Source organism: Hakea prostrata, chromosome 8 (assembly GCF_041222555.1).
Source record: "Hakea prostrata isolate BN-2017 chromosome 8, UWA_Hpros_2, whole genome shotgun sequence".
Lineage (NCBI taxonomy): Eukaryota > Viridiplantae > Streptophyta > Magnoliopsida > Proteales > Proteaceae > Hakea > Hakea prostrata.
In genome coordinates this window covers 34,966,503-35,035,465 of record NC_142607.1, presented here as the reverse complement: position 1 = coordinate 35,035,465, position 68,963 = coordinate 34,966,503, and the positions used below count along the sequence as shown (strand labels likewise).

At 38.8% G+C, this 68,963-nt stretch overlaps 3 protein-coding genes across 8 annotated transcripts; 1 reads left to right on the top strand and 2 right to left on the bottom strand.

Moving 5' to 3' along the window:
* The first annotated feature begins 16,028 nt into the window (after positions 1-16,028).
* HY2 (phytochromobilin:ferredoxin oxidoreductase, chloroplast / phytochromobilin synthase (HY2)) lies at positions 16,029-42,420 on the top strand. Of its 2 annotated transcripts, XM_089164791.1 has the most exons (8): positions 16,029-16,454; positions 18,792-18,911; positions 35,662-35,756; positions 40,297-40,390; positions 40,503-40,634; positions 40,856-40,960; positions 41,320-41,370; positions 41,469-42,275. In XM_089164791.1, the coding sequence occupies exons 1-8, from the start codon at positions 16,254-16,256 to the stop codon at positions 41,652-41,654; spliced, it is 984 nt and encodes a 327-aa protein (XP_089020917.1). In that variant the 5' UTR covers positions 16,029-16,253; the 3' UTR covers positions 41,655-42,275. The 2 variants fall into 2 exon arrangements, with proteins under 2 accessions (XP_089020917.1, XP_089020918.1); XM_089164792.1 differs by lacking the exons at positions 16,029-16,454; positions 18,792-18,911 and adding an exon at positions 18,924-24,376 and having other exon boundaries at positions 41,469-42,420.
* A 1,797-nt stretch (positions 42,421-44,217) lies between these two features.
* On the bottom strand, positions 44,218-49,710 carry LOC149007656 (triacylglycerol lipase SDP1-like). Of its 5 annotated transcripts, none has more exons than XR_016175180.1 (5): positions 49,451-49,710; positions 47,502-49,148; positions 47,272-47,415; positions 45,540-47,153; positions 44,218-45,421 (listed from the first exon to the last, which is right to left on the bottom strand). XR_016175180.1 is itself a non-coding variant. In XM_089166483.1 (4 exons), exons 2-4 carry the CDS (start codon positions 48,918-48,920, stop codon positions 46,131-46,133), a joined length of 2,586 nt encoding a protein of 861 aa, XP_089022609.1. In that variant the 5' UTR covers positions 48,921-49,148; positions 49,451-49,710; the 3' UTR covers positions 44,218-46,130. The 5 variants fall into 5 exon arrangements, 1 of the variants encoding a protein (XP_089022609.1); XR_016175181.1 differs by having other exon boundaries at positions 44,218-45,412; XR_016175179.1 differs by having other exon boundaries at positions 44,218-45,620; positions 45,760-47,153.
* Positions 49,711-63,886: 14,176 nt separating this feature from the next.
* On the bottom strand, positions 63,887-65,152 carry LOC149007655 (uncharacterized). Its single transcript, XM_089167125.1, has one exon. The coding sequence runs from the start codon at positions 65,150-65,152 to the stop codon at positions 63,887-63,889; it is 1,266 nt and encodes a 421-aa protein (XP_089023251.1).
* Positions 65,153-68,963: the final 3,811 nt, after the last annotated feature.

Sequence of the window (68,963 nt, the reverse complement as noted above, 5' to 3'; positions counted from 1 at the left end):
AATATGACTTGTCTTATGTCACATGAAGAAACTCTTATTTGGCATAGAAAACTAGGTCACATTAATATGAAGTTATTGAGACCATTGCATCAAAAAACCTAGTTAGGAATCTTCCAAAAATAAAGTTTAATAAAAATTATTTTTGTGATGCATGCCAAAAAGGGAAACAAACCAAGGTGTCTCATAAGTCAAAGAACATAGTATCAACTGGTAGACCACTAAAGCTTCTTCACATAGACTTATTTCGACCTATTCCCATAGCTAGCCTTGGTGGTAAACATTATACATTTATCATTGTAAATAACTACTCAAGATATACATGGACTTTATTTCTAAAACATAAGGATGATGCTTTTGAGGAATTCAAAATTCAAAACAAGAAAGGATACTTCATAACCACCATTCAAAGTGGCCATAGGAGGAAATTTGATAATAACAACTATTTTGGGGAGTTTTTGATAAACAAAGTATAACCCATAACTTCTCCGCCCCTAGAACCCCCTAATCAAATGAAGTGGTAGAAAGAAAGAATAAATCACTCCAAGAAATGGGTAGAAATATGCTTAATGAATTCTCATTGTCAAAGTATCTTTGGACGGAAGCCACAAGCACCGCTTGTTATGTCTTGAATCATGTACTAATTAGAAAACTTTTAGACAAGACACCATATGAACTTTATCACAATAAAGTACCTAGGGTTGATCACTTTGAAATATTTGGATGTAACACAATATTAAACACTAAGGACCCTAAGGAAAAATTTGATGAAAAAGTTAATGAGGAAGTTTTCTTGGGATACTCCCAAAATAGTAAGGCATATAGAGTGTTAAATAAGAGAACCTTAGTTGTGGAAGAATCAATGAATGTCAAATGTGATGTATCTCTACCTAAGGATAAATATAAATCTCTAGTTGATGAAGATGATGATGTGAGGGGGGTTGAACATATAATTAGAGAAAAAGTGGATAACTTATCTCTAGAAGAACCTAAAAATGATCCCAAAGTTAGTGGGATCTCCTCTCAAGAATAACCTTAGGAGGTAGTCCCATGGAAAGACCATCCCCTTGAACAAGTCATAGGAGACTTAGGTTAAGGAATTCAAACAAGATCAAGAACTCAAAATTTTTATAATTTTGTTGTATTCTTGTCAACTATAGAATCCAAAAATACAAAAGAGGCCCTAATCGATGGTTATTGGATCATCGCCATGCAAGAAGAGTTAAATCAATTTGAAATAAATGATGTTTGGGAACTCAATCAAAGACCCCGAGACCATACCATCATAGGCACCAAATAGATATTTAAAAATAAGTTTGATGAAAATGGTCAAGTTGTTAGAAATAAGGCAAAGTTGGTTGCCCAAGGGTATAATCAACAAGAGGGGAATTGACTTTGATGAGACCTATGTACCCGTAGCACGGTTGGAATCCATAAGAATGTTATTAACTTCAAGTTATATCAAATGGATATAAAAAGTGCATTCTTAAATGGATTCATTATGGAGGAAGTGTATGTTACACGACCTCTAGGATTTGAAGATCCTAACCACCCCAACCATGTCTTCAAACTTAAGAAGGCTCTATATAGACTAAAACAAGCTTTTACGAGCTTGGTATGAAAGATTAAGCAAATTTCTAGTCCAGAAGGTAGACACCACTTTATTTGTAAAGTATAAAAATAAATGACATTATTATTGTGAAAATATATGTGGATGATATCATTTTTTGTGTTACAAATGAATCTCTATGTCATGATTTTGGAACTCGTATGAGAAATAAATTCAAAATGACCATGATGGGTGAATTAAATTTCTTTCTTGATTTACAAATTAAACAAAATGAAAATGGCATTTTCTTTAGTCAAACCAAATATATCAAAGAACTTGTAGAGAAATTCAATGTAATGTCTCAAAAGGCTAGTGGAACACCCATGAGCACATCTTTGAAACTATCAAAAGATGAGGATGGGAAGCCTTTTGATGCCCCTAAGTATAGAGGTATGATTGCAAGCTTTCTATCCTTAATGGCTAGTAGACTAGACATAATGTTTAGTGTTTGTGCTTGTGCAAGATACCAAGCCAATCCCAAACAATCTCATGCTTGTTCCATAAAAAGAATATTCAAATACTTGAAAGGCACATCAAACTTAGGTTTATGGTACCCTAAGGGTCAAGAATTTGACCTACCAAGTTTTTCAGATGTTGACTTTGCCGGTTGTCATATTGACCGAAAGAGCACAACTGGCACATGACACTTGCTTGGACCATGCCTAGTGTCATGGTTCAGCAAGAAACACAACTGTGTTGCTCTTTCAACAACCGAGGTAGAATACATAATGGCCGGGAAGTGTTGTGCTCAGTGGTATGGGTGAAACAAACCTTACTAGACTATAAGGTTCATCTTGAGAAATGCCCTATCAAGTGTGACAACACTAGTACCATCAACCTCAATAAAAACCCTATGCTTCACTCAAGAGCCAAGCACATTGATATAAGGCACCACTTTCTTAGGGATTGTATTCAAAAGGGGGAAATTGTCTTGGAATTCATTGATAAAACACACCAATTAGCGGACATATTCACAAAACCTCTAACTGAGGATCGTTTTGTTGAACTAAGAAGGGAATTGGGGCTCATTGATCTATTAGAATGAGAAGAATTCCAAAATTCCCCACTCTAGACTAAACTGTCAGTATATAGTCTATTATGTCTGGTCACAATGAACCAAATGGAAAATCCATCTGCAGACAGGACGATTGTCTGGTTATTTTAAAAACATGCATGGTTTTTTTAAAACCAAACTCTCCCACTTCATTTCTTCCACTTCCAATCAGTTACAAAACTCCTCCTTCAAATCCCCAATTTTGCTCCACCTCTCCCACTTCTCTCCATCTCTTTCTTTCTAAGTCTCTCTCTCTCTCCCTTGCGTGCCTGAGATAACTAGTGTGGGTAAAAGCCTCCATCTCCCTAAGCTCCATCTTGGTGCGATCATTTCTTGGAAAGGAAGCCTCAATCGCCTGTGTTGGTAAGTCCTTATTCAAAACCATGCTTCTATTTGAATGAATTAGTATTTGATTACATTCTTTGTAACATCTCACCATCTAAAACCTATTTTCAAAATCTAACCCAAACGATTTTGGGCAAAATCCCTTTTTTTTTTTTTTTTTTAACCCTGGATTTTGAAAACCATCCCTACTTGATTTTTCTTGTGGTTTAACAAAAATCACCTCTTTCAAAAATTGGATTCATGGGTGAATTTGGACTGGTTATCATTCTTAGAATCTATTGCTGGTTTCCTTGTTCTTGGTTCCCATATCTAATTCTGGATTTCTTTTCGTGGGTGAAATTGTGTTTAAATCAATTTTCTTCTAAAACTAGATTCGTGGGTGAAATTGGACTCTCCTACATTGAACCTCTGTTGATTGGGAATCAACAAATGTTTTTCATTGATGGGAAACACCCTGAAAAGATCTCAGTATTTCACTCCAGTTAAGATTTTTGCCTTCTAGTTGCTTTCTAAAATCTTCAAGATTTCTCTCAACGTTAACCTCAAATCTAGGTATAATGAGATTACTTATACTCTGTGGTATGTGGTCTTTGTGGTTGACAGATTACCATGGCTTCTCGCTGAAAGAATACGTCTGTTCAAGGTGGTTCCTCCAGAGCTTGCTCCTCCTCCATCCCCCCGTGCCGAATCACCTGAGGGTTCCCCTACGTTGGACAAATGGTTTCGGGACACTAGGGCCCAAGAACTCTATCCTTGCACTGTCAAGCTTCACATTGAGCAAGGCAAGTCCATCAACCATGTCTCCCTAGCTCAAGTCTCAATCTTACCCCTATTCCAGGACATGGGTTGGGGTTTCATTTTCCAAGCCGACGAGCTCACCTACCCCCGACTTGTCACTCATTTCTATGCAAATCTCCGACATGAAGGGGAGGGAGAAAATTTGAAAATCACCTCTTATGTCAAAGGGGTAAACATTGCCCTCACCATCCCTATCCTTCACGCCCTGCTTGGCATCTCCACCAAAGGAGCCCTTAGATTTTGGACCTACAAAGATACCCCACCTGAGGATGCCAACATAGAAGAAGTCTACCAATGCCTATTGAAACCCAAAAATTGGCCAAACTACTATTGGGATATTTAGAAACAATGTTCACTGATCAGGCCAAAGCCATTAGTCACGTCACTCAGTTGAACATCCTCCCTAGGAAGGGACACCGGACTGATATCACTTCTATTCAAACCTATATCACTTCTTGCATCATGTTTCATCAACCCTTGTGTCTCTTTACATCATTCTCTCCTACATGATACAAACTACCTCCACACAAAATATGAGTCTACCCTATGGTAGCCTTCTCACTACCATCTTTCGGCAGTTTGAAGTCAACCTGAAAAGTGAAGTCTTTCTTTCGTCACCTCCACCTCTTGACAAATTAGGGCTCATCCATCCCGCAAGAGAAAAGCAGCAGCAGCTCACTGAAGGAGCCCCAACACCCCAGGATATGGACATTGAAGGTGCACTGGCTGGACCCCAACAGCCTGCTCCTTCTTCCACATCCACTAGTTTGCGATTTCAAGGGGTGGATTGACGCTTTACTACCATGCAACAACATTTCGATCATCGTTTTGATTCTCTAGCTACTCACATGGGTTCCATTGAAGACCTCTTGCACCACATGATGTCTCACCTCAACATCCCTTTGATGCAACCATAAGGAAATGAAGGTGATGATGATGATGGAGTTGAGGATGAGGAAGGGGATATGGAAGAAGGAGATGATGAAGAGGATGATGAAGCTGAAGAATAGTCTCTTTTTGTCATTTTCTATTTTATGTTTCATGTTATCTTTTGATTCATGTTACTTTTTGCTTCATGTTATCTTTTGTTTATGACAAGACTTGTCTTTGCACATGATCATCATTTATTTAATGACAATATTATGCAATGCAAGTTATCTTTATCATCTTGGCTTCGTTGAGGGGGAGGATTATATTTAGGGGGAACACTCCATGCTTGTCTTTTTTTTTTTTTTTTTTTTTCCTTTTTTTTTTTATGACAAAGGGGGAGAAACTTTGGAACATAAACATGTGAAATTTAATGAGATGTATATGATGTTTAATGTTATGTTCCATACTTTGGGGGTATTTAGAGTACTCCATGTATAAGTGATAATTTAAATGTCTGTAATGATCATTTATGTCTTATCATTTGTGTGTTTGTCATCATCAAAAAGGGGGAGATTGTTAGGAAATGCCATGTCAACATTGTGACACCCACAAATCTGCTCCCATCTTTTTGAGTCAGTAGGTTTGTTTAATGTTGACTTTGAAGTTTGACCGTGATTTCGGTTTTACTATCTTTGAAAATCTTAGGAAGATGTCTTTGTGGGCCATCTCAGTAGAAGATATGGTGTTTGACCCAAAACCCATGGATATTGATGATGGTGTTTCCTTATGGAAACCTTACTTGATTTGGTGTTGAACTATTTATTTGTGAAGAAGAACTTGATTGTGGACCTAAAGCTTAGTTGGACCTGTTTTGAAGACATCCCTCCATACTAGGTAAGTAGTACGATGTATTGAAAGAAGCCCATCCAAAAATATTGAAGTTTAGCCCATTAAATCCCTATTTTTGAATAAGTTGTCGCGTGCATTTTGGTAATATCTATTTTGGGTTTTAAGCTTTATTTCTTTTAATTTCGTGGTAAACTATTCCCACATGTTTCTAAACCTCTAGATAGTGTGGATCACCTTTGAACTTCCTCTTTGGCAACCAATCAACCACCGGGTCGTTTGTCTTTGAAACCCTAGTAACTCTTGAACTCTTTGTGCTATTTAGGGGGAACTCCATGTGTTTCACTCTCAATCTGTTTCTAAGTCTTTGGAGCGTGGGAGATCCCTAGATCCTCTCCTTCGCCAGGAAGATCCTCAGTTCTGTTTGTTTCTTCGGGGGTTTGTCTTCTAAGGTTGGTATTCAATTTGCTTCTTCTTTAATTCATTCTTTCTTCTCTACTTCTGATTTTCTGATCATGAGAGGGTATTACACTGCTGTAATAACCTCTTCTTTAATCCTTTTAGCCCTAGAGTGATCCCCAATTCACTCTATGTCTTGAGCCATTGGCGATGATCCTTGATTTGATTCCACCAAAGCTCTTAATGATACTTTCCCTAATTTCCTACCTATCTTTATTTTGTGGGGAAGGTCTCATATTATTACCATGACCTTCCCTTGTGTCCTCATGATTGAGGAGTTGATCCTTGTTTTTCTTTGGAACAATTGGCAACCCTTTTATTTTCTATTAATTCATTGGACCCTCCCCAAAACCTTTCTTGATTGTAAATTCCTTGCCCTAGGGTGAATCTTTATTCTCCCTAGTCTTTTCGTGGGATACACGGTTCTTGTTAGTAATCCCTAATTGTATGATTTGATTTGTTTCTCTTCACTTTAATTGAGAACCTTATTTTCTCTCATTAGTAGACCCTTTCTAATTCCATTCTTTATTTTGAAATACTAATGAGATTTTCCTTTATCTATCTTGGGTTGTTTTTATGAGAATTAATTATGGGTAACTCTCATGGGAGGTAACCAACTCTCATGAGGGTAACCATATATGAACCCTATTGTTCTTTTATTTGTTGGAAACTTCCCAACACTTTTTCGATTGTGCATTCTTTGTTTCTCTTTCCCTTGGGTGATATTTTTGTTAACCTAAACTTGATCACTATATTTTCTTCATGATCCATGTTTAACCTAATTAGGATTTCTAATTATTCTTTCTTCATTCTTGTTCTTGTTTGAGATCGGAAGATGATGCATCCTTGCAACCATCTATTCCATGTCTCATTCTATTCTTTGAGATCTATGATCATCATCATGATCTTAACCCTAGCTAATAGATTCTTGAAACCTTAACCCTAATCCTTGAATGATCTTTCGAAACCTCTTGTAACCTTCCATGTGGGGAAACCTCATGAGTAATGTTTCTTTAACATAAACTAGATTTCCTATGATTTCTTGCTATTTTCTTGATAACAATCATTCCCTCTCTTTCCGTGATCATAACCTTTTGATGGCCATATGTTATGTGAAACCCTAACCTCTTTGTTACAAACCTATTATGATTGATTTTTCGGACTATGATCTCCCCATGTCTTCATTTGGGTTTGGTTGTACTTGGTCTTCAACCCCATGAGCAAATCACCCTTGTATAGATATCTTGGGGGCGGTTACTAGTGGCGGTTGATTAAACCCGACCGCCTTGCGCCGCGTTCCTTTGAATGCCCTCTTTTGCCCCCTTTCGTTTTGCATCCCTCGCACTATTACGATTATTATGTTCGGGTTGCTATTTTGGGCGATTGGCCGTGGAATCTCGGATTCAACTCGAGTCTTGTTATGATATACATTTTCTCTTCTATTCTTGGTGATTCTTATTAAGGTAATGAATCTCCATCTTCTATTCTCTTCTTTTTAACCTCGATTGATATGAACCCATCCCCATTTTGTTAGTGGTTACCCAATTGATTTGTTGTATCTCCCTTTTCAATGTTCTTGATGAGATCCTGTCCAACGAATCCTGATTTGTTAATGGATAGATCCTAAGGGAGAGTTTCTGGTAATCCATTTATGATAATTGTTAGGTTTCTTTTCACCTAGTGTCTCTTGGAGTGTTAGATTCGAGACTTTGGCATGATCACTTGAAATCCGGTTGAAACGGATGATCGCCGGTTTCGGATTTGAACTCTCTTTTTTGGGCGTCACTAGTGGCTGTCACCTGCGCCGCTCGCGCCCGTTTCTCTGTAGTTTGATTTTGGATTTGTTTTGACTCTTGACTCTTATACATTCTTGTAACCCTATGCCTGGTGTTCTCTGTTTCAGTAAAAGTCTTATAATAGTTTTTGGATTGCAGTTAGAGGACTTCTACTAAATTCGGTGGACATGTATTCTTATTTATATGCAATTACATATACATGATGATTCTGTTGTTCTATTTACTATTCTTTGATCATGTAACTTGCTGTAATTGTATAAAGTATGTGAATCTTATTGTACACTTGCTGTTTGTGGTATTCCTTGATGTACTTCATCTTTCATGATATTGCACAACCTGTTCATGGTATGTTAAAGAGTGTTGTAGTGTGATTGTGATGGAAGGGGTATTCCATTGGGATATCTTGGCTTGGGATATCGAAGGTCTGTGGAATGGGACACATGCCTGCTGATGTCTCCAGCACTATCATGATTACTTGATGACATACTTAGGGAGTCTAGAATTGCATGGCTAGGTACCCCACGTGCTATTACCCTTTCGGCGGGGGAATTGAAGCCGGGTGACCCGTGACAATGGTGACGTGACTATGTTTCATCCAACAGCGGTAACCAGTCCGTGCGGAGACTCAGTGGTCCACTGTTGGTCATGTAATGGTAGGGTTGCATATGTTAGGGTTGGGCTCATGGACGTCCAAGGAGCGGACCGGGTGTCGCGTGGAGTCATGAGAGCATCCGCCCCAATAATATGTGGATGACCATAGGGTTAAGGAGTGGAGTCCAACAGAGGTAGCCAGTCCGTGAGGATTCTCACTCCTAGGTTGCGAAGGATCCTGAACCGAGTTGGTTGGTGCCATAGGGGAAGTATCTGGACTTCATATAGTATGTTACCATTATGACCTTGCATTGGATTAGAAACCCCGACATGCGCCGTACTCATTGCCAATGGTCGTGGTGAGAGAGTGTTGACTTAACCCCCAGCCACGGTTTTGAGAGCCGGTGTGGACTTACCCCTTTGCCCGGATCCCTACGAGGGGTAACCGGTCCTTGCCGGATCGAGTGATGAGACTTACCCAAAGGAGGGCTGGTGTATATCTTAAAGCATGTCAGCTTATAGAGACTTGCATAGTTAGATCTTAGTAGCATTCATATTTCTGCATATCATCCATATCATTTCATATGTGCAGTCGTGGATTGTGTTGACATATATATGAGAATTGCTTGTTCCTTACTGAGTTCGTTGGAACTCATTCCTTTCATTGTATGTATTATATAAACTGTACAGATGGTTGCACAATGTCGGAAGTTGGAGATGATTCATATGAAAGAGCCTTCTCATGAAGCTGATGTGGCACAGACAGTTATACATGAACTTGCAGAGCATGAAGCCTCCTGAAGATGAAGACTATTTAGTTACTTATTTTGCTTCCGCTGAACTCGATATTACTTTTGATTCTTGATCTTCCTTCTTTGATTATTTCTTGGATATTTATCGGAGTATTTGGACTCCTGTAACCTGTTTATTAACTATTGCACTATTCTTGCTCTTGATTATCTGTATTTGTATTTATTATTATTGATAGACTAAAACCATGGATCTTGTGACGGTTCACATCCGCGGGTTGTCGGGCGGTTAACCGGGCCTGGCGGGCGGGGTGTGACAAACATTGCCACATTAGCGTCCATTAGTTTTGATGATAACAAACACAAATCATTAATGTCTACATTAAGTTGTGATTGTCTAGCTCAGTACTAAAACAAGTGGACCAAACTCATCGGATGCTCAAGCCCAAGTCAAGATCAAGTAATCTTGGATAAGGAACCAATATCAAGATGAGCGTCAAGATCCAAACACAAGAAGATGCCAAAATCAAGTCAAGTTCAAGACTTAGATGATTTCGGGACTTTGAATACATACACATGCACTCATAGTAATCGCATTAAATCATATGCATATCATGTCACTAGACTGACCTAGGACATATCAGGAGAGTGTATAAGGCTTAGAGTTGGCTAGAAATACCAAAAAACCCAAACAAGTCCCTATCCAAACTCTTGTCCATTATTTGCTACAAACGGACGTTTGACTAGTCATAGAGTGCCAAATGGAATTTTTCGTCTGGCCAAACGGAAATTTGTCTGGCTATAGTAAGCCAGACGGACGTCCATCTAGTCCTAACTTAGCCTAACAACTATATTTGTAACGGCTAAATTTGAGACAATCTTTGCTTGTAAGCCAGGAAAACGACCACAATCTACTCAGTAGTTTTAGTTTCCAAACCATGTCCCAGAAGGCTACTATGTACAAATTAGGAGCCGACATTATTAGTTCATTTGAAATAGCTTCATAAGCTATGCGACTAGTGAATCGCCCATCTGGAGAATGCTTCCATATGAACCTTTCATTACCATTATCTTCTTTAGGGGGGCATATGCTTTAATCTGTTGATATGTATTATCAGGCAAAAAAATAATAAATTTGTCATTCCACAATCTCTCACTGGTTTGCACATAGGACTGTGTATTCTCTTCTAACCAATCAACCGGAATAGGTTTCATAGCCATATCTACAAGAGCAGGATTAGTTCCTATCCCATTGTCCCTCCAGAAAAGAATAGACTTACCATTCCTAACTACCGCTTCGTAATGTTTCTTGACGGTTACAACTTCTTTTGTTATTGCTCTACAGAGTGGAGAGTCGGACACCGAATTGTTTAATGGGCTCCTCCTCCTTGTAGAGCCATACTTTTCCCTTAAAATTGTTGCCCACATAGTATCTTGGTGGAGAACTCCCCCATGCTAGCTTCACGATGAAAGCCTTGTTCATAATAGCTAAAATTTTTATGCCTAAACCTCCATTTCTCTTGGCACCACACGAACTTCCCCCATTAACTAGATGAGTTATTTTTCAGTGTTTAGTATCTCCCTAGACAAATGCTCTAGTGGGCTTTTCCACCTCCTACGAAATTCCTTTCAGGATGAGATTTGATTGCATTGTGTAGTACGGGATTGTTAGGATAATTGATTTAGCTAGTACAACTCAACCCCCAAGAGATAAATAATTTGCTTTCCATAAAGACAGCCTCTCCTTCACTTTGTTGTAGTTGTAGTTGGCTTTCTTGGTTCTTCCATTCCAAATAGGGACTCCCAAATAGTGACCTATATCGTCAGTTGTAGAAAATCTATTGATATACGTTATTCCTAGCTTTTTGTCTATCCACATTTTTGAAGAAGTATATTTGTGTTTTTGCTACACTAACCTTGCTTCATGAAGCATTGCAGAATCTATTCAAACATTGTGGGACTGTTGAAACTTGATCTTTACAAGCTTTGGAAAACAAGATGATGTCGTCCACGAACATTAGATAGGAGATCCCAGTTCCTTCCTTTATAATCTTAACTGGCTTCCACCTTCCTTCTACAACAACATCTTCAATAATATGTGTCAATCTTTCTATGCATAGCATAAACAGGTAGGGAGAGAGGGGTTCCCCTTGTCGAATTCCTGTAGAAGGCTGGAAAGACTCTGTCAATTCACCATTCCAAAGAATATTGAGCTTAGAAGTTGTGACACAGTCATTTAATGACATTAATCAAACTTTTAGGAATTCTTGCTAGAAAAGTCAATCAACAATAAAACTCCAATAGATTCTGTCATAGGTTTTTTCTAGATCAATATTTATAGCCATGTACTGGATTCTTCTACCCTTCTTTTTAATATCATTGAAGATCTCCTGTGCTACAATAGTGTTATCCTAGATGTGACGTCCAGGACAAAGTTGGCTTGATTAGGGGCAATAAGACTAGGCATAAAATCCTTAAGTCTTGTTAGTGATCATTTTAGTAATAATTTTAAAACTTACATTGCAAAGAGATATGAGCTGAAATTGGGTGATTCTTTTAGCATTGTTAACTTTGGATATCAAAGCCAACAGAGTTTCATTTACCTTATCATCGATATTATCTGGAAATGCTTTCCGTACAATCTAATGTCAGATTCTCTAATGGTTGTCAATGTTGTTTGGTAAAATTTTGCTTGAAAACCATCTGGTCCAGGAGCTTTCCACGGTTCCATTTGTTTCACAGCTTTGAAGGTTTCTTCTTTTGACACATCAAAGCTTAAAATTGATAGCCAATCCTAGTCTAGAGCGGAAATCCATGATTCGAATTAAGGGGACTCGGCTTATGATGTTCTCCATTAAATAAATTCTCATAATAGTTTATTACATGCACCTTGAGAATGGCCTCTTCTTGGATCCACTCACCTCTTTCATCAATTAAAGCATCCACTCTATTCCTTCTTCTCCTTGTTATGGTAGAGATATGAAAATATATTGTATTTCTATCTCTTTGCGAAATCCAATTTTTTCGAGAATTTTGGGCCTAAAGAATCTCCTTTCTACTTAGAAAATTTTCCAAGTCCAACCTCAAATTTTTTCAAGATCAACTAGAAAGGGATTCAAAGGGCCGTCAGCCAGTTTTTTTCTGAATCCCTCCGAGTCTAGCCTTTAGCTTCTTTTTCTCCTTCTCTAATCTTCCAAAAGTATTTCTATTACAGTCTTGTAATTTTTCTTGCATGTGGGATAGAGCCACAGGTAAGACTAATAGTTCTATATATATAACGCTCTAGGGACTCTATCATAAGCTTTTTCTAGGTCAATAAATACCATATGAAGATCTTTCCTACATTCTTTATACTTTTCCAAAAGTCTTCATTAACAACATTGTCAAATTGCTCATGAGTAAGCCACATGGCCTCCATGCAAAAAAGTCTTTTGCGGGGGTTCCTCTTGGAAGGATAGAAGTCGACCAAAAGAGGATGGTGATTAGCCTTTATTCTAGGGAGAACTTTGACCATAGCATGTCAGGAACCTCCAGGAGTTCATACATAAACCTTGATCTAATCTTTTGTAAGTGAGTCTCAAGCCCCTTCAGGTAAATTTAGGTCCAGACGATCCCAAATCTATCAAGTTGCAGCGATTCAAAATTTCCCTAAATTTTGTACATTGTCTTTCCAATACTGATGCTCCCCCTTTTACTTTGGATGAGTTTAGAACATCATTTAAGTCTTAGTTTGAGATGCTTAGAATTGTATGGAGATCATCCTAACTTTTCTGCCTCAATGTATTCAATGGATTTGCATACATTGCTTCCATATTCCATCTAAAGGTAATTATTATTCTTTAAGAATATGTAGAGTGGGTTTATATAATTATTAAAATAAAAGATTTAAGAATTAAAAAAAAAAAAGTAAAAATTTGTACAAAGACTAAGGAAAGTGAAGAGACATTGGTTCCTCTTTCAAGGCTTTGGAAAATGAATCTATTATTTAGTTATTAAAATTTATTACTTATTTATGGATTGAAATTATTAATTATGATATTCAAAAAAGATGTGATTAATATTAATATTAATTCATATTTATTAAATGTAAAATGTAAAAATTATATTTTTGGACATCATTTAATCATGTCTATTTAGTGAATTTTTTGGTAGAAATGTCTATTAAATGAATGAGTAAGGGGTGTTTTTTTAAGATAAGAAAATGCAGCTATCTCTCTTTAGTTCATGTTTTTATAATACTAGCACGATATATATATATATATATATATATATATATATATATATATATATATATATATATATATATATATATATATATATATTTTTTTTAATTTAGAATATATTATTCATAGATAAACAAATATCTCACCTGAATGGCTGAATCTAGTTAAAAGTAGATATCTTTTCAACAGGTTGCCAGCTTATCATGAACCATCTCCAAATCCAAATCAACTGAATACTCATTTGGTTGACCAATATCAATTTGAGATCTACTGCAATGTGCAATGTGTACACGGATGCTGCTTGGGATAGCCTTTTTTTTTTTGGTAGAGCTTGGGATAGCCAAACTAAGAAAGTTGGAAGGAGTTGCATCATTTGGGTTTATAGCAGCAAAGACATCTTGTTAGGATTAGTTCTCTCTAGCTGCGGTCTATGGGCAAGTCTAATCAGTCTTATTGGGGGGCTTTTTAAACTTTGTTTATCTGTTTTAATTTCTAAGCATGTTAGTAGATCATTAAACCGATCATCTAGTGAAGGGTCTAAAAAGTTCTCTTTGTCGAAGGCTGTGGTGGTTATATCCACAATCCATCCCCTTTCTTTGTGTACTAAGATTTTAGCTCTTCTAGTGTGGGCTTTCTTCTTCTTTCATTAACTTATATGAAATAGTTCCTCTAGTATTAATCAAAAGAATCTAATATAAGTGACGTTTTGAAGGAAAAAAAATCTAATTATAATTTTTTTTCATGACGTCCACTTAAGTTGGGTTTTTTTTTTTTTTTGGTTTGCCAACCCCGGTTTTATATATAAACCGGTGTTCGACCCGGGTCGCACACCTGGCTGTGGTGGGTGAGTCTCCCAGCGAGAATTTTTTGCGTCCACAAAGATTCGATACCGGAATCTTACTTAAGCGAACCAAACTGCTTACCACTTGGACCAACCTCTGTTGGTAAGTTGGGTCTTTAATTATTGACTAACTTAGGTAGAAAATATTTCAAACCATCCACAATTGATTTTTTTCCAAAATAAATTTGTTAACTTTGAAATTAAAATTACCATTTACCCGTGTGAGAACAGAAATATAAGTTTGTATTTTTACCAAACTTCACTTAATTTTTTCAAATTTATTAGAAAATTCTCTGGTTCACTCGATTCACCATGGTTTGACTTTTCATGTTGATTTCTCCCCTTCCTTGCTTGGATTTGTAGACACCTAGGGTTTGCAGCAATGGTGGTGGGTGGTAAACCTACATCCAAATGCTTTCACCTTTCACGATTTAGGAAAACATTATGCTTGTAGGTCAACCTCGAATACTCTTGTTCTAGGCGACACCCTTTTTTTTTGTTAACAGTAAACATATTTCATTAAGTAAAGCAGTTTAATGCGATATCCTTCAAATCTAGGTATCTATCGTCTCTCCCAAGCACTTTTGTCTATGTTTTTGTGTTTGAAAGGATTCATATGGAACTGCAATTCTTCAAAGGTGGGGTTTTCCTTTTTGTTTTTTGTTAGTTGTGTTGCAGGGTGTACAACCTCTTGTCGTTTTTCAATCTTACACTCAAGTCAATTCATGCCCTCAATCATAACTGTGGTCTGGGTTGGATCGTTTTTTCCCTGCATTTCCTTGTTTGGGATCAGTTGGTTTGGTTCTAAATCTGGTTCTTTTTACTCTTCACTTTCTCAAATCCACTTGATCGGGTTGTATTTAGTTAAAGTGAAATCTGATTTTTCTTTTTGGTTTATTTTTCATTAGTCAAATCATTTATAGGTAAGAATGAATTTTGGAACAAAAACCAAACCAAGTTAAATCTAATGAATTAAGGAATTTTCTTATAAATTTAAAAATAATAAGTAAAGTTGAATAAAAACACAAACTTATATTTCCTTTCATCCCATAGATAAAATGATCATTTTAATTTTTTTTAGTACAAAGGGGCTTTATTAAGCTGGGGGATGGGATATTAATATGTCTCAGCAGAGTTAACCCACAACCTCTTCACTAAGAAGTGTTGGTTTCAACCACTAGAACAGCTCTATGTAAGGACTGTTTGGGTTGGTCTGCTACAACAATGGAACTTCTTGCCATTCGAGATGGTTTATTTTTAGGAAGGTCTTTGGGGGTGGAGCTAATCCAAGTCAACTCTGACTATATGCCAGCGATTCTCTCCTTGCAGGGCCTTCCTTCTTCTTTGGACTGGATAAGCCTTAGTTTAGTTTTAGATATTTTTAGAATTTCTTCTACTTTTAGTTGAGTGTTTTTTAATTATATTTCTAGATCTTTTTAATGTTTTTGTGGATTTTCTTGCTAAGGAAGCTTGTCGTCTCTCTTTATCTAGGTCTTGGTGGACTATTCCACCAGTGTTTATGATTGATCCATCTGTATTATCTAGGTCTTATGGCTTTAACTTTTTTTTATAATTAAGTTTTCAATTTGTTGACAAAAAAAAGAAGAGCTCTATGTTGGCATGATCATTTTAATTTAAAAATTAACAAATAAAATAACAGTAAATAACTTCATATTTTGGAAAATGTCAATTGCACAGCCTGAAATATTTTCTACTTCTGTGTAGTAGGAATTTTAGCCCGTGATGCCAAAGGAAGAAAAAAAAAGAAAAAAAAAAAATCTGAAAACGGAAAAAGAAAATCAACCCCTAGAACAAAATTGTTATTCCGAGCTTCTTTTACTAAAGTCTTCTGTCAACTCATCTTAAATCCAAATTTGTTCCCGATTGCGGACGCAGCGGTGCAATCTTAAAGTGGCCAACCTGCGGCTTACCATCCACCATTAATACTGGGTGGATGCTTGAAGGGGAGCAGTTCAGCTTCAGCCATTGGATGCCTTTGGCTTTTAGTCTGCCATAGTGCCATAATCTGGAAGGACCAACCAAACTCTGAAGCTCGATTTTGCTTCCAAACTTCTATGGCGTTCAGTTTCGCTGAAAGCCCAGCAATGGAATCATTGTTGCAGAAGTTTGTAAGCTTTGAGTTTAGAATAAGAGCTCCATTGATGAGGAAACGAAGACATTCAGTGGAAGTAGCCGCAGTTTCTTACCAGAAATTCGTTAACTTCGCTTTAGAAGAAACAAAAAGTCGAACCCATTTGATTTCGTCTCCTCTGCAGGTGAATTTTGGGTCTTCGGCTCTTCCCTTTATGTGCTTCCGTGTAGGTTTTTGCTCAAAATATTTAATTTTTCGTATGACTTCTACACCCAAACAGAGCAATCAACTTAGCTTCAAATATCACTTACTTGCTTTCTCTGTTGCTACTTCCAATGTTTTCTCATTCGGTTAATTTACGTAGTAACCGCTACGTCGTTTCCTTTTTGCTGGGTTTCTTTGCCGGAGTAGTACTACTTCAGAGTTCAGTTAGTTCAGTTGGCTATGTCAGCTTTGATTGAGAATTGGATAACTCAGTTTTCAGTGTTGAAGGAAAATAGGTTCATGGTTAGATTAGCACATATTTCACTATTAGATTGGAAAGCCAAAAGGCTCAGGATCCTATAATATCCATTCTGTTATTGATGTCTAGTTCCATGTTAAGTGGCATGGAGGTGTTACTGACTGACGTCTGACCATTTTGAGGAGGTTGTGATTGAAAGTTGCAAGTTTATTCTGCATTTCAGTTTATCGTCTGATATCTTCTGTTTTCATTCACTTCATCCTTGCTTTATACTTCTGGCGAAAAAGCTGTCCAGATCCCCCCCTTATCTAGTTTTTCTTATGTCCCAAAAAAATTTGGTTTCCATTTGACTGCATGCATCCTTGGCGTTTGGTCATTGACCTAGCTATGGTGGTTTAACTAAAAGTTCCTTTTTCCTTCTCATTTTTCTTCTTCTTCTTCTTCTTTTGGTATATGCACGAGTTTTAATGAATGTCTTAATAATTGGTGATTCATTTGATGAACTTTCTTATTGAGATGGCTCAAAGAAAGATACCAATCTGTGGTCTTCATTATCAAAACCTGCATGGGAATAGCCTGATTTATCTATTTTGGAAATCTTCTTGGCATACTGCAGATTTATGTTGTTTCTTTATTTCCCAAGATTTTCAGGGTAAAAAGAACTATGTCCAGGAGTCTGCCCTTTGCCTGCACTCCCATGAATCTCTATTGTTGTAACATGAAAAGACACCAATGCCCCTTTATCTCAAGGAGGAGAAAGATAAATTGAATTGCTGGCATAAGCCATACTCCCAGATAGAAAACTTCTTGGCATAAGCCATACTCCCAGATAGAAAACTTCTTTCAAAATTTTAATTAATAAAATAGTTGAAATTTAGTCTGGGTTTTCATTTTGTAAAATTTCTTCCCTTGAAAGTAATTAGGGAAACTTGAAAGTATTGGCGAATGACTATCCAAGTTCTGGAATATGAAGATAAATTTATTTTTGTGATGATGGAAAGGTGGAATTGGGTAATGACGTGTAGTGCGGAATGTTGGGCAGTAGACACCATAATGAGGAAGAATAATAATGCGAGTAATCAGTCTGGAACTGATTTGAGTGTAGCACTATTAATGGAAGCTTCGAGAGATCCATTTGAGGCAGCATTTTCTTGTCCAACAAGTGATGGTTTGGTTCTCAGATTGAAGGATCTAACACCTATTTCAAGAAGCCTTGAGATGCTCCTGTACAGGGGAGTATTTTGTTTTCTGATTGAAGGATCTAATTGAGACAGGAGGAGGCCTATATTGCCCCTTCGAAAGGTAGTGGGATATGAGTCATATGACATTCATATCTTGGGCCTGACCCCATATATGGCTCCATATGGAGCTGTTGGAGGATACTGTTTGACTGGTTTAGTTTTCCTCTGTTCAACTTTCTTTGGGAGGCTCCTGCCATAAATGGACTGGGAATTTGATTTTTATTAACAGAAAGTATAAATATTCTTCAATGTCAACTTGGAACAATTTAATCACAAGGGTACAAATTATTGGTTCTATGTACATGTTTATTATTGTTTCCCTGGGAATAAATATGTACAATAGTAGTATCCTGGTGCTAGATGATGGAATGGAAGTCTGGCGAGGAGAATTTTCACTAAATGAAATTTGAGCACTGCATATGATTTTCTATCATTTTTTGGCCAATAGAATGTTTTTGATTCCTTGTAGCAGTATATTTTCCACTATATTGGATAATCTTGTATCCTTTGAATTCTTCTCAGCTGGAATTCTGTCACCTGAATACCTTCAAAGGATGTTATAATGGTGGTCTTTCTGAGTAACTCTCTGGGTGCATGTGTTGCATTGCCACTGGTTAATGGACTTCACCTATCATTCGAATCTTTACTTGGTAGCCTACAAATTAATATCAGATCACAAATTAAAGTGGAATTTTATTCCGTTTGATGTTTGCATTAGGTCATTTGGTCTTATGATCTTCCTTGTTGTACCTTTTCTTTTTCCCAGATGAATTTAACCATTGGGCTACAATGTAAATTATACCTTTTGCTTCATCAGGAGAAATACAATTCCTTGAAGGCCTTGGATGGAAAAACAGAGCTTCGGATGCTATCATTTCAAGCTCCCAAGATTAGGTTTGTCCGTGGTTTGAACATTGAAGGGAGTGAAGGAATGCAGGTAATAGTTTCAGTGTGGTCTTTGATTCTTTTTTCAAACTCATTTCAGTGAGATTTGACATTTAATAGGGATAAAGATTTTGTGGAGTATGTTCTTCTCTGCAGAAAAGTTTCTTCAACTTGGTAAGGTTTTTGCTCCATAAAGAATCAGGCATGGTTAGAACTTCTATGAAAGTATGAAATAAAAACTAGATCAGTTAATCTTGTAATTCTGTGGCTGCTCACCTTTGAATTCCTAATGAATTTCAACATGGACTAATATTTGAAATTCAAATTTTGTGATAGGGACAACCGATCATCAACCAGACTTCCCCAAGTAACTTAATCAGATCCTGAAAGTACCAAATACTCTTTAACTATATAGAACTCTCTAATAGGTCCTTTATAGAGAAGAGGCTTATTTATTACTTATTATTTTATAGAGGGAGGAAGCATTGCCAGAAGGCCAGGCTATTGCAAGGTTACTACCAGAATCTGCAGGGTCTTATCATAGGATAGGCAACAAGGAAATAGGAAAAGGGTGTGCTTTGCTTGCAGGGGAGTGGTAGGAGTGCATAGAAGAGTGTATTCAGTTTGGGGGAAGCTATATAATACAGTTTTGCTTTAGTTACTTATAGTTTCTGAATTAAATGAAATAGCTTGTCACTGTTTCCAACAATTCCTGTTCATGCTATTCCATTACCATGGATTTGTGTGTTGTTGTGAATGAAGAGCTAGGAAAGGAATCATGCACAACACTGGTTTCTGCCTTTTTCGAGGCTGTCAATTTACCCTCAATCGATCTTTTGAATTGTCTTGGGTTCAGTTGAAAAACATTTTGAGAAAAGTTACCTCTCTCTCTCTCTCTCTCTCTCTCTCTCTCTCTCTCTCTCTCTCTCTCTCTCTCTCTATCTGAGAACAAGCTGTTCTGAGATTTTGAGGGACTACATAATATGGTAATTAGTCGCTAGTCGGAATTAAAGTAAGAGGGGATTTTAACTAACATTACGAAAGAAAGGCCTACTGACTGCTGCTAATTTCAAGGTGGGTTTTCTAAGGATGTAGAGCATAGTTGTAAAGTACTAGGTGTTCCAAGGCATTCTAGGGCCAGCTAAGCACATAGGTAAATATGCACCCTTGCCTACACTCCCTAGGTGCTTTGGCATTTTTCTTTTAATGTATTTGTTGAAGGGCTTCTGAGCAAGAAATTAGCCCATCCGAGATAGATCAAGTGCCTAAGTTTGAGTTGTTTTAGGATGTCTAAAGTCCTGTTTTGAATTTATTTTTGTTTCCTATTCAGTTTAGTACTTGTAGTGATAAACCTATAAATAAATCCAGTACCATTGGAGTCTTCACATGTTCAAGTGAAGCTCCACAGCGGGAGTGTGGATTCTCTGTTTCTCTCCTCTATTCCTAGTGTTCTATTTAAAGTATTCTTGTAAGACTAGTCATAATTTCAATCTTAAGACGCCCAGAAAGACATTGGAAGCCTTTTGCATCATATTTTTTAACTCCTATTCCTTTTGATTATCATAAAATAGGATACTAAAATGTTAAAACAAGATAGACATTCTTTAAAGAGAATGGAGATTGAGGATTCTTGATTGATTCTGCCTCAAAAGATTAATCAGAGCAGAGGAAAATTAAAGGCACTCTTAATAGATTAGAGAAATGAGGACTGGAGGACCAGGGGTAATAATGGAGCAATACCACTCGTCTCCAGGAAACATGCTCCATGAACATTGAAGGAATTGCTACTTTGTGGCTGCCTGTTCCACGAAGCTGTGATAACATTGAAGGGAGTATCAGCAGCACTGGAGCTCTAGTAGTTAAGTTCCCTCCTTTTTCTCCCCCTCCCCCTCTGTGGCGGTGATGATGGTGTTGCTGTGGCCACTGCAACTTCTCTTTGTAGGTGGCAATTGTTGTGGCTGCCGCTGCTCTTGCATCTTCTGTATTCTTTTTCTTCCTTCTGTCCTCTTCCCGTCTTTGTATTCTTCTACTTACCATGGTGCTGCTATTGCTGCTATGGCATTGCAGTTTCAATGGCAGTGTTTCTGTTGTTCCTCCTTATCATGGCGGGGGAGTCAAGTTCTAGGGGAGATCATGTGCTGTTGACACTAAAGCACCTTCGGCAATGAGGTGACAACATGCCTTGGTGATTCTTTGACAACTAAGACATTGAGTTGTCACTTGCCATCTCGATTAGGTACTTTTAAGGACAAATTGGTCTGAATGACAGAAAGAATCCTGTAAAGTTATGGTTCCAGGGGAGGCACCCAATTCAGCCTGGTGAGATCTGGTCTTTCATGTGGTTGACTTCTATTAAATAATAAGCATTTCCCAGAGTTGGTCATATGGAATTTAAGTTAATGTGCCATACCTGCATCCACATTGTGTTTGCAAGAAAGAAATACAAGCAAAAGTAAATTAGCACAAATTGCCCATTGAGATGGGCAAAATGGGAATAGATTTGAAGGGGATGTAGCATCGATTCTGCTATCTTGGTAGTGTGTAATCAAGGTTTAATCAAGAATAAGTTTCCTCCTTTTTTTCCCCTTTATAATTATAATTATAATTTTTACAGATTTGACTTAGTCTTCTTTCATTCCTTTCCATTCCATTCCAATAATTCATTCATTTATTTGGAGGAATACATTTCAGGGACATCGAACGTTTAAACAAAATCTGGCATTGATTATGATGCTCTACTGCCTCTCCTGCCTCATAACTTATTCTACGCACGCCCAGAAATAAGAGAGAAAACAAGAGAGAAAACAGACTATCTGTTCAACAAGCAATGTCTTCGTGCCAGTTGCGCTCATCCATTGAACATTAGGCTTCAACTTTGAGGGTTGTTACACAAGTTTTTTGTAAAAATGCCATTATGTATGAAGTGACCTAATGAAAATGAATAGACTACATGAAAAAAATTGCCTAATTGCATGTGCAACATAAAAATGCATGAAAAATATAAAACACATGGAATTTTCTTTTTGGATGAATAAATAAATTTGTTAACCAAAGGAGAGAAAGGGAGAGGGGAAAGAATACAAAAGTAAGCCAATGGATGGAAAATAGGGCTCAACAAGTGACAAAGACTTACAACAAAGCTTAAAAATGTGGAAACTAGAATAGAAATTAGAATAGCCCCTGAAAATGCAGACAGCGAGAGAAAAGAGAGATAAAATTGTTAAAATGCATTTTGAGCTTATATTCATGAGAAAAACCTAATACTAAATAAAAATACGTTAACTACATGATTCTATCCCTAAAATGATGAAAACAAAATAAAAACAAGTGTCTGAAAATTTTGGATGTTGATGAGTGAATTGACCCCAAAAAAAGAAAAAAGAAAAAAAAGTATTCATATTATAATCACAAATATCATTAAATAATTAACCAAAAAAAAATATGAATGTAATTATGTAAACATAGAATAAACTACCTAGAAAGGGAAAAATAGGATCAAGACACAAATATTTGTTGGAAAATTATGGATAAATATCAATCTTGAAATCTGGGTGGGCGAAGGTCAACAATCCTTTTGGCAATCCCATCGCAATGAGATTCTGCTTTCCTTAGTTATATGCAAACTGCATTAGCACTCATGGGCAGAGCTATATTGGGGCCAAGGGGGCAATGCCCCCCCCCCCCAAAAAAAAAAAAAAAAAAAAAAAAGAAATTTCTTTTTTCCTCTTCTGAATTTTAAAAAATCTCTCCTGTAGTCCGCTTTTGATGTGTGAAATATCAGCACTTGCCCCCCTCTTTTTGAAATTTCCCCATTCTCTTCTCAAAATTTTAAAATTTCCCATCTGACCCTCTTTCTATGTGTGAAATATCGATACTTAGGCTCCCAATTGGAGAAATTTTTTAAAGATAAAAATAATTGGTAGCAAATTTATTGTGTTTTGTGTGAAATATTGGTACTTGGCCCCTCGTGATTCTAAATCTTGGCTCTGCTCTTGTTAGCACTATAGAAATGAAGTTAGCTTACTGAAGATGAATAGTGTTGTGCTGAAGACTAATTTTCGTCACATAAGAAAATTGGTCTGTGATAAGAATAATCCAAATGAATTCAAATTTGAAATTCATATATTCAAATTTGAATTGTTCGTTAAAAGATGAAAGGTGTTGAGCTGTCTTAACAAATTAAAGAAAATAGGATTTTGCTAAGATAGAAGTTTGGAAAGTCTAATCTTGTCAAGGTTGATTACACATGTGATGGACTGAACTTGGATTTGTTTTAAGGGCCTGAACACAATAGGCAAGATTGTGCTAACTTTGGATTCCATGTATAGATGGTGCACAAAAGGAGGTACTTGTAATGCTTTTTGGAAATTTTGGATATTCCTATATTATTTTTGGGCATTCCTTTTGGGTACAAGGGTAAATCTGTCATTGTCCATCTTTATTGTAATTATTTATAGTCACTAACAAGGGTTAAGAGGTGTTGAGAGTGGGTAGAGAAAAATTGGCTAGGCTGTAATTAACTTCTTCTTCCTTATAGTAAAACACCATATTTGTTTGGTTGTGGATGTAGCCTTTGGGTGGACCACATAAATTCTTTGTCTTGTGTATTTTGCTCTATTTTTTTTTTTTAACAACTGGTATTAGAGCATTGATTTTGAAAGCAAATCTACAAGGAGATTTTAGATTGAGTGGGAGCAATGGCGGAAGACAGAAACGCAAAGATCGAGAAGTTCAATGGGCAGAACTTTTCAGTGGTGGAAATTGTAGATGAAAGATCTTTTGTACTAAAAGGATTTCTATCTCCCTTTATTTGGAAAGAAACTAGATAGTAAGAAGGAAGATAAATGGAAGATTCTTGATAAAGGCATTGGCTATAGTGTGGTTGTAGCTCATATCGTAGGTCGCCTTTAACATCATGAAAGAGACCACAACAGTAGGAGGGATGGAAGAACTCTTAGTTATACAAAAAACCCTTTGCCCTCTTTAAAGTTTTTCTAATGAAAAAACTGTTTAGTATGACCATGTCTGATTTTGGATCTATTGAGGATCATTTGAATGAGTTTAATATGGTTTCTAGTCAATTGCAATCTGTGGATGTGACTTTTGATGACAAACTTAGAGTCCTGTTGTTTTTGTGTTCTTTGCCTGGAAGTTGGAATAGCTTAGTTATAGCTATTAGTAATAGTAATACAATCATAGGAAAGTTAGTCTTTAATGATATTGTCAATTGTATACTCAGTGATGAGATGCAAAGAAAAAGTTCTAATGTCTCATTTGGATTTGTATTATCTGCTGAAACAAGGGGAAGACAACTGGAAAAAGGTAAAAAGTTTTGGGTGGAAGGAAGTCACAATCAAGAGGCAGATCGCAGTCTAAAGAAAATGGAAATCTGAAGGGAATATCACCTGAAAATGTTGGATCTATGGGTAGATGGACTATTGGAGTGAGAAAAAGAAGGAAGGAGAAGGGAAGCAAGTAGATGCGGAAGATGAAAACATAGTAACTACAGATGACGAGGTATACAATGATTTATGTTTATTTGCATCTGTAGATGTTAAATCTGATGTTTGGTTTATTGATTCTACTACTTTGTTTCACTACACTTCACGTAAAAATTACTTTCATGATTATGTACACGGTAATTTCGGACATGCTACTGTTGGAAATAGAGTAGAATGTAACATTGCAGGAGAAGGGAACAATTTTATTAAAATTGTCTGATGGTGGATTTCTAAAATTAAAGGATACACGCATGTCCTTGATTTGAAAAAGAATTTAATTTCCACAAATAAAGTAGATAAAGAAGGTTGCTTTGTAAATTTTGGAAATGCCCAATGGAAAATTACAAAGGGTCTCTAGTTGTGTGGCCAAGGGAAATTTGGTTGGTCCTTTGTATATGTTTACTAGTACTAATGATGTTGTTTCAGTAATGTCCACAGAAGGGAATTCCACCTTGTGGCACATAGACTTGGACATTTGAGTGAAACAAGAATGTAGAAACTGCATTGATGCAAGACAACCAACATGGAACTAGGATCAAGTGAACTTGCAATGGACCAGGCCAACTCAAGCTAGCCCATTCAGTACATATGGCCCTTTTAGAAGGCCAAAAAGAGGCCAAATCATTGTTCACATGCACAGTGTCACAACCCATTTTTGGGAATGATCTATAAAGATTTGTGGGGCCAAGATTATATCACATGAGGATTTAATTCTTGGGATAAGATCTACATCTTTAGCATTTCGATGTTAAGACAACCATGGGGGGGGGGGGGGGGGGGGGGGGGGGGGGGGGAGAAAAAAGGAAAAAGGGGGGAGGGGGGGGGAAAGGGGGGGGGAAGGGGGGGGGGGGGGGGGGGGGGGTTTAAAAAAAAATTAAAAAAATAAATTTTGGTTGGGGTTTTTTTCCCTCGGGGGTGCCTTTTTTTTCCAAATTTATTTCCTCCATGCCCATGATTTGGATGAAGAAATCTGCATTTTCCATGCATCAACCACCAATTCACCGAAACGTCCGAGACAACATTCCTCCATGATGATTTGGATGAAGAAATCTACATGCATCAACTTGAAGGTTTTGAAGTGAAGGGCAAAGAAAAATTTGTGTGCAAACTAAAAAAAAAGCTTATATGGTTTTTAAACAAACTCTAAGGCAATGGTACTTGAAATTTGATAAATTCATGCAAGAAACAAAATTTGTTAGATGTCAATTTGAGCACTGTGTTTATTTTCAAAAATTTGATAATAGAGATTTCTTATTGCTTGCATTGTACGTAGATGATATGCTTATTGTAGGATCAAACATAGAAACAATTAATGTTATCATGAAGAGTCTGTCCAAAGCCTTGATATGAAGGACTTGGGAGAAGCAAAGTAGATTCTTGGCATGCAAATAAGAAGGGATAGAAAGGATAAAAAGGTGTGGCTTCCTTAAGAAATTATGTGGAGAAGTTTTAAGATAATGAATTTGCATGGTTCACTCGAAGGCTATGTCCACGGCTGAGTAAATATAAGGGAGAAGAAGAGGATAATTACAGCCTGGCCAGTTTTTCTCTACCCACTCTCTAGACATCTCAACCAAGTTACTAGACTATAAATAGTTAAGAAAAATGGACAATGACAGATTTACCTCTTTACTTAAACGGAATGCCTAAAAATTAATATAGGAATTTTCAAAATTTTTAAGACCTAATGCAACAACTTCCTTGCGTGCATCATCTAAACATGGAATCTCTAGCAACACAACCTTTCCTATTGTGTTCAGGCTCTTAAATGAGTCTATGTTCATTTCATCACATGCCTATTTAACCTTGGCAAGAGTAGACTTTCTAAACTTCTATCTTGCCAAAATTATACTTTCTTTAATTTTTCGAGACACATCAAAACCTTCCATCTTTTAATGTATAATTCAAATTTGAATTCATTTGGATAATTCTTATCATAGACTAATTTTCATTACATATGAAAATTAGTCTTCACCACAACAATCTCCCACTTAAAGACAATTTTCAACTCTTCACACCTCAAAGATCAACATCGCTCAGTCAACCAAATTGACCATCAATAAAGATTGATCCATGTTGAGCAAAAGCTCAAGTTCTTCCTGTTAACCACCTTTGTTAACATGTCTGTTGGGTTCTTGTCACCCTCAAAATTTTCTAGTTTCAGAAAACCATCCTTCAGAATTGACTGTATAAAATGATATCTCAGCTGTATATGTTTTGTCCATGAATAAAATTTTGGATTCTTTGCAAGATGAACTTCACTCTGTCTATCACTCAATAATTTGCTCTTCTCTTGCCTCTTCTCAGCTCTTCCAGAAAACTTTGAAGTCAAATCATCTCTTTACTTGCCTCAATAACTGCTACATATTCTTTCTGTGGTTGAAAGTGCTGCCACCTTTTGTAGGTTTGAAACCCAACTTATTGCAGTTCCACCTGCAATAAAAACATAGCCAATGGTGCTTCTTCCACTGTCTCTATCCCTTTGAATGATCTGAATCAACATAACAAGATCACCACTATTACTACTATTAGTGCTTTTAGACTCATTATCACAATTTTCATTTTCTCTAAATTCTCCATTTGAGCTATCATGTTAATTTTCTGGATTTCCTGCACTAGGTGTAATCCCACCTACAGCTTCTTTGAGTTCAAAAAACTCAGTTTCACCCTCTTTTTGTTATTGCCTATCCTTATACATGCAATTCTCATTAAAAACAACATCCTTGCTTCTAATGATTTAATTTTTCTTATAATCCTATAGGAGATAACCAAATTGATCCTCACCATATCCAATGAATGCACACTTGACAGATTTTGGATAGAATTTCTTCCTATTTTCTTTGTTAACATGAACATAGGCAATAAAATCAAAAGTTCTCAGAGAATAATAACTTACCTCCTTCTCGGTCTAGGCCTCTTTTGGAATCCTTCCATCCAATGCACTTGATGGACTTTGATTTATCAAGAAAACTGTAAACTGCTGCTGCCCAAAACTAAAGTGGCAATCAGCGTGAATCCTCATGCTCCTTGCATGCTCTAGGAATTGTTTATGTTCATCCTTTTTGCTTCCTCCATTTTCTTGATGTGTCTGTGGTGGTGTTTTTATTCTTCTGATTCTATTCAAGGCACAATATTCCTTGAAGCTTCCATTTCTGTATTCTCCATCATTATCTGTTTTGAGACATTTCACCTTGTTTCCTGTCTCAGATTCTGTAAGAGTTTTCAACTTATTAAAAAAATATCAAAAACTTCAGATTTTGCTCTGATTGCAAACCCTCCATGTTTTTTCTAGTAGCATCATCAATAAATGAAACAAAATAAGAATTTCCACCAAAGGATTTTACCTAAGCTACTCCCCAAACGTCTGAAAGAACAAGCTCTAATTTTTCTGATTTTCTTGCTCTTCCTCCTTTGTAAAAGCTCACCCTTTTCTGTTTCCATGCATACAATCTTCACAAAACTCAAAATCAGCTTCCTTAAGATTAGGTAGCAAGTTCCTTGAGTGCAGTTGCTTCATTCTTGTTTCACTAAATGTCCAAGTCTATGATGCCAGAGGGTGATATTCCCTTATACAGATTCTACTGAAACAACATCATTAGTAGTAGTAAACATATACAAAGTACCAACCAAATTACCTCTGCGACAATTAGAGACCCTTTTGTAATTTTTCATTGGCTATTTCCAAAATTTGCAAAGTAACCTTTTTTATCCAGTTTACTTGTGAAATTTGAATTTTTTTTCTTTTTCAAATCAAGAACGTGGTGTGTATCCTTTAATTTTAAAAAAAATCCACCATCAAACAATTTTAATAAAATTGTTTCCTTCCTTGCAATCTTGCATTCTTGTCTATTTCCAATAGTAGCATGTCTAAAACACTATGTACATAATCATGTAATTTTTATATAAAGTGCAGTTACACAAAGCAGCAGAATGATAAACCAAACATCAAATTTAACATCTATAGATGTAGATTAACATAAATCACCATATAACTCGTCATCTGTAGTTAGCATCTTTGCATCTTCTGTATCTATTTGCTTCCCGTTTTCTTCATTCTTTTTCCCACTCCAGTAGTCCTTCATATGCCTTGCCTTCCCTCAAGTCCAACACTTTCCGGTGATTTTCTTTTCATATTTTCCATTTCCTCTAGACTACAATCTACTTCTTGATTGTGACTTCCTTTCACCCAAACTTCTACCCTTCTCTTGTTGTCTTTCTCTTGTTTTAACCAATAATACAATTCTAGATGAGACCTCATAACTCTTACTTTGCATCTTATCACTTAGTATACGACTAACAACATCATTGAAGACTAACTTTCCTATGATTGTATTACTAACGGCCATAACCAAGTTATTCCAACTTTTAGCTAAAGAACACGAAAATAGTAGGGCTCTAATGTATCATCAAAAGTCACATCCACAGATTGCAATTGACTAGATACCATATTAAACTCATTCAAATGATTAGCAATAGATTCAAAATCTGACATGGTCATATTAATGAGTTTTTTCATTAGAAAAACTTTATTAGAGGCAGAGGGTTTTTCATATAACTTAGATAGTTCTTCTATTGCTTCTGCCGTTGTGGTCTCTTTCCTGATGTAGAAGGCAACTTGCGACGTGAGCGACAACTGCACTGTAGCCAATGCCTTCCAATCAAGAATCTTACATCCGTCTTCCTTCATACTATCTAGTTTCTTTCCAAATAACAGGAAATAGAGATCTTTCTGGTACAAAAAATTTTCTATCTGTAATTTCCACCACTGAAAGTTCTGCCTATTGAACTTCTTAATCTTTGTTTTTCGTCTTCCACCGTAGCTCTTACTCGATCTAAAATTCCTTTCAGATATTGTTTCGAAACCAAAGTTCTGCTGCTCTAGTTAAGAAAAATAGAGCAATATACACAAGCACAAAAGACAGAATTTACATGGTTCACCCGAAGGTTATGTCCACGGCCGAGCAGATATGGTGTTTCACTATGAGGAAGAAGAAGAATATTACAACTTAGCCAATTTTTCTCTACACATCTCAACCCCAATTAAGAGACTATAAATAAATGGATGATGATAGATTTACCCCTGTACCCAGAAGGAATGCCCAAAAATTAATACATGAATTTCCAAGATTTCTAAGACCCATTGCAGCAACTTCCTTGTGTGCATTGTCTAAACATGGAATTTGTAGTCAAAACAACCTTGACTATTGTGTTTAGGCCCTTAAATGAGTCCAGGTTCATTTTATTGCATGCCTATTCAACCTTGACAAAGAGTAGAGATCCAAAATTCTATCTTGCCTGAATGATTTTTTTTTTTTAATTTGTTGGGACACCTCAACAACTTCCATTTTTTAACGAAGATTCAAATTTAAATATTTGAATAATTGTTATTACAAACCAATTTTCAAATGTGACGAAAATTAGTCTTCACCACAACAAGGTCTTAAAAAGGTTCAAAATGGACATAGCAAAACCAGTCTCTACCCCATTGGCAAGTCACTTCCAGCTTTCAAAGGATTAATCTCCTTCTATAGAGGAGGAAAAGGAATTTATGGCAAAGGTGCCATATTGTTCAGTAGTTGGGAGTTTGATGTATGCGATGGTCAAGACAAGATCAGACAAAACATATACAGTGGGAGTTGTTAGCAAACTTATGCACAATCCAAGAAAAGAATATTGGAGAGCTGTCCAATGGACCTTGAGATTCTTTAGAGGTACTTCCCATTATTGTTTACATTTTGGAGGTTTTAACATTGATGTGCAAGGTTTCTTTTAATTCAAATCATTCAAGAGATAGAGATAGTGGAAGAAGCACCACTGGGTATGTTGTTGCTGTAGGTGGAATTGTAATCAGTTGGGTTTCAAACCTATAGAAATTGGTTGCCCTTTCAACCACAGAGGCAGAATATGTTGCAATTACTGAGGCAAGTAAAGAAATGATTTGGCTTTAGAGGTTTATGGAAGAGCTTGGAAGAGGGCAAGAGAGGGCCAAATTATGGAGTGACAGCTAGAGTGCAATTCATGTTGCAAAGAATCAACATTCATTCAAGGACAATATATATTTAGCTGAGATATCATTTCATTTGGTTAGTTATAGACGATGGTCTGTTGAAACTTGATAAAATTGAAGGTAGCATACTCTACAGACATGTTACAAGGATGGTTAACAAGGAGCAGTTGATCTTTTGGTTAACATTGATCAATCTTCGTTGATGGTTAGTTTGGTTGCTTGAGTGGTGTTGATCTTTGAGGTGTGAAGAGTTCAAAATTGTCTTCAAGTGGGAGATTGTTGTGGTGAAGACTAATTTTCTTCACATGTGAAAATTTGGTTTGTGATAAGAATAATCCAATTGAATTCAAATTTGAAATTCAAATTCAAATTTGAATTGTACGTTAAAAGATGGAAGGTGTCGAGGTGTTTCGACAAATTAAAGAAAGCATGATTTTGGCAAGATAGAATTTTGGAAAGTCTACTCTTGTCAATGTTGATTACACATTTGTGGAATGAATTTAGGCTCGTTTTGGGGGCCTGAACACAATAGGCAAGATTTTGTTGACTTTGGATTCCATGCATAGATAGTGCACACAAGGAAGTTGTTCCAATGTGTCTTGAAAAGTTTGGTAATTCATGTATCATTTTTGGGCTTGGGTAAATCTGTCATCATCCATTTTTCTTGTAACTATTTATAGTCTCTTAATAGGGGTTGAGAGGTGTAGAGAGTGGGCAGAGAAAAATGGGCTGGGCTGTAATTATCTTCTTCTTCATAGTGAAACACCATATCTACTTGGCTGTGCGCGTAGCCTTTGGGTGAACCGCGTAAATTTTTTATTGTGTGCTTGTGTATTTTGCTTTGTTTTCTAACAAAGAGGTGGGTTGGGTGCTCGTGGACACCATCTATATGAAGTACTTGTTGGGCTTTAGCTGCCATTTCCTAAGAGGGGGCCTGGTTGTGTGATGGTTCTAATTGATAGCATTTCCAATGAGTATATATACTATCAAAATTGGGTCAAAACTACAAGTAACATTTTGAGTGTTCTTTACTTAAAACCAACGGATAGCTTGGGTTCAAATTTCAAAATGTCAAAATTAGGTAGCACAGTACAGAAAAAATCAGGGCCTCAAAATTTTTTTTGACAAATAAAATTCTGGGGCCTTGATACTAAGGTTTTGAATTGGCATGAAAAGGGTACCAGGCTGGCAACACCTGTCTTGAGATGAGGTTTAGAACTATAGTACCCCAATGTCATTTTTATTTTAGCAGAATATTCTGACCTCCCGTGACCTATCTGACAAATATGTAAACCTTCCTGAGTTTTCTAAAAGTTACACAAATCCCCTTAAGCTAATTGCATTAATAAAATTCCTACTGTGACCAAAATGTGTACTTATAATGGCCAAGCGAATGCACCTTTTCCCTTTCTTCATCTTTTTAATTTCCTGCAAATCCACCTGCCCTCTCCTTTCTCTGTTTTCTTGCAACCTCATTGGCCCACACCCCTGCAATCTGAAGCCTAACCAATAAAATCCCTGTTTTCCAGCTACCAAAACATGATATCATACTGATTTCCTCTCTCTTAGGTGCAAGAATCTGTTTTCTGAGGGCTCAGCATAATTTCCAGTGATGACCATCTTCATCTGCTCTGAAAGTCAACACAAGTTCATTTTTTTTCTTCAAGAAAATCAGGGGTGATTGAACATTTGAATTCTGCAATTCAAAGATTCAAGCCCTTTAATCTCTCCAACGCCAAGTATGATTCAGGAATTGAAGTCATCGTTAATATATAAGTTAATCCTGTGAGATTGTGTCTCTCCAACATCGTACCGATTGACATCCTCATGCAATTTTCTCTGCTGTTTCGAGACATTGATCATTCCATATGCCCATATGGGTTAATCCAGAGGCTTTTACTTATTATGGTGGTTACTTACCACTTTTGAGTTTTACGAGAAAGACATGATTTAGGATAGAAAGAATGGAATTATTAAAATAAACTGATGCTTGTTGAAAGTGAAGTTTCGAAATAGAACAATTCCTTCTGCTTATAATGCTTGAATTGAAGAGTGTTTCGTTTGATTTCCTTTTTCACTGCAAACTCAAATATATCTGCAGTGCCTCTGAAAATGAGTTTTCCTACTGGTTGAAGTATCACACCAACTTTCATGGAGAAAATTTTCCCCCTCTGCATGAAAGTATCTATATGATGACTCGTAGCCAATGCCAAAGGGTGTGCATGTTAACATTTCTATCTCTAGGCCATATTTCTATTCCAGACGTAACTTTTTCTGTTACTGAGTCAAATTTCTTGACGAAGAAACATGTACAATAATGTACAATTGCATGGTAAATTCTGTTTCTGGGCCAGAAAATGAACAGAAACATGTTTGTTATGCATTGGAATATATTACTTTCTTTTTTATCGATAAATTTTCAAAAGCACCATTTCATACTAAAAATTTAATGGAGGATGATGGTAGTTGTGGTGATGGGAGCAGCAGTGTCGGTGGTGGCAATGGAGGTCAAGTTGGTCTTGATGACAGTGTAGGTGGAAACATGGTGGGAGATCTCGCCACTCCAAAATAGAGAGATCTCGACCGAGATGGCGAGATCTCGGTCGAGATCTACCAAAAAATTGGCGTAATCTCGGTAACCCATCTCGGTGGGTTTTAGGGCCCCGGTTGGGCTGAAATTTGGTATTTTGTCTATTTAAGGCCTTTTGAACACATTGGTGGCCTTATAATTGTGAGAAAATAACCCTAACTATGTCTTCTAAGTCAACCCTATGTATAAAACCGAAATGTAGAGATATCAAGTAATTCATGTTATCAACTATAAAATACTAAATACATTACACATCAAACTATCAAAGAACTTAAATGGCTTCAAAATTTTACAACCATAAGAAGTTTTAGACTTTTAGTAAGTCATAAATCATAATCCATAAGTTCACAATCACAATCACAAGAGTATGTGAGTAATAAGATTACAAGACTATAAGACGGAAGAGTATCACTCAGCATTCTGCATCAACCGATTCGAAGTGGCCACATATGACTCCCAAGTCAACTCATCACTATAGTATGTCACATATAGGTTTAAATGTCACATTAAATTGGTTTCCATGAAAGTTAGATCAAAGCTTGTGGATCAACATATATTTACACTAAACTCACACACCCATTGTAGAATATTCTATTTGAAAAAATTCAAATTTGGGGGAAAATCTTACCTTTGTTGTAGATCTAGTTTAAATAGGCTTGAATGATGATAATTTGATGTTTTAAAGATGTTTAGAAGTTGAATCCCCAACAAATTCCAACAAAAAAATCAAGTTTCTGGCAATTTTGTATGGTTGCAGCGAGATATAGGCGAGATCTTGGCGAGATATGGCGAGATCTCGGCGAGATGTGGCGAGATCTCGGCGAGATGTGGCGAGATCTCGGTGAGATGTGGCGAGATCTCCCATCTCGCAGATCTCGCCTCTCATCTCGTCTCGCTATGTCAAAATAGGTTGTGGGACGAGATCTCCCACCATGGGTGGAAATAGGTTGTGGGAGCGCTAGTGGTGATGGAGGAGTTGGGGGTGGTGGAGGAATGGTGATGGTGGTGTCTTGCGAAGATGAAGTCATAGGGACAGGTGATGAACTATAACTTGTGTCCAAGCTATGGTCTTTTTACTACTTTTGTCAAGTTGCTTATAAATTTCATCAGATTTCGGATTTTAAGGCAATCGCCTTAGGAGATCTGAGGCAATATTTCTTTGTCTCATTCCCTATAATGCAATTAACCAGAATGGCTGTGCTCCAGTTGTTCTTCTGCAGAGACGGGAGAATTTTGTTGACTTAATTTTATTGGACTGAAGTTCATTTATGATTTGATGCTTGAGGCGATCTTGGAGAAACAAGAATGGATACACAATGGAGGAGGACTAAATTTTAAATTCTTGGCTTTCATTAACGTTCAGTTTTTTGAATAGAAATAATTTAGGCAATTGGCTCTAATAAACAAAAGAAGATTGTGAAGGAATGAAAAAAGAGACTTTTCTATTAAAATGTGACACCCCAAATGTAGAAAACAATTTCAATCTAATTACCTGTTTGTTGTTTCAGAAATGAATCTGTATCTTGATAAACAACACAATTGCTACCTGTGGAGCATGGTATGGTTGGATTCTTTTCATCAACCATGTTCATTAATAGAAAATGCTGAAGGAATACAAAGAATATTTTTCATATGAATTGGTTTTCCAGGAAATGTGTTATAGTTGACAAAGTAGACCCTAAGTCCCGTAGTAATATAAACTGTCCTAAACATGGTTGTTAAATCCAATTAAAAACTTTCATAATCACTAAAATCTCTTTCTATTTATTCTCTCTTTCCATTCCTATTTATTTTCTCATCTCTCTTCTTTCTTCACATGTGGCAAGAGAAAAATAAAACTTGAAAAAGCTAAATGTAAGGAGTTTATTCTTAGATCTTCTCTACAATCACGTATTCTCTCACTCTTTCTTTTTATTTTTTATTTTTTTTTTATTTTCCTTTTTATTTGAATTTTTATGGTCTCTCTTTCTCAATTATATTTTGTCATTCTTTTTATTTGATTTTTATATTGTGAATTGAATATTTAGAATTTGTAAAGTAACCAACTACCATGATTCATTTGGTTTGCATCTAGCTTTCTATTGTTGAAATCATTTTTTTTTTCCTTTAATGTTGATTTTTTAATTTTTTTATGAAAAAAAATTAATTAAAAAAAAAGTATTTTAAAGATATTTATTTTTTAGCTATTCTTATGCTTTAATTTACCTTTATTTTTGTAAGGGTAAAAATGTCATTATTAATGATTACCTATATGTTTAATAAATGTCTAAACATGATAATATAATTCAGAGGTGGGATCCTTAGTAAATCCCACATGGGCCTATACAATGTGTAGTGAAAAAACATCAGTGCTCCTCCGATGGGGAGGTGATCTAGACTCTCATTATCCCCCCCCCCCCCCCCATTGTTGAATCCTGGCTCCGCCCTTGTGCATTCCTAGTTGACCTTGGGTTGTTCTTTCTGTAGCTTTTGGTTCACTCTTATGAGTCTTATCAGCAAATTTTCAGAGGTCTAATGGATGAACATATACATGTTAGTCAAGGCCTTTTCCTGTTTCTTTTCTTCAGATCGTCTGTTTTTCCCTATTTTTATTTTTATTTTATTTTTTTTTTTAAATAAAATGAGTATGTCATGAGTTGCTCAGAGTCTTAGTCCTGCTCCCCCTTGATCCTGAGTTATATTTATCATTAGTTTATTTCTACAGGTTATGGATTTTGCTGTGCTACCACAACCAGCATTTGATCTGCCTATATTCTGTGCCAACTTTTTCACCACTGCCAGCATGAACATTATAGTCTTGTGAGTTACTCTTTACTAGTTTGCTTTTTGATGCCCATATTGAAGCTGATTGTCAGATTTTACCAGGATGATATTTTGATGAGGATATGTCTTCTTAATTGAAATGATTGCATGGAAGTTTTTGTGCTTAACATTTCAAGCTCTTGATTAACCAACTTTAGCTATTATTCACCCAAAAACAAAATAAAACTTTACCTATCCTGGTCACTCAATCTTGAGCACCTCTAATTGAACCAAAAGTGTTTATGCACGAGGCCAATCCTTACTTTATCCATAAATCAATTTTTTTGGGCATACCAGCTGGTGTTATTTTCATTGTTCTCAATCACCCAGTCACCAGTGTCAGTGAGATGGCTAGTGGAGCATGCAGTGTAGTGGGCAGCAGTGGATAATTCCAGAGAAGTTGCAATAGACTGTCAGTGACATGGCTTAAGGATTGGTCAGCCGGGCTGGAAGACTGCAGAAGCCATGGAGATGTTGCAGCCATTATGGATGACAGAGCAGATGTATGAGCGAGTTCACAAATTGGTCCCAAAAGGTTGCAAACCCACTCTGGATGATAGGGATTACCCTTCCACAGATAACATCAAGCACTGACACATGATATACGTGGTTCATCTCACAGAGTGTGAAGGTTACCTCATGGAGCAATACCCCTCAGGCTTTTGTATATGCTCAATACCCTTCTCAATACGATATGCCACCCCAGTGAGGCTAGGACTTCAATCTCCAAGTACAATAGGCCTTGGCCTTCACAATTATTAAAATAAATTGAATATAAACCCAGCCCAATCCACTCTTGGCTATTTCAAATGAATACAGCCTAGAACACCACAAGGATTTGTAAACATGATTACCTCCTCGAAGATAATTCCTTGAGTCCAATGGAGTACAATCCATCACCATCAATGTGCTGCTGCTATGGTATATAGTGATTGCCCTTCCTCTTCTGAAGTGTATCTCTTGTTTTGCTTTCACTCAAGAAATAATCTCGATCAAAGAGAAATTCATGTATACAGCATTGCTCCAACCAATATTTCCAAAAATAGAGTGAATTCTTTGCCGAGAAGAAAGGGATATTCTGCCCTAATAGCCTCTATTGGCCATCCATTTTGGAAAATACGCTGCCAAATTTTTGCTGCCTCGGTCGGTCAGTCAAATTTGGGTGAGGGTCATCTCAATGCATTGCTGCGTGCGCCCCGAACTGCCTGCCTCCTCCTTTGGGTTTGGCTGTTGCTCTTTGGTTTGTGGGTGCTGAAGAAAAATGGAAATGTGTCTCTGGGCTCTCGTTCCTGTCAACTGGCGAGAGTGGAAAACTTCCAAGGTTACACAAACTCAATGGTTCTTGTTGTTCTTCTTGTTCTTCTTGTTCATTACTTTCGGTGTCGGAGCAAGATCTCTAGTGACAACAATAACCTTCTAAAAAAAAAGACGCAGCACCCTATGCCGTGTATTTTATGATTCTTTTGAGGTAAATATATGATTTAAGATTCAAAATTAGGTGTCCTTTTTTGGTGATGATTGTTTATGGAGTGGAGAATGTATTTAAGAACTTAGAAATCAAGGTTCCCCCCCCCCCTTTTTTTTTTTTTAAAAAATCAACATTTGGTGATAAAAGTGGATATCAACAGTATTAGGGATCTGGATTGACTTTTCAGCAGAGGGGACTTGAAATCAATTTTTCTTCAGGATTTTGGATTCATATTTCTTGAAGATTGTTTCTCATTGATTTAGAAGTTGGAAATCGAGTTTGGGGCTTTGGGTTGAAACACCAATTTTTTATGATTTTGAAAATTATCTTTTAGGGTTATGCTACCGAGATCAACTTTTTCGGGATTTTGGATCTCTTTTGAATCTTTGTTACATATTGCAACTTCATTCCATTTTGTGTTTGTTGAAATGTATAAATCACCAAAAACTGTTGTTGTTGAGGTTTTATCTTCTTCATCTTCTTGTGTCATGGAGAAGTTATAGGAGTCACCTTCTTTCAACAAGAAAAGAAAATTTTGAGGCTGGTCTTGATTGGTCATGACCAACAGTTAACCAAGACTAACGTTGTTACTGATGTATGCTGAATACTAGTAATGTACATTTTAAGATAGTTGATCAAGACTTTAGAAATTCAAGTTTTATCAATTTGGTGATGGTGTTGTGGTCAAGGAGTTGTTGGATTATCCAAAGGTCTATATAGAACAAGTTGTCTTGTATCTATGAGTTGTCTCAGGAGTTTCTTGGGCCGGTCTAAAGGATTGCCTCTTGACCCAATTTTTTATTAGGATGTTTAAGAAACTGAATTCCTTACTTCCAAGTTCCAAGTACTTTTGATGTAGTGATGTGTGACAAATGCAGAACTAGTTAGAGAAACTGATAGTTATGGGATTTTTGGGTGGACTTGGGAAGGAGTTTCATTCTGTTCATTCCTAGGTACTTGTTGGTGATTAGGTAGCCACAATTTCAGACTCTCCTTCATGACCTCTAATCAGTTCTCACCAGACTCCTCAATTTCTCATGATTCTACCATTATGGATTATTCAGCTTTAGCCACTTTTACACCTAACCATGGGCCTAGACATGGTCTGGTAGTAATCTTGGTTGTGGGGCTGGTTTTTGCAGTCTCCCCAACATGGATGTAGCTGCAATGCCTAGCCATGTAAAACTTGTCTTGTGGATTGCATGAATACAATTGTCTGCTGCAGAATTGTTTGCGGAGAATGGGTTATGTGATTTGTGGCTGGTGTAGCCATGCATGTCAATATGGTTTTATGTGGTGTGCTTGAGTGCCAGTGACACCAACAAGTGAGTTGAAAATGAACAAGTTGGTTTGGAGTTTTTGGACACCATTGATTCACCCCTTATTCCATTTAAGACCATCAGAATTTATTGACATTACCGAGCAAGTTCATGGCTGCATTTTGTACCCTTCCCAAACTTCCCCTTTTTAAATGAGGACAGAAAGATTTATTTCAACTGAATGTTCTAAGCACTTCATTTTTAGTGGTATACTCTTAACTCCCTCTGTCTGGAAGCAGGGGTAAGGCTGCTTTTTCTGACCCTCTCAAGACCCTGCTAAATGCAGGATGCACTGGTTATGAACTTCCTGTGCATAAAATGCTTGTTCCCTTCCCAACAAATAATTGATGTCACTAGGCTCCTTCCAATAGCCTTGATGTTGCCTTCAACTGCCCATAAAATTGCATTGTCATTTTTCTCAAAGTTTAGTCTGCCTGTATTGATCCATCCTGTCTTTTTAAATGGTTCTTTAATATTTACAGGTTCTTATAGAAACCCCAGGCATACAAAAATGATAGTGTTCTGTTAGAATTATTAGTAAAAAAAGGAAAGAGAGGATCTCAAGATTAGTACTTGAAGCTAATCCCGAGATGCCCTGGAGTTAGATAGAGAATAGGACTCTGAGTCCCCTGGAGTTGGATTGAAAATAGGACTTCGAATCCTTTTTCTTTTCTGTTTAAAGTACTCGAAAGTAGGACTTTGAATCCTTTTCTTTTCTGTTTATAAGTATTCTAAAGACCATATATATAAAGGTTTATTCTTTGGAGTCTTCACAAAATAAGAGATGAAGCTCCTGATCTCTTCTCTGTTTCTTCTTTTTCTTTATTTTTCATAATAATTGTTATGTTCCATCAGCTGTTGAAAGCTTCAAGCCATTTTGTTATTTCTACTCTGTCTACATTAGCATTCTATTCCAAACAAAATCTCCACTTCATGCCATAATTATTCTGCACCATTTTCCCCTTTTACAGTCAATGCCAAACGCTCTCCTCTTTTGGAGTGCAGACACAGACCAATGCCTGAATTCCTTTATCCGTCTTTCCCATGCTGAAGTAAATCTCTTTTTCATGTTTCCATCTTGGTCACCAATGAAACTGAAAGTTTAAGTATGGTTGTTGGAGATTTTTTATTCTTCTTGGGGCTTCTTTGGCATCCGTGAGTTCACCAGATGAATTGCCAAGTAGGTAATATCAGATCCTGATGCTGCTGTTGCTCCACGGCGGTATGGACTCAACCTGTGCCTACCCACAACGACGCCCCATAGCATGTTAGGAGTAAGGGGAAACATACTGAACATAATCACTCCTGTTTGTGGCTCCACTGTCCTCCCTTTTGAACAACACAGTTGAGAAGGCTGCCCCTTTTTGAGTAAGGTCCGGTGGATCCCTTTAACTCCTTTTCATATCTCTTTTTGTGTTTAGATCTCTGTTCATGGTGAGTAGCAGAGATATATGGATAAGATAAATGGAAAGCTGTTCTCCTCACCCACAAAGCTCACATCTGCAGGAGATGGATGTTGTGCACTTATGGATAATCTAATAATTGACTGTTTCAGACACTTACAAATGATTCCCAGCATAAGTCATGCTGCATGTAGTGAGTGCAAGTAATTCTATTTTGATATCAATGCTCAGTTGAATATTCATATCATTTGGAAAAATTTCCAAACCACCCCCACCACCCGCCCACCCCCAAAAATGAAAAGCCCTTTCGAATGGTCTGGAACTTAGCCTTACTTGGTCATTTTTAGGGACCTTAATCCTTTATATGATGTCATAGTCCATGGTGACTACAAGCAGAAGTATTATGAAAGGCTGATGCCCATTGCTGCCAAGTACACCCAGGTGAGGAAAAGGTTGGATGAGCTGGTGCCTTGAAATATTGAGGCTACTTAATAGTCAGTTTATTAGCTTTCTGAAAGTCGTCGGATGGTACATTAACATGGAATTTATGCAGCTTTTACCTTGGGGAGGCAAGCTTACCGCTGAGTCTCTGAAATTCTTCTCACCAATTGTAATTTGGACGAAGTATAAATCAAGCCAGTACAAGCATGATATTCTATATTCTGCATTCAAGGACTATTACAAGGTACAAACTTTTGGAGTGTTCCTCTACAGTCAGGTATCAAATAGTGAGGTCTGGTCAATTACATGCTGGATGATAATTGGGTGAACATCTTATAACTTGTCAAAGTCGGCTCCACTCGTGAAACTTTCGTTGATGACTTTTTTATTCACTTCGAGTGGTGGGCTTGCAGAAAACTAATTTCCTTTTCCTTGGGGTTTGATGTATTTATTGCACATTCACAGGCCTGGCTTGAACTGATGGACCAAGCAACAGAAGAGAGAGATGCTTCTCGGATTATTTGTAATCGTGAAGCACAGCATAAGTATCTGACCTGGAGAGCTGAGAAGGTGTTTCTTTTGTCCTTTTCATCTATTACCCATCTTCAGTCCACTCCACTAGCTATGATTTTGATATTGTTGACATTGCTTTGTTTTACATATGGCTCCATTGCCCTAAAAAAAAAAAAAGAGGTTTGTAGATGTTATAGTCACAGCTTAGCTAAATTATATATTGGAAAAATGGATTCAAAATGTAAAAACTTAGTAGATATGGACAAGTTTTTCATAGTCAGCCCATTATTCCAAGTCTGGTTGTGTTTCACCAAGAAAGCTTACAGGGTCATTCCATTATTCTGAGTTCAGTTTGTGATTGACCAAGAAAGCTGTTGTTCCTCTGAGTCTCTCTCACATTTAAGTTCTGAAAGCAGGATCCGGGACATAAAATTCTAAAGAAGTTGGTCGGAGAGGCCCTTGCAGAGGTATGCCACCTTTAGAGAAGCAAGACTTTTTCACTATCTACCGGTTACAGAGATGCCTTGTAATATTTTGTTGGAACTATATTGTGTTTTTTCTGTAGGACTTGGTGAGGAGCTTTCTCTTCAATGGAGTCAATACACTTGGAAACAAAACATTTTTGGATCATTTTCCTGAGTACCGCTGTGAAGACGGGAGCGTAAATGCAAGGAGAAGTATCATTGGGAAGTCTTTTGAAACTCGCCCCTGGGACACTGGAGGAGAATTCATTGCCAGTGATTTTGGTTGAATAGCCACCTCCTCCCTTTTTTGGGATGAGATAGTTGACTAGCTGTCTTATGTGAGGCTATTTATTTTCTTCTTTCGTCATTGCCTGAATTTCCATCATACCTCTATTCCCACATTACCTCAGTGCATGAAACTAATGATGTATTCATATCTTTGTATCTGTTTTTCTCTCACACCAATTGTTTCACAAAGAGAACTCAACCTGATGGCTTAATGGTGCTGCGTTCCCTGAGGTCTCTGTGTTTGTCTGCTCAATGCATCAGCTTCAGAGAGTAGATGCAAAGCTTGTACTTCAAAATGAACTAAGAATGATAAAATTATGACCAAGTCGAAAAATTGGATTATTTTATTAGTGTTAACTATGTGTTTGGTAGTGTTTCTGTTTCAAGAGATTAATTGTATGAACTCTTTGTTTCACACCCTGTGCTAAAAGACCGTTCTTTGTTTGAAAGCAGCCATCAGAGGACTGTTATAACCAGTTGATGTAATACTGGAATAAATGTTGATATATAAAAGCAGCGAAATCTAGCCCTCTAACTTTAGCGACATAGCTTGCTAAGAGATGATTACCTGCTGGGTTCACAAATGACTGGAGTCTAGATTTATGATGTACATTACAATGTGACATGACAAGGAGTAAACAAGGAGTAAAGTTGCATGCTAATGAAAATTCATGATATCAACACTACATACAATTAAGTTTTTGAAAGTTTATAATGCTTAACCTTAAGAAAGATAATGTATCCTAGAATACAAAGTATCCTTACACCGACAGAAGCCAGTGGAAATTTCCGGTTAAGTCCATTTGACACAAATTGAAACTACACATGACTACAGAAACCGCCTCAAGCTCCTTGGTTCCTGTGCTCTGTGCCCTGCTGCTTTGACTCGCCCGCCACACAAGTGCTTCTTCTATTCAGCTAAACTATACGGCGCATACCATGAAAAATGCATCAAACAGAGAATGTTCAATGAGGCAAAACCCAAACTATGGAAGGATCTTTGATTCAGGAATATCAGATAGAGCTGACCAAGCCTCTCTGGTCATATGGAAATGTTGAAGGAGACATCAGAGTTCCTGTGAGAAATGGGGAAAGTGGAATTCACTTGATGTCCTTTGTTTGAAATGTTTATTGGACAAAATCTTTACTTCAAATCACCTGATTACAAGGGGTTTGTAAAATACATGTGGATATAGAAGGAAAGACAAAGCATCATATTGCTTTTCTGAAATTTCAGTTTCTCTGGCGGTTGGGTATGATTTTTGCTCCCAATTTCAGTAATTTGGAATCAACTTGAAGAGAAATATTGAAAAAGTTAGAGAGCTATCTCAATATATATATTCTGGTTAATTTCATCCTAACTCTCTTTGCATAAATACAATTGACTATGGCTGCAGAAACTCTTGACAAACAAATTTTGATATAACTGCAGCAAGAAACTATTAAGTTCACTTCCAAGAGACAATATATGAGTCATGATGGAGTCGAACCATCATCTTCTGGAAACAAATCCAAATGCTCTTCCTTTTTTTGAGCTAAAGACTCACCTTAGAGCTTAGAAACTTGAATTCCCATCACTACTCACTACTCACTACTCACTAGTACCTATATTATTCATTACTTCTCACGGATTCCCTATCTTGAGTTCCCAATTCCTTCATGTCCTTTCTAATCATTAGTAATTCTCTTGTGAATCTTTATGTCAATTGACCACAGACCCTTCTTGGGCCCTATCAACAAGATTTTTATCAAGCTCATCATCTCCTCCTCCATCTGCATTTCTTTCACCTTTCCAACATGATTCACTTTACTGAAGTCAGTTTTAACTCCTTCACTAGACACTGAATCCCCTTTACGTCCCAAAACCATACTTCAATGCTCACTGCCGAGCTTCTTCTTGCCATTTTATTGGTTACTGTGCGAGTGTGTTAGCTGGTAGAGCAGCCAGATAGAGACTACCAAAAGCAAAGTGACCTGAAATGCCTGCCTAACCTTAAACCCTTGCCGGGCCTGGGCACCCCGCCCCCAGAACTCGCCTGGACCCCCTGGGCCCTTGCCCCCTTCGGGCCCTCGCTCCTTCTTCTTGCGCGCTCCCGTGCCCCGGCCGTGGAGAAAAGCTTCTGCAACTCATGGAAATGAATCACAATTTGGTCAATTTTTCAATCAGCATTTCAATAAACGGATCAGTATGCATTGCATAACCAATTAGAGAAGAAAACTGGAAAACCCATCATAAGATCTAATGGATATGCATCAATCAATTAGTGAATAGCCTTCAAGATAACATCAAACAGACACCACAAAGCCAGTAACTGTTAAAATCATTTCAGTTGTCATAATGATCTACTGCATTTTTTTTAATAAATTAAGAAGACAAGCTTGAGCTAGACTACTGTATTGGCAACTTAAAAGCACCTACTGTATGCTTTAATGGAATTAAAGCGACAACAAGAAGATAACTTGGCTAAAGAAAAATGTTACCAATAGCCACTTTATAACATCAGCATAATGCAGTGTGGATACAACTTTTTTTCTTTTTTTGGTGGGGGGGGGGGGGGGGAAGCTGTGAAACATCTTGGATAATACTGAATACGTCCTTGATGGGGAAAGGAATAATACCTGGACTCCTGGAGCAATCTGATCTCCTGAATTATGAAAAGGAGTCACAAGATAAGGGTAAGAAAGAAGAAAAAAACATCCAACTACTCACACATAATGAAAATGTCTGGAATAACATATGTTCAACAATCAACAAATGTTGATGGAAACAAAAGGACAAGAAAGATTAACTGAAAAACAACACAAGAACTAACAGAAAATGAAAATAATCCTGGATCAACGGAACAAAATAGAAAATGCAGGAGAATCACAACCATAAACGCATGTAAAGGTACAACTGCATTAATACAACTAAAGCCAGCAAACTCATCTGAGGCCATTTGTGATCCCAAGCTTGAAAGTGTGTTCAACTACTGCCTACCTGTCTGTTATATTTTACCTAGTCCAAATAATTGATCTTTATAGTCCTATTGATAAGTCCAAACCACTAAGGCGCAACAAACTTGACAAAGTTATAACTCCAATAAATAACTCAACAAAAGAATCCAGAAACAGCTAAAAATTCGGTTGAAACTTGAATCAGTGCCTTCATCAGAACATGGGTGGAAGTTTTATGGGGGGAAAAACAACAAAGCTTGAAGCTTACTGGCTAAGCAAATTACTAAAATATTTTTTCATAGTTCATTAGCCCTTTTTAATCCAATGTGAACTACAAATTCATGTCACCATGTTTTAAATCTTCACAGAAGTCAACAGAGTCAAAAGAGCTGAATACAAACAGCAAAACTCAAAATTTTCTCTTTGTCTTCTCTTTATTCATAGAATGGAAAACATTCACTTCCAGGACTAGTTGATCAACAAAATAATACATACCCAGCATATTTTGGAACTACAAAATCCCTTGTCGACCTAAAGAAATTGGGAAGATACAACAGCCCAAACCACAAATAGAAAAGAAGAAAATAAAGAAAAAAAATCAGCAATTTGTATTACCAGAGATGGGCGATGAACAAGCATTTTCCTGCATGGTGACACGATATTAGCACTACTGAAACATTGACAATAAGCTCCAGCAAGAGGATTTGGTGGCTAATTCTCACTGGAACAGCATTCCGTCCAACACATTTACTTCCCTCCATTTGCTTCTTGCCACTTACATTCTGTAGCTTTGTAAATTAAGTGGAAGTATAGAAACAACCTGAATCAACTAAATGAAGAGGAAGTCAACTTTCAATTTTCAGGGATTTAGACAAGAATTGAATAGGAATTGGGTTTAGCAAGAGAAAGAAGTTGAGAATGTGTTAACAGCATTTCCTTATGCATACCTAATAGTTCGTAAGTGACAAGTTGCTAAGTGGCGAAAAAGAGACCTTCTGAAGCATTGCTTTCCAACTGAATTTGAAACCCTTTGGGGTTAAGGAGGTGTGGGAAGGGAAACAGAAAAAGATCTGAAGGTCAGAAGCAAAGAAATGGAAGAGAAGAAGATGCCAACTACGGTTTTACGGAGCTGAAAAAAGAGAAATTGCACTGCTGCCGGAAACTCACGATGGAGGAAACACGATAATTGCCGAGCTACATCTTGAGAGATCATCTCTTGGTGCTGTGGCTCTTCGCATGAGGAAAATATGGGGCTTATGGATTTATCACGACCAACTTTTGTTAGAAAAATGCCAGAAACATTCTTTAGGAGCATCACCAAACACCCTCCAAGCCATTGCCAAGAAAATATGCAGTTCCTAACTCATTAGCGCTACCTTTACATTGTCAGCTTGAATTTGAGCTTAAGATGTGGACATTTACATTGTTACCCAATCTTGGTCCAAGGGATGCATGTCCCCAAATTTTAATACCAGTCCATAGAACATGCCATTCCCCAAAACAGAAAATTGAATTACACAGATGGAATCCCTCGATCCTCAGCTGCCCAAAGCCTCAGAGTTACCATCATCTGTGGCTGAATGATCCTCAGAAACAGGTGAAGCCATATCTCTGTTGAAGTTGTAGAATGTTTCATCATTGTTATCAGATTCAAATGCTGGGCCTTCCTCTAGGCATTCAACTAGCTCACAGTCGACTGGACTGTTAGATAGACGCTGGAAATATTTGGAATTATCAGCCTCAAGCACAAGACTAGTTGGTTCTTCCTTCTTAAGGTCGTTGAATGCAATCCCCTTTTGTATACTTTCTGTTTGCAATAAGTCTTCTTCACCTTGCATGATGCTAGTAGTGGATGGAGGACATCTACGATCGTTGACATCCCATTGGTTAAACTTGTTGTTCCCGGAGTTCCCATCTGGTGTCGTTCCCCTTGGACTCTGATAGTATTGATCCACCTTCCCTGCTGTCTGGAAAACAACAGAGTTGTTGGAACTAACCACCCACTGTTTCTTTTCATCTTCCCTTGTACATGACTTGCTAAACTCGGCATCAACATCCAAATTTTGGATGAAGTCAGTGAACTTATTTGCTGATTTAGTCCTCATCAAAGGACCACCAGATCTTGTCCAAGGATTGAGGTCCACATGTTCTGATTCACTCTCACTTTCATCATTCATGTTGTGTTGGACATGGAAGTTCCTAGCTGAACTCCCTCCTGTATTGCCACCAACACCTTGGTTAGATGAACACGACACATCTGAAAGAGTATCTTCCTCAAGGCACCCTGTTGAGTTCTCTCTTGCAAGACAGTTCCATGAGGGAATCCTTTTAGGAGCATTAAACTTAACCGTACTGCTTATTCCATGGGAAGCAGCAGCAGCCCTCTCAGCACTCCTTTCAAGTGTACGTCTGTGGTTGAGAATTGCCACGCTCTCATCCAATGCAAGTTCAATGCCACAGTTGGCCTTTATGGCAGCAAGCTTCTCCCAAGTGCACCTCCTTCCCTGGTTCATAGCCTTCTGAAGCTCCATGTATGATGGGTTCTGAATAATTTTTGAGTACTGAAACAGAAACAGAAATATGATCAAAATAAGCTTATTAATAGACCAAAGAATAAGTCGGCTCAAACAGTTCAAAGAAATGCTACAAAAATTTGTGAGATTGAATGGTAGTATCCACCTGAGCTAGTGTTGCAGGCATCACAATGGTGACATCACCCTCCCAATCTTGAGCAAACAGCTTGGCAATCCCACCAAGTGGAAAACCAAGTTCCAGTAGCTGGTTGAATTTATGCTTCACCTCCATCTCCGCAAGGTGAGCAAGCTATAAGAAAATCCATACATTAGTGTCCACTTGAACAAAAATTTAAGAGAAAAACTATGAAAAATCAGAATCATTTATCCACATACCTTACCAGCAAAGTTTCCTCCATAAGCTCTCAGAAGCTCCTTTAGCCTCAGTAATGGTGAAATGTGAGGATTTGCTTGACTGACAATGAAATGATTAACATTGAAGAGCTCCTTCAAATGCACCATAGGCAAATCACTTTCTAAACTACCATCCCTCCACCTGCGAGTGTGTTCACCAGAACCTTCTTCATGACTTGCATGAAATGGAGGATGATAAGGAACAATCTCACCATTTCTGTTCTTTGCCATCAGTTCCTGAGCCTCAAACAAGCCAGGAAAAGCACATGAAGCAGTCACCGCACTCCATATAACAACATGAGGAGAAGTCAAGTAGTTAAGGCACCTTGGTGGCTCATGCTTCCTAGGGGAGCAAACCGTAATCCCCAAAATACGGCCAGTCATATCATAAGCCTCTTGGAAGGTTAGGTTCCTCGTGTGAAGCCTTAATAACTTTTGCAACTGCCTAATATCATGAACAGCCCCTTGTGTCATAATTCTTTTCACAACTGCAAAAATCCCACCCATCTGATCAAAGAACTGTACTAAATGCCAGGGATCCTCAAAGAAACTTTGAAGTTCAGGCCAAGACCTTGTGGCAACAATAGCACACATGATGGAGCCAACGCTAGAACCTGCAACTATCCGAGGCAAAAGCTTGTGCTCCACCAATGTCTGAACAACACCAATATGAAAAGTACCCAGAGATGCACCACCACTCAAAAGCAATGCAGTCCTCCCAAAGGCATGCCTTGTTTCATGCATGAAGGCCAACTTCTCCCCTAAGAGCAGCTCCTCAGAATTTGACTCACAAACCATTCTCAACTGGGTGGAAACTTCACCTATGTACTCCTGTATGAGCTTGGGAACCTGAAGCCTCCCCTTATGAAGCTCAGGGTTGCACATATTACCTAGATTTCTAATCAGATCTGCGCGCATACAGAAGATTATATCTCTGAGAGAACCTTCCTTGCGACGGTCCCGAAGCTCTTGGAGCTTATTCCTCACCAGTTCCTCATCATAAAGATCTAATTCGTTCATCTTTGGAGTGTCCATATCGTGCATCTTAGCCACGTGAGCCCATTCCTCATAAGTCAAAGCAGATTCCATCATTTTCGTCCAAAATTTCCGCCGATAAGCCAATTCAGCCCTCAATTTGATGTCAGTACATCTATTCAACAAGAAAGCCATGACCGTGATCATCACTAACGTTCCTTGTGGGTTTTGGGGATGGAACCAAGAGATGACAGGCATCACATAGCCCTTCAATTGGTAGACAACACTCCGCAGAAATTGGAAGATCAGCTTCCCTACTTGTGACAGAGACTTGCAAAATAACAACCTAAAAGCAATGGTCCTACCAATGATTGTATAAGGACCAATGGCAAACTGATCGACTCTAGCTTCATTGCTAATATCCATTATCTAGGGGAAAAGAAATGAACTGGCTCAATACGGTAAATGATTAGCCAGAAAAAGAAAGAAACCTGGGGATAATGGAAAGAACAGAGACCCAATCCCAAAAAACACAGACCTAGATTTCCAGCAAAACAAAAAGGACATACAGTCTTGTTCTAAGCAAAGAACACTAAGAATTTAGTTCTTCAACCCTCATTTGTGTGTCTAGTAACTGAAAATGGAGAGTATGCCCTGTTAAGAAACAAAAAGAAAAAATCAATTAATCCCACAGTATAGGGAACACCTAAGGATTTTGGTCCAGAGACCTTCAAACCAAATCAAAAGCAACGGAGCAAATCCTCAAAACTCAAGCTGAGAAAGGTCATCAACAAAAACAATGGAAACCCAATAAAATTCCACTTAATATAATCCCCCAAATTGATGAATGTCGTACAAAAACAGCAATACAAAGATGCTAATAGATAATTAACGAGAACTATTGCTTCCAAGCTTGGATAAGGAAATAAGAAAACCACATAAGACGATTAACTAACCTGTTGTTTGCTTCTAATAGGAGCAAACGAAATCATGAAGACGCAATGTGTGATGAAGACAATGACTCAATGAAGTTGCATTTAAAATCTTCTAAAATCTAAGGAAGAGCAGGCAAGCAACAGCTTAAAGCAAAGAGGAGAATTAGTCTCAATTGAGTGAAGAACTGCGCCTGTGATTTAGAGACAGAGACAGCGAGATTCTACAAAACCGTATGAGTCTCAACTGTAACCGTTTATCCTTTTTATACTTTCGCTCGTCTTTCTTCTTCTTGTTTATCACGATTTGCGCATGAGTGAGTTTTGATGGAACTGTATTGTCACGTTTAAAATATAATATATAAACATAAACATCCAAATGTACGTAACATATGGGTGTGGCAGATTTCAATCTGGTGATTTATAGTATAGGCATCTTGACTTTTGACTTGTCTTTTCATTTTTTTTGGTTAAAGCTTGTCTTTTCATTCACTCTTACATTGTTTTACACGTTTCATCTTTCATGTCAAAAAAAAAAAAAAAAAAAAAAAATTTGTTTGTCTGATGCCTAAGGCTGGGCTCCAGGTTTTGAGTACGAATCACCACCTTGACGTTTTCTAACCACAGATTTTGTGTGGTTTTAAATATCTGTATATAATAACAAAATATATACAAAGTAAAATTCGGTACGGTACGTATCGAAACTGAATTTATTTGGTACGGTTCCGGTTTTAGGTACTCATACCGTCGGTACGTACCGAAACCGTACCAAATTAAGAGATATAAATTGTAATTTTACAATTAAAACACTTAACCTTTTTCCAATCCCTAATTCCTTATTTCAATTTTTCGTTTCATCATTCACTTCTCTTTTTAGATTTACTTGTTTTGTCTCTATTAATTAGATTTATTTGCTTTATCTATGTTAATTTCAAATTATATCGATTGGTTGATCACAATTTCATTAGAATCTTAATGAACTAATAACAAAAATGGCCTAAGTTCATTCGTACAAAAATTGTACCAAACCAATCGATACGTACCGATTAACACCAAAAATGGCCTAAGTTCATTCGTTTAAATTCGGTACGGTACGGTTTTGGTTTTCAGTATTCAAAGTTGGTACCGTACCGAATTACCGAAACCATACCGATTGACACCCTTAGTGTAAACGGACTGGATTCGAATAATATCATTTTGGTTTTCGGATGAATATCAAATAGTTATTTTCTTATGTGGATTCTTCTAAATGAGTATGAATGCAAGTTTTCGACTAATTTTTTTACCATTTTATTTGTGAGGACTAAGTTTGAAATTTAAGAATTTAACAACATTTGTAGCTATTTTAGTAGAAAATCTACAAAAATAATCACATATCATAGGTAAAATTTTTATAAAATAAAAAAAATAAATCTAAATAAGTAACTTAATTCAATAATTTTATCGGACAGATAATAATCTGTAAAAAATGGGTACACCATATCCAATGCGAATGCGAATTCGGATTCAAAAGCGTATTAGTATTCGGCTTCCTATTAGTAATCGTACGTATTCGGATACCCCTAAACAATGCGAATGCGAATTCAAAAGCGGATTTCGATTATCCATTTACACCCCTAATACTAATCCGGACTCTAACGAGGGGCTTGAGTCGCTTTCCCACAAGCTTTGTGGCTATGTTAAGGAAGAGAAATTGGGTGAATAGTTTAAATCACTTCTCTTCTAAGGGTGTCAATCGGTACGGTTCGGTACGGTACCAACTTTAAATACCGAAAACCAGAACTATACCGTACCGAATTTAAACGGTATGGTACAGTTTCGGTATTAAATCGGTACGGAAAAACGGTTTGAACACGGTATCTAGTACGGTACAATTTTGATACGAATGAACTTATGCCACTTTTGTTATTAGTTCATTAAGATTCTAATGAAATTGTGATCAACCAATCAATAGAATTTTAAATTAATAGAGATAAAGCAAGTAAATCTAAGTAATAGAGACAAAACAAGTAAATCTAAGAAGTGGAGTGAATGATGAAACGAAAAATTGAAATAGAGAATTAGGGGTAGGGTAAATGTAAAGTATTTTAATTGTAAAATTACAATTTATATCCTTTAATTTGGTACGGTTTCGGTACATACCGACGGTATGAGTACTTAAAACCGGAACCGTACCGAAGAAATTCGGTTTCGGTACGTTCTGTACCGAATTTTGAACGGTACGGTACTGTGCTATTTTAGACGGTGCGGTTCGGTACGGTTAAACTGTTTCGGTACGCAATTGACACCCTTATTCTCGTCAAGAAAAAATCAAGTGCTTCTTTAATGGGTTTTATAGCTCTCTTTGTAATTTCAATATTCTTATATTATAATATTATCATCGTCTAGTTTTTTTTTTTTTTTTTTTTTTAAAGAGGGAAAAAAAGACTCTAAAGTTTTAACCCCAAGGGTAGGTTATGGGTAAAATATTGTAGTTTTATCAAGGTTAAATAGGGGTGTAAACGGACCTGATTCGAATCGAATAGTGGTAATAACATATCCGCATCCTATTATATTCAGATGGATTCGGATAATATCCTATCAGTTTTTGGACAGATTCAGTCGGATTAGGATGATAATCGGATAGTTATTTTCTTAAGTAGATTCTTCTAAATGGGCATAAATATACAAGTTTTCAACTACCTATTTACATATTTACCATTTTATTGGTGAGAACTAGGTTTGAAATTTAAGAATTTAACAAATTTGGTAACTATTTAGTAGAAAATCTAGAAAAATAGTCACATAATAAGTAAAAAATTTATAAAATAAGAAAAATAATTCTAATAAGTAACTTAATCGGATAATTTTATTGGACAGATAATAATAGGTAAGAAAGGGATATACTATATTCACGTTCTATTAGTAATCGGACGGATTCGGATACTCTTAAACAGATGCGGATGCGGATGCGAATTTAGAAGCAGATTTCGGTTATTCATTTACATCCCTAGGGTTAAGGGTGGACTCATGATTAGTGATTTGCCCCGTTCAACCTATATCCATGATATTTTGTCTTTTGATTTTAGCTATGATACTAACCGATGCGAAATCAACTCACAAAGAAATTGAGAAATGAGTTATATTATTGTTAAAATATTCTTTTGTTTTTTGCATCAATGCTATATATATATATATATTTTGGTCCACAACAGGAAAATTTCATTAATTAAAAGCATCCAAAGACAAAGGCTTGGAGAGGAACAAGCTTGGGAAACAACAAAGAAAGGTGGCAAACCCCACCAATGTCTAGAGAGTTTAAAAAGATTAGTTCCCCGAGCTAGATAGTCAGCAAAACTATTTCTAGACCTAGATATGTAAGCAAATCTAATAAAGGTGAAATCCAACGCAATTGTCCTAATTTCGGAAACAAGGCTTAAACATTGCCAATCAAGAGAGGTACTAAGACCTTGAAGAGCTTGAATGGCCGGTTTAAAATCCGAGCTAATATGCACCTTCGAAATTCCCAAACCTTTTGCCAAGAGGAGACCATCTCTCATTGCCTCCAATTCCATTAAAGCTGTTGATGAACCTTCATTTCCAATGCATTGTGCTGCCACGAAAACCTGTTGAGCGTCCCACAAAATGCATCCTCTGCCACCATAAAGAGATCTAGAATCCCATGATCCATCGAAAAAAAGGTAAAATAATTCCGAATCATCATCCATGCTTTCCACTCTATGCAAAGGGTATGCTGCCCTAGTGTCTCCATGAGATGTATTAGTACAAAAAGATTGAATTTCTGCACATAAAGTATGAAAAGATGTGAGTGTCTGTCTTATGGGAAGATCATTTCCATTAAAAAGAATGAAATTTCTAGATTTCCAAATACACCACATTTGATCTAAATAATTCAAATTCCCATATTCTTTAAATTTATCAGATATAAAATATATCCAATCATGAAGGGATTCACCATGGAAATCTGAAACATCGAGCCTAAGAGGAGACATTCTCCAACATTCTTTTGCATGGGAACAAAATAGTAAAGCTTGACCAAAATTTTCAATATTCTTACCACATATAAGACATAATGGTGTTTGAGCACTATTTCTATGAAAGAGAGATTTTCCTATAGCAAGCGCCTCATAAGATGTTCTCCACAAGAAGTGCTTAATCTTTGGTAAGGTAGGAATATTTCTGTTCGAACAAAAAGATGGTGATGATGATGAAGATATATTACCTTGGGAATCAGACATTGCCAAACACTGGTAGTAGGCTGATTTTACCTTGAAAGTTCCTTGCTTTGATTTGTACCACACCCATGTATCCATGGTATTGATGGAAAGGATGCGAATTGTTAAAATAGCAGCAACCTCCAAATGAGAAAACAAAGCAGCCAACAAATCTCTTTTCCAATGAAGATTTGACCAATCAATCAAATCATGTACAAGTGAAGGCCCATTGGTTTGTGGGGGACTGGATATATATTTAAAAGGAAGAGAGGGAATCCATTGATCATGGTATATGTGAGTATGTAAACCATTTCCAACCTGTCTAATCAAACCATGTCTTAGCACATCCCTCCCCATTAAAACACTTCTCCAACCCCAAGAGCAATATGATGGTGGTTCAACCTCCAAAATGGATTTGCCTTTATGGTATTTGGTAGACATTACTTGTGCCCATAGGGAGGTTGGATTAGTCAAGAGTCTCCAATTTTTTTGGCTAATAAAGCTTTATTAAAGCATAGGACATCTCTAAAACCAAGCCCTCCCTCTTTTTTGCTCTTACATAATGTATTCCACTTTACCCAATAAAGTCCCTGTCCTTGATCATTTTTCCACCAAAAGTTCAAAATCTTTTGAGTCATTAAGTTGCAAATCTCATTGGGAATCATAAAGCAAGACATAGCATACACTGGTAATGCAAAAGCCACAACCTTAATCAAAATTTCCTTACCTCCCTGAGACAAAAGTTTGCCCCTCCAACCTGCCAACTTTGAATTAAGTCTATCTAAGATGAAGGAGAAAGTTTGCACTTTAGATTTCCCTATGGATGAGGGAAGACCCAAGTAAGTTCCATGAGATTGCACTTCTTTTAGGCCCAAAGAAGTCACCACATCAGCCCTAGTATTTGCAGGTGTTCTTTTGCTAAACAAAACAGCTGACTTCTCCAGATTAATATGGAGACCCGACACCTGTTCATACTCCAAAAGCAAAGCAGATATTGTGGAAGCATTTTGAACCGAGGCAGGGGAAAAAAAAACATACAATCATCAGCAAAAAACAAGTGGTTAATTTATGGACCCCAATGTGCTAGTCTTATACCAGGCAACCTAGGGATCCCTCTATTGGATTGAAGTCTTTGGGTGAAGGTCTCTTGACACAAGATAAAGATGTATGGGCTCAATGGGCAGCCTTGCCTGATACCCCCTCGAGGAAAAATACATCTAAAAAGGGAACCATTGATCTTAATTTGAAAGGTAACAGTTGAAATGCATTGCATTCTCCATTGAACCCATTGATCAGCAAAACCCAGATATCTCAAAGTATCCTCAATAAATGACCACTCTAATTTGTCATAGGCCTTACACATGTCCAGTTTCAAAGCCATGTATCCAGATGTTGATTGGGATTTCTTAAGGAACTGTAGATATTCATGGGCAAGATAGATGTTATCTGAGATGGCTCTACCTGGAACGAAGGCACTTTGAGTCTGGCTAATAATGGACCCCAATAAGGGTTTAAGTCTATTAGCTAGACATTTTGCTATGACTTTGTAAGGAGTGGTGCATAGACTGATGGGTCTAAACTGAGATACATTCTGAGGGTTGCTTTTCTTTGGGATCAATGTGATAACTGTTTTGTTGAGACTTCTGAGCATATGACCTCTCCTAAAGAAATGTTGCACCCCTTTTATAAGGTCATCCCCAATAGTATCCCAATGCTTTTGATAGAATCTGGCGGGCAGGCCATCAATTCCTGGGGCTTAGTTTCCTTTCATTTGGAAAAGAGTGCTCTTAATTTCTTCTAGGGAGAAAGGAGCACATAGAACTTGGTTTTCTGAAGCTGAAATGCATGGAGATGTACTTAGAAGAAAATTTTGAGGGTCACTTGGGGAAGAGGAGGTGAAAAGGGAAGAGAAGTGGGTGCATACTTCAGTTTTGATCTGGGCTTCTTCTTTAATCCATTGACCAAAGTTGTCCTTTAATCGATGGATAGTGTTCTTTTGTCTTCTTTGGGCAGTCGAGGCATGAAAGAATTGGGTGTTACGGTCTCCCTCGGTCAGCCACAAAACCCTAGATCTTTGGCACCAAAATTTTTCCTCTACCAGGAGATGTTGTTCTAATTGCTGCTTAAGGTCAATTTCCTCAAGGGTATTGGAATCAGAAGGAGATTTTTGTTGACACTCTTCAAGAAGCTGGGAGATTTTTGTAATTTCTTTAGATGCATTCTTGAAAGTATTCTTACTCCAAAGCCGAAGTGATCCTGAGCAATTTTTGATTTTTTGGTGTAGCTGGTAGGAAGGTGATCCAATGTTTGGGGCTGCCCATCCGAGGTATATTTGGTGAGATAGATCTTGGTGGCTTTCCCATTTGGTTTCATAGTGAAACCTCATTGGGCGATGCTTGGATGGGTATAAGGTAACCTCAAGAGGGGTATGGTCAGATCCCACCATAGCATGCCTATGACTTTGGACACTTCCAAAAAGGTCTAGAAAATCCATATTAATAAAAGCTCTATCAAGACACTCCTTAATTAAACCCACTCCCCGCCTTTTATCTGACCATGAGAATTTTGGCCCAGTACACTTGACCTCAAAAAGATTACAATTGTCAATGGCAGTCCTAAATCTGTCCATCTGGGCCTGGGATTTAGGTCTCCCTCCAAATTTTTCATCATTATTCAAAATTTCATTGAAATCACCAAGAACAAGCCAAGGAGTACTTACAGAGGTTCCTAGCTGAGAGAGTTCATCCCAAATCCTACCTCGCAGCTCAATTTGCGGATGCCCATATAACAAAGTTAACCTGAATTCTACACCAGAGGAATTTACAAGTATTAGAATATCAACAATATGTGCAGATGATGAGAGAAAAGTAATGGAAATAGAATTATTCCAAATTAAACCAATACCACCTGAGTTACCTATGGCATCCATACTAAAATGATTATCAAACCTTATCTTCCTAGCTACTCTAGACAGTGTAGCTCCATCATTCTTTGTTTCAACAAGTAATATCAAACCCGGCCCACTCTTCCTACAAAGTTTTTGTAGGTATTGTTGTGTCAAGGTTGGGCCAATTCCTTGACAATTCCACATTAGGAGCTTCATGGAGATCTTGGGGGCTGATTTAGGGCAGCCTGCCTCACCCTTTCAGAAGAGATTAAGGATTTACCTCGGTACCTCATAATTGCTTGAAACCTACCAGCTGGACCCCCCTAGCTCTACGAGCCATTCCATGAATTCTATTACCAACATTGGGTCTGATAATATTTGATGCCTCATACTCTTCTAACCTCATCCTCTTAAATAACACAGTTACTTGCTCGGGTGAGCAAGCCCTTTTTCTTGTATTCATTGGAAGCACTTCACTGTAATCTTCCTCAAAGGGAGCTAATTCCTCAATATGGACTGAGGAGTTAGAGACCTGAATGGATTGAGCAGTAGTTCTAATGATGATTGGTTGAGGTCTCACAAGAGTCGTGGATGTACTTTGTTGTTCATGGATGTGCATAGAATTTCCAGGTAGAATAATTTGAGTTGGTCCTTGGGAAACCGAATCTTCCAACCTTATTTCCCCTTCTTCCATGGTCTCCTGTGTGTTCACTAGAGAGATATCTTCATTCCCTCCTACTTCAAGATTGTGAATTTTAGAAGGGCCTGCAATAGAATGATATTTGTTTGAAATGGAGATAATTGAGTCTCTGTGAGAAAGCAATCCAGTTTGTTGAGATTGACTCTCAAAACTCTGCTGATGCGCTTGAGAAAGTGTTGTAACAACATTGTGAGAAAATGGCCTTAGAATAGATTGCTCATTTGAAGTATGGTTCACTAAATCCAAAGGGTTGAAAGCTTCTAAACCGAAACCATCAGCTGCTGGATTAAAGTGTTGGGGAACCACAACTTGTGAATTAATTGTGGAAGGCCGTTGCATCTCATTTTGGCAGTCATTTGTTCTTTGATCTTCATTATCAATGCCGACAAGCAAAATTCGAGACTCACCAAGATTTGGAGGTGGATTAAGAAGTGCTTTAACAAACTGAAATATTTGGGGATGAAGATGTGTTGTAGCATTCACATCCGATGGTGGCATGAGGAGATGTTGTTCTTCTAAATGCATTTTGGCCAACAATTTCCGGGTTACATCTCTTGGAGGTCGATGAACAGAGCTACCAGCCTTAATCCAGTCACCGAACATTGCTGTACATATTTCTCCACATTTAGCATTCGAAATTCCTTCAAAATTGGGTATACCCCCACTTTCAAGTTTCCTACGAATCATACAACTTCTGCCTTCATGAGCTAGATAACCACAGAAATAGCAAATTAATGGGAGTTTCTTGTACTGTAAATCGACCCAGATTTCTTCATTTTGTGGTCGAAACACTCTGATGTCAGGCTTTATGGGGTTGGAGATAGAACAAGTCATGCGAATTGCAAGCGGTTTTCCCACATCTCTGAGGCTGTTGTGAGATTGAAAGCTCCTGTATATCCCCATTTTATTTCCAATAAGCGCAGCCATAGTTGCATTTTTCAGACCAGGAGGGAGATTTATAGCATGGATCCAAATTTCATAAGAGTCAAAGGTATACTGATCCACCGGAGTAGCAGCAGACCATCGCTTCAATATCATCAGTTGATTTTTTATGAGCCAAGGTCCTTGGTTGAGAGCAGTGTTTACTTCCTCTGAATTTTTTAGTTGCAGTAGAAACAGGTTGAAACCAACTTGTGCCACTTCAAGCTCGTGGGGAATACTCCAAGCGTTTCCCAAAGAAAGAGAGATCGTTGAAGGTCTGATATGTTTAGAGGTTATAATCTTCCCTATGACCACGAATTCCCCCAAATATGCCCATCGATTCAGCAGTGGATTAAGAGCAGGGGTGTCCTCTTCATGTAGCACAATATCTGGAGTAAATTCCTCTATAATCGCTGGTGAGGTAGCCATGTTCCACCAAACTGATATCTAACCTACAAAAACCAAGGCCACCAGCAGAAGAAGAAAGATAGACAAAATCCAAGATGTTAATTTATTCTAAGCAAAGGAGACAAAGTAGAGAAAGTGGAAGCAACTGTAGAGCATAAATACTTAGAACAACGTGAAATAGATTTAAGAGAAAGCAAGAATCAGCCCCACCAAAGTTCCTACAGCTAACAAGAATACAAAAACCCAAGTTCCAATGGCAATAACAAAATCCATTTTTAACCACAACTACCATTAAACAAACCTTACCTACCCAGTTCAAGCTAATAAAGTAGTAAAAGCCAAAACCCCTCACGGGAGGGGACACCTAATGGTTTCAGGGTATAGAGAAGCAGGAAACCAAAGGTCGATTATGAAAGAGAAATTTCTCCGGCAAGCATCAACCCTAACAGAGCGGGTCTCCATTTAACTTGAACCGCGTTTTATTACTATTTATATTGTTGTTGGCCTTAAAGCATTGACAAATATATCCAATGAAAATCCAATTTTGAGATCTCTGTGTTTTTTAAACATAAAGTGGGGTGTCAGTGCTTTAAAGCCTACATTTTGGGGTGCCAGTACAATTTGCTCTTGAGTTTTCATATTAGATTTGTTAGAGCCATGACTTGGAGCAAGTCGATTAGGTAGGGACAAAAGATAGGGCTAGTTAGTTATGATTTAGTCCAATTAGGGAGGGACTGGGCTTAACTTATCCTATTGGAATTTAAAATTAAGGGAAAGAATTTTATGCCACAAATCAGTATCAGGGTTAGAATACACTCGGCTGCGTTTGTTTGCAAAGGTGGGGTGGGAAAAAAGGGGTGGGAGGAAAAAACATGTGGGCCCCATGTGTAGTGGGGTGAGGGAGAAGGAAAGGAAATGAAAGGATTTTGTGGAAAAGTGATAGTGGTGGGTCACACTTTTTATTTTTCTCAACTTTCCCACAAAGTCCCACCAAATATATGGGGTTTTAAAATGAGTTGGGATGGGAAAGTTGGGCTGCCACATCACCAGTGATGCGGATCAATTATGCTTCTGGATCTGACTGAGCCTCCTCTCGTATCCGGGACGATGAGTCCTGCAAGAAAGGTTAGATGCGGGCCGGCTTGTATGCCAGGCAGCCGCCTCCGATGGCAAAGTTAGATGATGAACCGAATGAGGTCTCGTGCAAAAGCTACACAAGATTATGCTCAAAGTGTATTGGTTGCTTAGGGGGTAGATCTTGCATTTATAGTATGGATGTTCCTTTTATGTTTTGGTAGTCGCGCAAGGGTGATGTTTCTCCTCGGATCATGCTCCCTTGTTGTTAGTCCCATTCAATCATTGAGTTGACCTTCTATAACAAGGATGTTGCCATATCCTGGCGTCGTTGCGTTTTGGTCTGGTGATCGGCATCCTTCCCGATCAACTATCATGTGGAGCCCATTCGGTCCGGGCCCGATCGTTTTGTCTGTTGAACCGGGTGGAACCCGGCTATATGACAATGTATATATTCGGGTTATACCCGTTTGGTGCTCATCTTTCCGTATCATGCCCCTATCCCGATCGTTGCTTGCGATGTTCGGGTGCTAGGTGGTTGGGCGGTTGTGCCTTGGGAGTTCCGGAGTTCCCTTTCTCGGGAGTTCCGGGTACCCTTTAATGGGATTAAATGCTGCGAACTAAGTGACCGCTGTTTTTCGTAACGCTATCCTCCGGACTTCGCCAACTGGGATTGACACGTCGGGGGTGGCATGGCTCATAATGAGAGCCTCGGGGAGGCGACCGTCTCATTTTGTAACGTCGATCATCAAGAGTCGTAACCGTCGATCAAGAATGTAACGCCTCTTCCGGCAATATAAATAGGGACCTTCCCTTCATTTTCTTCCCACTGTTTTCTTTGCTCTCGACTTAGCACGCTCTCGGTGACTTGCTCCTCAAGCCTTCCTGCTTTTAATCGGTAAGTTTCCTTTTCTTATGGCCCGAGGAGATATGGCCCCGAAGAAGCCAAAAGTGCTTGAGAGGGTTTGGTATCGTAGGTTCCCGTTCCCATCTCCGTGATGGCGTCGTCGGGCGGGGTTATACTAGTGAGGGTGATAGCGATCAAACAAAAGTATAATCTGAGGGATCGTGAGACTCCACGAGCAATCTTCGACGAGGAGATCCAAATCTACGTGCTCCACCCGGCGCGATCTTCGACTCTATAATGAGATCCGGGAGATGTTCGAAGGATAAAGAAACAAGCGATGCAAGCCCGGACTCGTCCCTCGTCGTGGTAGGGGGAGGTGAGGCCGGGGTGAGGCGGGGGGCCGTTGAGGCCGTAGGCCGTTCTAGTGTAGATTCTCGGGAGGTCCCGTTCATAGTTCATTCGAACCCGCCGTTGATTCCGTACTCCTTGCGAGTGCCCTAGACGGTCTCGGCACTTCCCGAGATCCCCCTGTGTATCTTCCGCTTTCCTTGGCGGTGTCCGTCTACCTCCGGGTATCTGATGCTCCTCCACCTTTCACGTCCGGCGGTTTGGGGGCCATTCCCGTCTTGTTGTGCTCGACTCCGCCTTAGACTCTTGTGACTCTTCGGGACTGTTTATCTCTGTCCTGTTTCGGGATTGGATAGCTTTTTGAGTGTTTTGGTTTCTGGGATTGGTTATTTGTGCGGTGGTCCTGGTTTTTCCTTGTTTTGTGCCTTCATGGGGGTTCTCTCGTTGCATTATTTTTTATAGATGTATTGAATTCAGCTTAGCCCTTCTAATTTGAGCCCGCGGTTGGAGGTTTGATCGGGTTGTTTCTGTCCTGGGGTCTTCGACTTTGGCTTATTCCATCATTATTACTCCCTTCATCCTCACGACGCGGTTGGTTTTTCTATCCAGAAATTTCCCTTCTAGGGACTTTATCTTAAGGACTCCTCCCGTCTACCACCAGAATGGCGGAGTTTTATCTTTTTTTTAAACCGCCTTCTCCGAGCCTTGTACTCAATTTCAGAAGTTCCGGGAAGATCGATCGCTGAATATTCTGTCGACCTACATCCCGCGAGGAAACTATGTTGATATAATAAACATGGTTGAGTGGGAGCTGATCCATGGGTTTCCATGGATGCGGTCGGTTCTTGGCTTGGGTTTCTCCGAGTAGTCTCTGTTTTATTGTTTTTGTGTCATCTATGTTGTGCTGACTGATCGTCTTCTTTGTTTTGGTGGTATTTCGAGGATGATCTTGGCATGGCGTGGACATGGACGAGGCAGACGCCTTGCCTTCAACCTCCTTCGGGAGTGTTGCCCCGTTCTGGGTGGGCGTTCCCCCTCACCGCCATCTCCGCAAAGTCGGCTCCTTCCTCGGGAGGGTGGACGGCCTTCTCGCTTGGGTTGTGTCGCGACCGCTGAGGTTGCCCCTCTTCTTGGCCGGTGTTTCGGTTTTACCCGTTTCGGTGATTCAGTATGAGCGTGGCTAATGGCTACACGTTGTGACGTGTCTGCAATCTCTCGTGGGAGTTTTTTATGGGATTCGGTTTCTTTTTCTCCTTTTTCTCCGAATCACTATTATCACTCTTCTTACCGGTAATCTTTCTTCGATACGTTTTGTGGTTGTACACATTTTTGAGTCTCTTCGTGGGCTGGGACCAAAGCTTGCGGCGCGTCACGGGGAGTCGAACGTTCGGGGTGGGAGGGGAGTTGGGTGAGAGGGGATGTCCTTTGCAAGTGTATGGGAAGGTTAATGACTGGAGGAGAGAGTCGGGAGGTGTGGTTTGGGCGTCGGCCCTCTTTTGGGGAAGATTGCCCGTGAGAGAGGTTGAAGAGCTGGAGTCCTCGGGTCTGAAGCCTCTGCGGTGTGTTGGAGTACTCCATGACTGAGTTTAGAGTTCACTTTGGCTGTTGCTACTCCCGTTTAAGAGGGTATGCGGGTTGCTTTGGCTCTGGAGCAACGGATCTTCCCGTCCCTAGGTTGGAGGCTGTTGGACCCTTTGATTTATGATGGTCGCCTCGTCCGGGTCTTCCGAGCTTGAGATTTCCCTTTTCCCGTATGGATTATTTGATCCTCTTCCCAACCTTCGGGCGGTGAGGGAGGGTGGATGGCGGTGGCTCAGAAGTTAGTGAGTGCGGTGGCATGATCGGGGTGGGGAGGTTGGTTCCCGCATCTGTGGGTATGCTTTGGGTCCCTTGAGGGGGCTACCAGCTTGGGAGATCTTCCGGGAGTCCTTGGTGAATTACTAGCTTGTCCGAATATTGTAATCTTTTTATGAATGAATCAAGTTTTTTCTTATTTTTGTTGCACAACAACTTCCCCTTTGAGATGCAAATCCTTTGTTATTGATCAAGGTGCCGTGTGGTCCTTTGGTGGTTCCTTTGGAGTATTAATAAGCGGAGTTAACGTGATGGTATCTTTGGATGCGATCCTTGGTTATTGATCAAGGGGATGAACCGAGTGTTGTATCTTTGGTAAGTCCTTTTTATTGATCAAGCGAGTGACCGAGTGATGGTATCTTTGGATGCAGTTCCTTTAGAGTAATTAATCAGCGGGGTGAACCCGATGGTGGTATCTTTGGGGTGCAATCCTTTGGTTTTATTCAAGCGAGATGAACCGGTGTGGTTCTTTGGATGCAAGTTCCTTTGGAGTAATTGTAAGCGGGATGGACCATTTTTGTATCTTCTTAGAAGATTTGATTGGTGGAGCTCGCCCGCGTCTATTGGTTTTGGTGACTTTCTAAATTGGTGGATGCCATAGCATCAATCGGTTTTCGTTTCTACATTCTCGTGGTATGATCCCGGTTGTTTTTTTTCTACGGTGGTCCTTCCATGTTGGAGTGCTTTCCTTGATTTTGGTCTGAGCCCCGTCGTCTTACCAGATCTCCGATCTATATCTTGGTTCTTAACGAGATTGTAGTTTTGTCTTGTCTTTTTTGATACATAGATTCTTGTTGTGCTCTTGCTCGGGTTCTTGGTCTAAATTCTCCTTGTCTTGATCATTTTGTTGTCGTTAACGCATCATACGAGCGATCCAGCCAATACTTCACGGGGCTGGGCTTCGTCCATAGCTAAAGGGGTTTGTTGGGGTTATGTTCTGTATGCGGGCGCTCGGGAGTTCTCCCCTTGCCCGTTATCCTCAACCTTTTTGATCCCATCGGCGTCTGTTGGTGCCTCCACTTGTCCATTGCTCGGGGTGGACCGGCGTCGATGTTCTATTGTACCTATACGGTTTGACCCGCCTTCTTGTTTGCCATTGTCGTCACTAATATCCGGGTATCCGAACCTATATTTATCTTCTCTTCCTTTTCCATCTGTTTCTCCGTGATGGAGATCGGTTCAGCCTCGACCCACTTTGTGAAGTAATCTATTGCGACCACCATATACTCCGACAAGGTCCATTCCCCACATCGAATGGCGTCGGGTTGGCGGTATCATGGGGTCTGGTACTTTGGGACATTAGGTGTTTCGGCATCGTTGCACTTCGGACATATTCAATCGGTCCTTTTGTCGTGGCGAATATTCCCGACCTTAATACTTTTTGTGCCAATGCCTTCCCGCCCATATGTGCACCACATATCCCTTCGTGGATCTCAGCCAAGGCGTATCTTGCCCGGGATGGCCCAACACACCTCAAGAGAGGATTCGTGAACGACCTCCTATACAGCTGGTCCCCGATCATTGTGAACCGGGCGGCCTGATTCCGAATTTTCTTTGCTTCCTTTGCATCAATCGGGAGAATGTCATCCCGAATATACACAATCAGAGGTGTGGTCCAGTCTGATTCCTTACTGATCTCAAAGGTTTCTACTTCCTGGATACTCGGGCTGTTTAATTCTTCAATGTAAACCGCCGAGTCCAAGTTTTTGTAGCTTGCCATTGACAATCGGGAGAGTTCATCTGCATTTTCATTCTCTTTTCTTGGTATCTGTCGGTATGTTACCCGTTCGAAGAAAGTTTGAAACTGTCCAACCTTGACTAAATACTTAGCCATTCTTTCGTCCTTTGCTTCATACTCCCCCTTGATTTGGTTGACAACCAATTGAGAATCGCTTCTTACTTCCAGCTCCCGAACCCTGAGGGCTCGGGCCACTCGCAAGCCTGCTATGACAGCCTCATACTCTGCTTCATTGTTTGAGGCTGGGAATTTGAACCTTATAGCATAGCTGATAGTGAAGTTTTCGGGACTATAGAGGGTCAAGCCTGCTCCCGACCCAGAAACATTGCTCGAACCATCAACATGCAGAATCCACAAGTCGGATACTCCAGCCGTTGGCATTTGGTCGTTCCTCTGTGGTATAGTGCTTTCGACAACGAAGTCGGCCAATACCTGGGCTTTTATGGCAGTCCTTGGTCTAAATTCGATCTGGTACTCGCTAAGTTCCACGGACCACCCGACCATCCTCCCTGCTACATCAGGTCTTTGTAATATTTTCTTTAATGGAAAATTAGTCGGGACTATTATTGGGTGCGATTGGAAGTAGGGCCTTAGCTTTCGTGATGCCACCAGGAGCGCCAACGCCTGTTTATCGATGTCCGGGTACCGCTTCTCAGCATCTATAAGCACATGGCTCACATAGTAGATTGGGTTTTGAACGGTATCACCCCGAACCAAAACCGCACTGACCGCCATTGGCGAAATTGCTAGATAGATCGTAAGGACTTCCCCGGCCAGGGGTCGGGCCAAAACAGGTGTTGTCCCGAGATAAGTTACAAGATGATCAAAAGCTTGTTGGCATTCCGGTGTCCATGTGACCGTTCCGAGCTTGCGTAGTCTTCAAGGCTTTGAAGAGCGTGTTGCACTTTTCTCCACTCGGGATATGAACCGGTTTAAAGCGGCTACCCTCCCGGTTAAACACTGGATTTCTTTTATTGTAACAGGTGGTGTCATCTCGATCAGTGCTTGGATCTTTTCTGGATTAGCCTAGATTCCTCTTTGAGAAACCATGAACCCAAGAAACTTTCCCGAGGAAACCCAAGGCGCATTTTCGGGGTTTAGGCGCATTCATCGTTCGAGCACATCAAATGTCTCTTCTAAGTCACCAAATGCCTGCCCGAACCAAGCTTTTTACAAGCATGTCGTCTACATAGACCTCCATGTTTTGCCCGATTTGCCTTTGAAAAATTCTATTGACCTCTCCGATAAGTTGCCCCCGCATTTTTCAAACCGACGCATTACCCGGTGTAATAACTCTCCCGATCAGTCATAAAGGAAGTGTGTTTCTCATCCTCCCGACTCATCAAGATCTGGTTATATCCCAGTATCGTCCATGAAACTAAGGACTTCGTGACCGTGTGGCATCGATCGGAGATCAATCCTCGGGAGAGGGTAGCAATCCTTAGGGCAGCTTTGTTCAAGTCGTGTAGTCGGTACACATTCTCCATTTCCCGTTCGCTTTCTTAACCATAACTACATTGGCCCCGGTCGGGCATTCGATTGGTTCTATGAAACCCGACCTCTCCAACTTTTCAACCTCGACCCTGTTGCCTCATGCTTTTCAATCGCAAAATTTCTTCGTCTTTGGATGGCCGGGGTTGCATCCTTCCGTATCCAGTTTGTGCTCTCTCCCTCTGTCTATCCGGCATATCATTTGCTGACCATGCGAAGATATCCGCATTATCACACAGACGGGTAAGTTCCTCCTTGAAATCGTCCGCTCTCTCGCCATACTTCCTCGGTCAGGGATTGACTGTTGGATCCTTTCCCTTTTCCCGTTCCCCCATTCATGCTTTCCTCATCCGATCGTCCCAACCTCCGTTTATGCTTTCCCACTTTCCTTCGCTTTTCCTTCAGTAGTTTGTATAACATTGGCGGAAGCCGTTGTCCAACATTCCCGACTCCTGATTCGGTCGAACTTTAACTTCATATGTCCGGAGCACCACCTTCAGTGCATTCAATGTTGGTCGTCCCGATGACATTATATCCCCTCCCACCACCATGAGTTCACCCGAACCAAAGTATCTCGTGACTTTCCAACTTTGAGATCCTGGTCTTCCTTCCCCCGTGGATGATCCCGAGAAACCTGTGGCGTTGTGATGGTGTCAACAAATCATCACCAACTTTAATCTTCCAAGGCATCATCGATAGATCCAGATCCCGTGTCCACCTCGGTGAACCTCCCGGTTTGCTATTTTGCTTTGATGATTATCCTCATCATGTGTGACGTGACACCATCTAAGTCCCGTCCTGTTTTGGCTCGGACATCTTTTGCCTTTTCTTGCAATCCCCCTCCCGGCCTTTACTTTGCCTTTCGATTGATTCCCTTTCCCCCCATAATCCTACCGTGTTTCTTCCCGTCCGCCTTCTCCTTTCCCTTGTCCGCTTTTTGACAAGCTCTTTTGGACTTTCCCTCTTTTCTTTCTTCCTCCTCTTCCCCTTGCTTTACTCTGACCCCTTTCCTTCTATCATTTTTCTATTTCAAACTTCATTTCCCTCCTTTCCGTAATCCGTGGTCGGCATATTTCTCATATCCCATCTTCGGGTGCACATATCTTCCCCCATTTCAACTCCTTTTTATCCCATATTCCTCTCCCCGTTTGGGGTTTTCCTTTTCCCTTCCTTCTTTTGACCTCTCTTGTCCTCTTTTTCCCGTCCTCATCTTCTCCCGTCGCTTTGACTCCTTTATCACTTCTACCCGCTTCTTTTGCCTCGTCCCTCCCGTTGTTCTTGCTTGTCCTCCGCTTCCCTTTGTGGGTAATGCCACTCCCCCTTTGCACTTGATCATCGCTCCTCGATCTCTCACTTCGTCTCTTTTCATAATCCCGATGGACTCATTTCTCCTTTCTTCCGTCCCTCTTTTACTCCCTCCCTCTCCTTTTCTCGGGCCAACTCCAATTTTTTTATCTGTTTGGCTCTAAACCATTTAATGCCCCTTGTCCGTTCCATTCATCTTCCCACCTACCAATCATCCCTTTGTCTTTGCTCCTTTGTTTGTTTTCCCTTCGTGAGTCGCTGTTTCAGAGCATGTTCATGTTTCATCCCGTTCCCTCTACTCGTCATCCTCGTCATTCCCGGTCTTCCCTTTCTCCCTCCCACTTCCTCCCCTTTGCCTTTTCCATCTTCTCGGCTCCCCCCCCCTTGCCGGGTTGTCTCCTTCCTTTGGTGTGCCCTCTTCCCCTTGGGTTTTGGCTTCCCTTCTTCCTCCTTATCCCGATCTCTCGACTTCTTCCCTCCCTCTGTTTCCCAATCCTCTAGCCCTCCTTGTCCCTTCTTTTTCCTTTCTCTCTTGTCTTCCCTTTGTTCCGTTTTTGTTCTCTGCGCCTTTTCGCTCCTCTTCTCCCTTTCATTCCTTCCTTTTCCCTTGTCCTTGTTCCCCCAATTTGTCCTCCCGTTCCCCTTGCTTCCTCCTTTCTTCTCTCCTTCCCATTCCTCCCCCTCTTGTTCCTTCTTCATTTTCTCCCCTGTTTCGTCCTCTGTTCCTCGTGCCGTGGTTATCATTTCTTCTTACTCATCTCCCCGCTTTCTTGTCCTCCTTGTTCCCCTGACTTCCAGCTTTGTCTTCCCACCCCCCTCATCTTTGCCTCGCCCCTCTCGTTCCCTGTCCCGGTTGTGCCCCTTTGCCCCCCCTCCTGGCGTTGTGATCCTGGGTCTCCGCTCCTTATGCTCGTGTTTGGTTGCTTCCGGGTGTCCTTTTGTTGGTGTTACCTTTTTGTTTTGGTGTCCCGCCTTTTCTCCTCATCTCTCCCTTGTTGTTTCCCTTCAATCCTGCTGAGTTGACCTTCTATAACAAGGATGATTGCCATATCTGTGGCGTACGTTGCGCTTTTGGTCATGGATGATCGGCATCCTTCCCGATCAACTGTCATGTGGAGCCCCATTCGGTCCAGGCCCGATCAGGTTTTGTCCTGTTGAAACCGGGTGGAACCCAGCTAATATGACAATGTATAATATTCGGGTTATACCCGTTTGGTGCTCATCTTTCCGTATCAACCAGACAAGTTTCTTTGATTCAAGGAAGCTTGTTTTTCACTTTCCCACCCCATGCAACCAAACAATCTACCATTTTGGGATTTAAGAAAAAAGTGAAAAGTCTACACTTTTTTCAAGAATTTTTCCACCCCTTTTTTCCTGCCCCACCTTTATTCCAACAAACAACCTCAGGTAGTCTTTGGTATAGTTTTTTTTTTTTTTTTTAATATTTTTATCCAAATAAATATAAATAGCAGTGTTTAATGCAATTTATATGGCGTTGATAAAACACAAAAATAAAAAAAGTTGAGACCTATTTTTTATTTTAATGTGAAAACCAATTTCTATCTGTTTTTGGCGGTGGTCTTTTAAAAACACGTGTTCTTAATAGAGTCAAAATAGTAAATTGCTTTCTATTGTAAATAATAATATGTATGTTTACAATTTCAAATTTTTAGATTACTGATCATTTTTGCCAATGTGTTGCTTTGGTATTAATGTTAATCCTGCTCATTCTAAATCCTTTTCCATGGAT

Coding starts and splice junctions, on each gene's coding strand:
- LOC149007656 (XM_089166483.1), bottom strand. CDS start 48,920: ATGGATATTAGCAATGAAGCTAGAGTCGATCAGTTTGCCATTGGTCCT. Junction 47,416..47,501: donor GAGGAAACTTTGCTGGTAAG/GTATGTGGATAA, acceptor ATTTTCTTATAG/CTTGCTCACCTTGCGGAGAT. Junction 47,154..47,271: donor TGCCTGCAACACTAGCTCAG/GTGGATACTACC, acceptor TTTCTGTTTCAG/TACTCAAAAATTATTCAGAA.
- HY2 (XM_089164791.1), top strand. CDS start 16,254: ATGGCGTTCAGTTTCGCTGAAAGCCCAGCAATGGAATCATTGTTGCAG. Junction 16,455..18,791: donor TGATTTCGTCTCCTCTGCAG/GTGAATTTTGGG, acceptor TTGCTTCATCAG/GAGAAATACAATTCCTTGAA. Junction 40,961..41,319: donor TGACCTGGAGAGCTGAGAAG/GTGTTTCTTTTG, acceptor TTCTGAAAGCAG/GATCCGGGACATAAAATTCT.
- LOC149007655 (XM_089167125.1), bottom strand. CDS start 65,152: ATGGCGGTCAGTGCGGTTTTGGTTCGGGGTGATACCGTTCAAAACCCA.